The sequence below is a fragment of the Pipistrellus kuhlii genome, unplaced genomic scaffold, assembly GCF_014108245.1.
Source record: "Pipistrellus kuhlii isolate mPipKuh1 unplaced genomic scaffold, mPipKuh1.p scaffold_m20_p_53, whole genome shotgun sequence".
In the NCBI taxonomy this organism is placed as follows: domain Eukaryota; kingdom Metazoa; phylum Chordata; class Mammalia; order Chiroptera; family Vespertilionidae; genus Pipistrellus; species Pipistrellus kuhlii.
The window spans coordinates 744,892-813,048 of record NW_023425555.1 but is presented as its reverse complement, the minus strand read 5'-3'; the positions used below and the strand labels follow the sequence as shown (position 1 = coordinate 813,048).

General features: G+C 63.7%; 3 protein-coding genes across 4 annotated transcripts in view; 1 reads left to right on the top strand and 2 right to left on the bottom strand.

Annotated features, from left to right (window-relative positions):
- ASB6 (ankyrin repeat and SOCS box containing 6) overlaps positions 1 to 469 on the bottom strand; it is a 6,648-nt gene extending 6,179 nt beyond the window's left edge. For both annotated transcript variants that reach the window (XM_036416126.2, XM_045573622.1), the window contains exon 1: positions 275 to 469. In XM_036416126.2, the coding sequence (XP_036272019.1) occupies positions 275 to 387 (113 nt within the window). In that variant the 5' untranslated portion in view covers positions 388 to 469. The remainder of the gene's footprint in view (positions 1 to 274) is intronic.
- A 12,790-nt stretch (positions 470 to 13,259) lies between these two features.
- PRRX2 (paired related homeobox 2) lies at positions 13,260 to 51,540 on the top strand. Its single transcript, XM_036416131.2, has 4 exons — positions 13,260 to 13,692; positions 48,790 to 48,974; positions 49,856 to 50,034; positions 51,059 to 51,540. The coding sequence occupies exons 1-4, from the start codon at positions 13,467 to 13,469 to the stop codon at positions 51,192 to 51,194; spliced, it is 726 nt and encodes a 241-aa protein (XP_036272024.1). The 5' UTR covers positions 13,260 to 13,466; the 3' UTR covers positions 51,195 to 51,540.
- Positions 51,541 to 57,457: 5,917 nt separating this feature from the next.
- Positions 57,458 to 67,228, bottom strand: PTGES (prostaglandin E synthase). The gene is made up of 4 exons (XM_036416192.2): positions 67,221 to 67,228; positions 64,164 to 64,318; positions 61,205 to 61,287; positions 57,458 to 57,989 (listed from the first exon to the last, which is right to left on the bottom strand). The coding sequence occupies exons 2-4, from the start codon at positions 64,287 to 64,289 to the stop codon at positions 57,740 to 57,742; spliced, it is 459 nt and encodes a 152-aa protein (XP_036272085.1). The 5' UTR covers positions 64,290 to 64,318; positions 67,221 to 67,228; the 3' UTR covers positions 57,458 to 57,739.
- Positions 67,229 to 68,157: the final 929 nt, after the last annotated feature.

The window sequence follows — 68,157 nt, the reverse complement described above, 5'->3', positions numbered from 1 at the left end:
CCCACGAACAGGGCCGGCTCCCCACAGGGGCATTCCACTGCCCCCCACCCCCGCGCCCTCCTCCGGAGCCAGCTGCGCCCAGGGCCAGCCCTCCTCCGCGATGGGCACAGGAAGGCGGGGCCGCTGGCACTGGGGGCCGCCGCACCCTCTGCCGGGTCCGCGCACAGCTTCACGGCGCCCGGATGAGCATGGGCCCCCGAGGCCGCCTGCTCCTCCGCCATCGGGTGCGGCCGGGCGGGCACACACACACACACACACACACACACACACTCACCCCTCCGGCGGCGCCTGGCGCTCGGGGTCCTGCACGCCCAGGGAGCCCAGGATGGCGTCCACCAGCGGCTGGTACTCGAAGATGATCCTGCGGAAGCCGTGCAGGAAGGGCATCGCGGCGCCGGGCCTGGCCTCGCCGGTGCCGTCCAGCCCCGCGCCCCGTCCGCCGCCGCTCCGCTGCTCCGCGCCGGAAGTGCTGCCTGACTTCCGGTCCGCGTCGCCCCGGAAGTGAGGGATGGCGACGGCGCCCCCTGCGGCCCGGAGGAGCGCAGCGCCTCCCGGGGCTCCAGCCGGCGCCCGAGCCTGGGCCCTGGGACCGCTATGCGAGGGTTAGGCGTCCTCCTTTGGGCCAAGTGTTTGAACCCCCAACCTCGAGCCCACAGGGGGGGAGGGGGGGTTCTGCTGTGAAGGGGGGTGCGGGCCCCAGCCGTGGCCTCCGCCGCCCTCCCCCCCACCTGGGGGGCTTGGGAGTCTCCCGCCCCGCACCTGCCAGAGACAGGAGTTGTCGAGGAGAGGAAAGTCTGTTTAGAGTCATATTTAATCCGATGTGTTTTATTTTTATTTTATTTTATTGATTTTAGAGAGGAAGGGAGAGGGAGAGAGAAACATCAATGATTGGCTGCCTCTTGCACGCCCCCTACTGGGGATCAAGCTCGCAACCCAGGCCTGTGCCCTTGGCTGGAATCGAACCTTGGACCTTTCAGTCCGCAGACTGACGCTCTATCCATTGAGCCAAACCAGCTGGGGGACTCCGATGAGTTTTATGGTTAAACATTTAAGATGGGCAGAATAAGCCTCCCCCAAGAGTAGAACAGAGTTCACAAGAACACCCGTCCGGAGCATGCCCCGTGCAGCTCTGCGGACGGGGGCGCGTGCAGCGGGCTGGACAGCTGTTCGCGGCTGTTGCTGGCACATTTCCGAGGTGGTTGTGCGGATCAAATGCCAAACTAGGAACCCTCCCTTGTCAAGCACACCACACGCCTGGTTCCCTCCCCTTGCATGGCCTGAAGAGCGAGAGGGGGGGCCTGGGCACCACGCGCCCTCCGGGCTGCAGGGAAGGCTCCTGGCTGCCCCTCGCATTCCCGGGCTTGTGGCTACATCCTTCCCACCTCTGCCGACCTCTCTCTTCACCGGGCCCTCCTGCGTATGTCTGTGTCTCTGTCCACATCTGCTCCTTCCTAAACCACGCCAGCCATCGGATTTAGGCTCCCCTCCCCTCTCGCCCCCCCCCCCCCCCAGCCCAGCACCACCTCTTCTTAACTTAATTACATTGACAAAACCCCTTTTTTCAAAGAAGGTCCGGGTCCCAGGTCCCAGAGGCTAGAACTTGAGCACATCTCTCCGGGGGACACCATTAAAGCTGTTGTCGCCCTAACCCGTGTGGCTCAGTGGATAGAGCGCCGGCCTGCGGACTGAAGGGTCCCAGGTTCGATTCCGGTCCAGGGCATGTACCTTGGTTGCAGGCACATCCCCAGTGGGGGGTATGCAGGAGGCAGCTGACCGATGATTCTCTCTCATCGATGTTTCTAACTCTCTATCCCTATCCCTCCCTCTCTGTAAAAAAATCAATAAAATATATTTAAAACAAACAAACAAATAAATAAATCCGTTGTCATGAACGATGCCAGGCGGGACCCCTGTGGGCTCTGGGCCTGTTTCCTCGCCTGGAAGAGGGAGGCCCTCGGCTCTGTCCGCCTTGGAGCCACTAGAGGGCACTGCCAACGAGCAAACCGCAATGACTGTGCCCAGCAGAGTGAGTGTGCGTTACAGAGCCCGCTCGGCGTGCCCGCTCTGTGCTCCCGCTCTGTGCTAACGGCTGGCGCCCTAACCTCCCTCAACCCCTCAGTCCCAGGAAGAGATGACGGCGTCATGTCACTTCGCCAGCGAGGAAACGGAGGCGCGGGAGGGGGGGGGGGGTGCTTGTCCGACACCACCCAGCCAGACCTGGCCTCTGGGAGCCACGGGGTCTGCAGCTCCTCCGGCTCCGGGTCCGAGGGCTCTGGACACGCGGAGGGAGGAGCTGACCTCTGCTCTGTCACGGCCCCCGGGCACCGCGCTGCGGAGCCGCCCTGCCGCCGGCCTGTCGCCCAGGCTCCTCCCGTCCGTCAGCTCCGCGGCCCCTGACCTCCCTGCTGTCACCGAGGGCAGCCTGCTTCCTCCATCTGCCTCCCATTAGCCCCGCACCCAGGCCTCTGCTTCAGCTCTGCCGCCTCTGTTCTCCCTCTGCCACCGTGGCCCCGCCTGCCAGCCTGCCCCGCCTGCCAGCCTGCCCCTCCCGCCGCCCAGCCGGCTCCTCGCAGGCCGGCCTGGGCGTCTCTCCCTGCCTCCTCTCGGAGCCGGGGGGCCTCTCTGACGTCCGCTGTAGAGGCGGGCAACCCTGACACATAAAACACGGAGAACGCCGACCAGAAGACAGAACCCTGAGAGAGCAGCACAGGCGAGCTCAGAGGATGAGACCTGCCGAGGAGCGTGAGGGGAGAACGCGGCCTCTGCAGCTGTGCACCCCAGCCCGCCCGCCAGCCACCGCCCGGCTCCCCAGGCGCTCCCTGAGCCAGTGCAGAGGCTGTGAGCCGCCCAGGAGAGGGGGCGCTCACACTCACACATGTACACTCACTCACACAAACACACACTCTCACACACACACTCACACATACACTCTCACACACACGTACACTCACACTCACACATACACTCTCACACACGTACACTCACACTCACACATACACTCTCACACACACACTTACACTCACACACACATGTACACTCACACATACACACACTCACACTCACACATACACTCTCACACACGTACACTCACACATACTCACACTCACACATACACTCTCACACACACGTACACTCACACTCACACATACACTCACACATACACTCACACACACACTCTCACACACACTCACACACACATGTACACTCAAACACATACACACACACGTACACTCACACATACACTCTCACACTTACACTCACACACACATGTACACTCACACATACACACACTCACACTCACACATACACTCTCACACACACACTTACACTCACACACACACGTACACTCACACATACACTCACACATACACTCACACACACACATGTACACTCACACTCATACTCACACTCACACATACACTCTCACACACACACACACTCACACACATGTACACTCACACTCACACATACTCACACTCACACATACACTCACACTCACACATACTCACACTCACACATACACACTCACACATACGCTCTCACACACACACTTACACTCACACACATGTACACTCACACTCACACATACTCACACTCACACATACACTCTCACACACACTCACACACACATGTACACTCACACTCACACATACACATACACACACTCTCACACACGTACACTCACACCCACACATACTCACACTCACACATACACACACTCACACATACACTCACACACACGTACACTCACACACACGTACACTCACACACGTACACTCACACTCACACATACTCACACTCACACATACACGTGCGCGCGCATGCACACACTCACACACACATATACATTCACACACACATGCACACACACGTATACATTCACACACGCTCACACACATACACTCATACACACATATACACATATATACACACTCTCTCACATATATACTCATAGACACACTCTCTCATGTGGACACTCTCAGACATGCTCACATATATACACTCACATTCGCACACACATATACACTTACATGTATACACACACTCAAATATACACACACTTACATGTATACATTCACACTCACATATACACTCTCACACATACACTTACACTCTCACACACACTCACACATACATACACTCACCCACATACACACACCTTCCCAGGCCCCTCTGCCCAGGAGGGCTGTCAGCACCAGGTCTGTCCTCTAAAGACCCTGGAGGGGGGCTGGGGGGAAGGCCCCCCTTCCCCTGTGTGCTCTGGCGGGGTCACTGGGAAGCACAGTGACTGCCCCAAGGAGTGCCCTCCCTCTGGGGACAGCCCGCAGCTTCAGGCAGGCCCAGGGCAGCCCAGGCACCGGGGCCGAGGCAGGGCTGTGAGAGCCAGGTGTGAGCTGGGCGAGGGCCAGGGCAGCTCCAGGGAGGTCACTGAGGGATCCCCCTTTCTCAGCCATCCTGTGCCCCCATCCCTGTGCCCCCATCCCTGTGCCCCCCTCCCTGTGCCCCCAGCCCTGTGCCCCCTCCCTGTGCCCCCCTCCCTGTGCCCCCTCCCTGTGCCCCCTCCCTGTGCCCCCCTCCCTGTGCCCCCTACCTGTGCCCCCAGCCCTATGCCCCCTCCCTGTGCCCCCCTCCCTGTGCCCCCCTCCCTGTGGCCCCCACCTTGTGCCCCCATCCCTGTGCCCCCTCCCTGTGCCCCCCTCCCTGTGCCCCCCTCCCTGTGCGCCCGCATCAGAGGCCCTGCCTGACCCTCAGCCTCTTCCGGGCGGGGTGAGGCCTCAGGGCCCCCCGAAGCGCAGAGAGCGGGGTGAGAAGGCGCTGAGGGCCTCAGTCAGCTCAGCTGCCATAACAGAGGACCATGGATGGGCGCCATTTCTTCCTCGCAGTCCGGGCTGGGAAAGCCAGGAGCACGGGCACAGGCGGGCTTCATGGAGGCCTCGTCTCCGGGCTCACAGGCGGCCCTCCCGGGCGCTCGCTGACCGCCGGCCTCCCCTGTGCCCACCACAGAGGGCGCTCTGGAGACCCTCTTCTTGTGAGGGCACCAACCCCTCCTGCCTCCGCCCCCAGCCATGGCGCCATCTAACAATCCTCCCCCAAAGGCCCACAGCCTCATCCCATCACACGGAGGGCAGGGGGTAGCATGTGAATTTGGGGGACACAATATTCAGTCCTTACAGAGCCCCTCAGACCCCTCACCCAGGAGGGAGGGAGGGGCCTGCTCTCAGCCTCGCTGCACCAGCCGCACGAGAAGACTGTGCTTTCGGGGCTCCCCCAGAAGTCGGGGGGCTGCTGAGAGTGACCCTTCACTTCACCTGGGGGGACCGGCCCCAGAGTTAATGCCCCCCCCCAGGTCCTCTCCTCCCCGGGGCTGCTCAGGTCCCACCACTCGGGCTCCTGGCTGGCAGGGCTGTGCATGGGGCCCAGGCCTTACCCTCCCAGCCCGGTCCCTCTGGCTGCCGGATGGGGGGCGGGGGCGGCCGGGGCCGGGGCCGGGCGGTCTGAGCCGCCTCCTCTCTGGCTGCTCACTGAGCCCAGAGCCCTGAGCCCACAGACCATCCACCCTCCGCCGGCCCCGCTTGGCATCAGTCCCTGGCGGGCCAGGGAGGCAGAGCCAGGGAGGCGCCCCTGGGCCCCGCCAGCCGCAGAGCGAGGCCCGGGGGCTCTGCCAGGGAGGGCCGGGAGGACTCCGCTCCCCCGGGGAGGAGGGTGGGTGGGCGGGCGGGTGCAGGGCAGCCCTTTGTGCTGCCCGGGAAGCCGCCCTCGTCCCGCTGGCCGCCGGGCAGAGCTGACGGCAGGAAGAGCCGCGTCGGCCATCCGTCAGGGAGACGGAGTGGGCCGGGCGAGGAGGGAGCCGGGAAACCTGATCATTAAGGAGCCCTCCCGGCTGTCTGGGGGAATTTAATTAAATTGCTCGGAGGCGGGGAGAGAGGGCCACATCTGGAACCAATATGTGGGCTCTGACTTCCTCTCTCCCCGCTCCCCCCTCCCCGCCTCCGCCCAGCCCTCTGTGAACGGAACGCAGTGCGCCCTGGGGTACTGGCTCCTCTGGGGCGGGGCTCCTGGCAGACAGACAGAGGGACAGCAGTCTAGGACAGGGGGGGCGAGGCCGGGCTGTGCCCTGGGACTGGCCATGGGGCTTTAGCGGTGACAGGAGGCGAGGGCCCATTTCAGAGAACACCAGCCCATTTCAGAGAGTTCCAGAAACGGGGACCCCGCCCAGAGTCCCCGGTGGTGGGGGGCAGCTTTGACTCTGCCCAGCGCATTGCATCCTGGCTCTGCTCACAGGCCAGAGGCGAAATGACCTGCCCCAGGTCACAGCCCTGAGAGGCCGAGCGAGGGTCCCCGTCCGCCTGGACGGCCGCCGGGCTGCAGTGGACTTCCTGCCCGAGTGCCAGGCACCAGGCAGGCTCTCACGGGCAGCATGAGGAAGGCAGGCAGCCGGCTCCCAGCGGGCCCGGGAGGTGCCAAGTGCCAGCAGGAGCCGGACAGGCGGTGGTTGAAGTGGGTACCCCGCCTGGGCAGCCATTGGCGAGAGAGGAGGGGGGACAGAGGCCTTGGGGTCTCTCCTGCCCTGTGGAGCAGCCCCTCCAGGCCCCGGGCCCCCCAGGCCCAGCCGGCTCCCGAGTCCTAGCAGCCAGGGGAGAACACGGCCTCCACTCTGGACAGACGTCCTCCCTCCACCCAGCTCCTGCCCTCCACCCTCCGCAGCCAGGGGGCCTCCTTGGCACCCCTGCCCGGTGTGGCTGAAGCCCAGCCTGAGTGGAAGATCCATCTTCATTCTTCCTCTGTGGGCCCCGGGGGAGCCCAGGGCGGCCGGAGCCAGCCCAGGAAGGACCAGGTACATACACTTTGGGGGGTGGAGGCCTCATGACCTCAAGGCAGTTTAAAAATGCAATTCAAGCCCTAACCGGTTTGGCTCAGTGGATAGAGCGTCAGCCTGAGGACTGAAAGTTCCCAGGTTCGGTTCCGGTCAAGGGCATGTACCTTTGGTTGCGGGCACATCCCCAGTATAAGGTGTGCAGGAGGCAGCTGGTTGATGTTTCTCTCTCCTCGATGTTTCTCTCTATCCCTTTCCCTTTCTCTCTGTAAAAAAATCAATAAAATATATTTTAGAAATAATAATAAAAATGCAATTCAAGCTCTTGGCACGGAGGGGAAGGTGAGGCACAGAGAGATCAGCGAGGAGGCTGCTCGAGGCCCTGACCCCAGGAACGGGTAAGCGTGGGGCGGTGGCTCTGAACATTGCAGGCCTCCTGCCTGCCGGCCACCACCTGCTGACCCCGGGGGCTCTGATCTTGCTGCTGCTTCTCCCTGGAGACCGGCTTGCTGACTTCCCTGCAGGATGGGGCCACGCTCCGCCCAGCGACCAGCTCGGACCCAGCACTGCGGAGGCACTGGGTAGAGGTACTGAGCTGGAGAAAGGAGGGGAACCAGCCCAGCTGGTTTGGCTTAGTGGGTTGAGCGTCAGCTTGTGGACTAAAGGGTCCTGGGTTCGATTCTGGTCAAGGGCATGTACCTTGGTTGCAGGCTCCTCCCTGGGCCCTGGTTCGGGCATGTGCAGGAGACAACCGATCGATGTGTTTCTCTCACATCGATGTTTCTCCCTGTGTCTCCCTCTCGCTTCCATTGTCTCTAAAAATCAATGGGAAAATACTCTCAGGTGAGGATTAAAATAAACATAAAATAAAACCAAAGGCCTGCCCTCTGCTCTGGGGGTGCTGGTGGCCACTCCTGGAAGTGGACCTGCGCTGTCGGCCGGCCCAGGCACCTGCCGGGGTGCACACAGCCCGGAGGCAGGTGGGAGGCTGAGGGCCGGAAGCCAGAGGGCTGTGCTAAGGTCTGGGCGATTGGATGGGGCTGGGGCACAGCATGCAATGGTCAAGGCTGCACCGAGGGGGCAGTGGGCAGCAGGCACACGGGTGTGGGTGGGGTTCGGGGGGTGGGAGGGAGGGCAGAGAGAGCCAGCCAGGCTGCAGGGCCCTCTGTGAGCCTGAAGCAAACCCGGAGGGGCAGTTACCCTCGGAGGCCCTGACGGGGCGATGATGTACAGAGTTTTAAATAAATGTCTCTCATTAGGGACGCGCCGTCTGGCGGGAGAAAAATGATGCGCCTCCTCACCTCGGCCTCCCGTCCCCCCCAAAAAAGTAAAATCAAATAGGATCCAACACGCGGGCTCCAAAGGAAATTGCATGCACACAGATTGTTTTATTTAAAAAAACCTTGACCTCCACTTCAAAAAAAGTCATTAGACATCCCCTCTCCGAGGCCTCGGCGGCGAGGGCGACCGGCCGCTCCTCAATGACTTACTGTTCCCGTGGGCGGCGATCCAGGCTCCCCGCGGGGCGGTGAGTAAATCCTGGCGTGTCTAAGGAAACTTCACCGGCCCGGAGCCGGGGAGGAAACCTGGGGAGCCCCCCGCCCCCCTCCTTTTTTTTTCTTTTCCGTTTCTTTCCTTTGGAGCTCTGATCGCTTTGATCGTAAAAATGGTCATATTTCACCCCCAAATATCAGCCATCAGCGAGCGGAGGAAGTGGGGCCCAGGGGAGTGTGGCCGCCGATTAGGGCTGCGGTGTAATTGTTTGACGCCCGCCCGGCCGCGCCGGCTGCGAACACACGCTCCTGGCGCGGGTTCAAGAGCGAGTTACCGATAATCAGAACGATTACACCCCCAATTAAGCCCGGGAGCCGAGAGCCTCTGCCCGCTCCTCAGCCCTGCCTGGTCCTCAGCCACCGCCCCCGTCAGCCTGAGGGCCTCCCCCCGGGCTGTGTGCAGGGGGCCTCGGAGAGTGCAGGGCCCAGCCCACTCCCTGCGGGGGAACCCCGGGAAGACGGGGAACCCCGGGAAGATGTGGGCCCTGCGTGAAATGGACCTGGCCGCTGAGTGATTGACAGTCATGTGTCTTGCAGGGGGTGTTGTGGTAAAGAATGACACTACTGTAACTCCATAAAAAATAGAGAGAACCGCCCTGGCTGAGCGGCTCAGTTGGTTGCAATGTTGTCCTGTACCCCAAAAGGTTGTGGGTTCGATTCCCAGTCAAGGTACATAGATAGGTTTTGGGTTTGATCCCCTGTCAGGGTGCTTACAGGAAGCAACTGATCAATGTTTCTCTCTCTCTCTCTATCTCTTTTGTTCTCTCTCTCTCTCTCCCCTCCCTTCCTTCTACTCTCTTTAAAAATCAATGGAACAATATCCCCAGGTGAGGATTAACAACAACAGCAACAACAAAAGTTACCTTCAGATATGATTCAAGGTTTGCAGATTAAAACAAGGAAATGCCTTTTGAAATAACAAATCAACTGTTAGGATGGCTCCTCAGAGATGGCAGCCCTCCCCTGGCATCCCCCTCAGGCCCCCCATCGGTCACCACAGAGAGAACCGGGTTCCAAACGGAGCGTGACTGGCAGAGGCACTGACAGCGGACGTGGGAAGATCCCAGGGCCTGCTGGCCATGCCCGCCGGCGGTGATGGGAACGGCGAGAAAACCCAGCACACCTCCCACGGCCTCCGGAATGTCAGGAGCAGGAAGGAACCATGCCGCTGTGTGCGACGGAGTGTGCTGTGCGGCTGCTTCCACCATGCTGCCTCTGCGAGCCCAGAGCTGCGGCAGGAGGAGCAGCCGGCCGGCCATCAGCGCCACCAGCCCAGCGCCAGGCTGCTGACCAAGGGGAAGAGACTTCCAATGCACTTTTAATATAAATATATTTCAGAGAAGAAGGGAGAGGGAGAGGGAGAGACAGAGAGGGAGGGAGGGAGAGAGAGAAAGAGAGAGAGAAAGAGAGAGAGAGGAGAGAGAGAGAGAGAGAGAGAGAGAGGGTGAGAGAGAGAGAGAGAGAGAGAGAGGGAGAAAGAAACATCCATGATGAGAGAGAACCATTGATCGGCTGCCTCCTGCACGCCCCACACTGGGAATTGAGCCTACAACCTGGGCATGCGCCCTGACTGGGATGGAACCTGTGACCTTCTGATTCCTAGGTCAATGCTTAACCTCTGAGCCACACTGGCAGGACTCTCTTCCGCTTTTAAGGGCCCCTGTGAGGGCATTGGGAACTTCGGCCAGCCTCGTCCCCACCGTTGGGAAGTTCCCGCCTATTTCTAGGTGTTCGTTATAGAGAAAACACGAAGGGTGGAGAGCAATATGAGGAGCGTATCTCGAGGCTTTCCCTGAGAATGGGGTGGCCCAGGCCAGGGGGCTGTCTGGTGAGCGCCATCCCCCGAGCACGGAAAGGGTGCCAGTTCGATCCCAGCCGGGGCCCAGGCAGGGGTTGCCGGCACAGTCCCCAGTAGGGGGCGTGTGGGAGGCAGCCCGTAGATGGATCCCTTTCACATGGATGTTTCTCTCCCTCCCTCTTCTTTCCTCACTCCAAAAATCTATGTTAAAATCTAAAAAAAAAAAAAAAAAAAAAAAGCAACCAAGAAAACAAAAACAAAACACACACACCAAAACCAACCAGCCAACCAAACAAAATCCAGCGGTGGACACACCGAATGACACTGTAAGCGATTATTAAAACGTTGGTACAACATGGTTCGGCTTTCATAATTATTCTAGATAGATGGTGGTTGTCCCTCCATCTATCTAGAATATGGATTTAAGCTAGGAAGATTACTCTAAAATGGAACGATGCAGCCTACAAGTCCCTTTTTAAAAAAAATATATTTTATTGATTTTTCACAGAGAGGAAGAGAGAGGGATAGAGAGTTAGAAACATCGATGAGAGAGAATCATTGATCAGCTGCCTGTTGCACACCTCCTACTGGGGATGCGCCCGCAACCAAGGTACATGCCCTTGACCGGAATCGAACCCGGGACCTTTTAGTCCGCAAGCCGACGCTCTATCCACTGAGCCAAACCAGTCCCGGCACAAGTCCCTTTTTTTTTGTGCTATTGCCTTTTCTAGGTCTGCTGAATAAATAAATGATTATCTCCCATCTCTGCCATTAAACCAACTTTAACAAGTGTCTGGAGCCCTGGGCAGTGTTGCTCAGTGGTTAAAGCATGGTCAGCCTGTGCAACGACGTTTCTCTCTCCTCTCTTTCTTTCTCTCTCCTTCCCTCTCTCCCTCCCTCCCTTCCGCTCTCTCTGAAAACCCCATGGAAAAACTGTCCTCACTCCTCGGGTGAGGATAAAAAATGTATGGAATGCTTATTGTGCGTCAGAGGTCCCTGGGAGGCGTAGGATAAACGGGATTTTCATTTTCGTAATTTTACTGTGTTTTCTGAAATATCCACAATAAGGCCCACTTTTTATTTTATTCGTTTTCTTTTCAGCACGTGGTTGTTGGACCTGGGCAAACACTTCCACTCCTGGTCAGCCCCAGGACCCAGTCTCCCCCAGAGCCAGCCCCAAGGGCCTGCTCCTCCTCCCGGGAAGTCCTCTCTGGAGAACAGCAGCCCGCTCTGTTCCCTCCGTCCCTCTCGTCCCCCTGCCAGGCGCAGAGCTTGGTTCAATAAACATCTGTTGAACTGAGAGGTTCCAAACTGGGGTCCTATTTTCCCTCCACCCCCCACTGGGGGTGAGCATCGTAGGGTTTATCGAAATCACCAGGAATGGGATGTGTCAAGAACGGGATGGGTAAGGAGTTGTGATTTTGTTGGGGTAACGGGCATGCCCTTGCATTTCCAGGCTGCCACGGGCCTGGCTGTGGCTGGAGGGCTGAGCGTTGGTACCGGGCCCGGCCTCTTGTCCCTCTCTGCCTTCCCTCTACCACCCAGCCTCCCGCAGGGATTGGTAAGGGCGATAATGCAACAGCAGCAGCAGCAACAATGCCAAATGCACGTGAACCCTCGGGGCTGGCCCTTTGTTACCCCTCACACAGCTCCGAGCCTCCTAGCTGGCGAACGCAGTGAACTCACTCAGACCCACCTCACCAGCTCCGAAGTCCAAACGTGCCACCACTGCCCGGCTCTGCTTCTTGGGGAGAGACTAGATAGATAGATGATAGATAAATATTTTATTGATTTTTTTACAGAGAGGAAGGGACAGGGGTAGAAAGCTAGAAACATCGATGAGAGAGAAACATCGAGCAGCCGCCTCCCGCACACCCACCACTGGGGATGTACCCACAACCAAGGTACATGCCCTTGACCGGAATCGAACCAGGGACCCCTCAGTCCGCAGGCTGACGCTCTATCCACTGAGCCAAACCGGTTTCGGCATGGGATAGACGTTTAAGAAAATAGTAAGTAACTCAGTGGCCACTTGTATGGACTCCCTCAATCCTTCCAGCAGAAGATGTGGCGGTGAGAGCAGAGGAGCTAAGGAGACCGCTAAGGCCCACAGCCAGGAGGTTCAAGTCTGCACTGAACCCCAAGAGAAGAGCCAGTGTGTGCAGAACCTCGGCCGCTGGCCTGCAACCTCGGGGTGCCTGCAGAGTTGGCTTTGTGTGCGGGAGTCCGGACGGGACATTCCGGGGCCTTCTCCCTCCGCCTTGTTTTTGTCACTGTGACCTCAGGGCTCTGCCGCCAGGGCAGAAGGACAGGCTGGCCCCCAAACCCCCCTGCCCCCCCGGGGAAGGACGGGTGGCATCAGAGGGCTGCGAGCCAGCCCCCACCCGCGGCCCCTTTTCTGTGCTTCCCTTTCAAAACAAAAACAGGAGCGGAGACAGGGCCTGCCCCTCTCTGCCTGTCACCCATCTGTCAGTCTGGCTGTCGTCTGGCTGTCTGTCCTCCAGGAATTCTGGAGGGACCTCGCCCCTCAGCTTGCTTTTCCTTGGGGAGGGCCTGGGGCCCTGCAGGTGGGCAGGGGTGTGTGTGTGTATGTGCGTGCGTGGAGGTGCATGGGGGTGGGGAGTGCGTGGTGGGGGTGCACGTGTGTGTGTGTGTGGGGGTGCATACACCCCATAAGCTGGAGACCGGGGCTCTCTGGGGAAGACTGGGGCCAGAGGAACAGACAAGGTGGACCCCGGAGTCTCTGTCAGGACAGGGACCGCGTGGAGGGAGGCCAGGGGGAGTGAGGGGGGAGCTAGAGGGCCCAGACCTCCCCCGTCAGCGGTCCCCGAGCCGCTCCCCCACTCTTCTAAGCGGAGGGGGACGGCTGCTCACCCTTCCTCTACCCCAGATGCGAGCTGGGGGAATCAAAAGAAAAAACACAAAACACTTAAGTTTCCCACCCCTTACAGGGTGGGTGCGGAGGGCGACACCCTCGCTCCTGCCCCTCTCCCCGCCCCCCGCCGCCACCGGACCGCGCGGGACCCCCGCCCTGCGGGCCCGAGGGGCGGGGAGGGGAGGAGGCGGGAGGTTGCCTCCAGAGGGGCGTGTGGCCGGAGCGGCGCGGTGTGAGCGACTGGGGAGCCGAGCGGAGCGGAGCCGGAGAGCGGTCCCCGACGCCAGCGCCGGGCGGGCCGGGGCCGCGGAGCCGGGGCGGGCGGCGCGGGGGAGCGCGGCGGGGGGCGCGCTGGCTGCGACCCCGACCCCCACCCCGACCCCCTCCCCGCCGGCGGCGCGGCCCGGGGCCCCGGGGCCCGTGGACATGGACAGCGCGGCCGCCGCCGCCTTCGCCCTGGACAAGCCGGCGCTGGGCCCGCCGCCCTCCGCGCCGGGGCCGGGCGACTGCGGCCAGGCGCGCACCAACTTCTCGGTGAGCCACCTCCTGGACCTGGAGGAGGCGGCGGCCCGGCGCGCCCCGCGCCCCGCGGGCGCCGAGGCGCGGGAGCCGTCCGCCGGCAGCAGCGGCAGCGAGGCGGCGCCGCAGGACGGTGAGTGCGGGCCGGCGCCGGGCGTGGGAACCGGGCGGGGGCCGGGGCGCGCGGGGCCGGCGAGGATGCGCCGGGGGAGCCGGTCCCGGACGGGGAGGAGCGGGGTGCGGGCGGAATCGGGTCCCGGACCGGGAGGAGCGGGGCGCGGGGAGCCGGGTCCGGACGGGGAGGAGCGGGGCCGGGGAGCCGGGTCCGGACGGGGAGGAGCGGGGCGCGGGGAGCCGGGTCCGGACGGGGAGGAGCGGGGCGCGGGGAGCCGGTCCCGGACGGGGAGGAGCGGGCGCGGGGAGCCGGGTCCGGACCGGGAGGAGCGGGGCGCGGAGAGCCGGGTCCGGACGGGGAGGAGCGGGGCGCGGGCGGAACCGGGTCCCGGACCGGGAGGAGCGGGGCCGAGGAGCAGGGTCCGGACGGGGAGGAGCGGGGCCGGGGAGCCGGTCCCGGACCGGGAGGAGCGGGGCGGGCAGGCCGGGGCGCGTGGCAGGCTCCCCGGGAGGGGCGCCGGCGCCGGGACTGGCTCCCCGCGGCCACAGCGCGGTGTCCGGGATGGAGCGGGTGCGGTGGCCGGTCTCCCCGCCGCGGAGGGCCGTCCTGGGGCCGCAGCCACCTCCCGTCGCAGGGGGGCTGGGGAGGGGACTGAGTGGGGGCCCCCAGCAGCCTGGGAACGCGGTGTGATTGCACAGCCGGGGAAACTGAGGCTCCCGGGAGCGCAGCCGCTGACCACACCGCCGGGTGCCACTCCGCCCCCTCCCTCGGAGACGCCACCCGGGCCACGACCACAGCTTCTGAGACCCGGGCTCTGCCCGGCCCGCGTGGCTCAGGGGTTGAGCCTGGACCTAGGAACCAGGAGGTCCGGGTTCGGTTCCCTGTCAGGGCGCATGCCGGGGTGGCGGGCTCCACCCCCAGAGCGGCGGGTGCCGGAGGCAGCTGATCAATGATTCTCTCTCATCACGAGTGCTTCTCTCTCAATCTCTCTCCCTTCATCTCTGAAATGAATTAAAATATAAATAAATAAATAAAAAGACTTGGGTGCCTCGCGAGGCTGGGGGGTCCGGGCCTCCGTCCCCCTTCCTCTCCCGCCGCCCTACCAGCCGCTTCCTGGCTGGAATGTCCCAGGCCTCAGAGCCAGCTCAGCCCCTGCTCCCGATGAGGTGAAAGGTCATCAGGAAGGGGCTTTAAAAACAAACAACCCACCCAAGTGGCTTTTTAAAAAAAGGTGCGCTGGATGGGAGGGCCCCGAGCCTCTGTGAGCAGCGGGCAGGGAGAGCAGAAGAGGGATAAGGCATAGTCCAGCCCCGAGCAGCATCACCAGGGGGTCCCCGAGTCCCTGCAGCTCACCCACACCCCGAGGAGGGGGGCCGGCCTGGGACCAGGGACCCGTCCTTTCGCTCTGGGCACAGGCGGGCCTTCGAAGGTGCTGAGTCCTTAGGGGTCACCCTCCCTATTCCAGATCCTTCCCGCCTGCCCTGGGGGAACCCCACTTCCTGCACCAGCCTCCGGGTCTCAGGGGCGCCCCTGCTGGCTGCACACCCTGCTTCTGCAGGAAAAGGGGGTGCCGGGCACGCTGAGGGCCTGCAGCCTCATTTGGAACCCTGTGAGGAGCATGTGTGTGTGTGTATGGGGCGGGGGGGGGGGGGGGGGGGAGACAGACATACGCCTGCAGCCCAGCGAGTGCCCAGCCGTGCCAGCCGCGCCCCGTGCCGCTGTGGACTCCCCTCCCCTCGCCCTCCGCCCTCCGGAGTAGAGGTGAAGCAGGCAGCCCCACCCCCGGGAGCTGGGGTGTCCCTGGTGGGAGGGTGACAGAAAGGTGTCCGGCTTGGGCCAGGGGTATAGTGGGGTGCCCTCTGGTGTGGGAGGGGGAGCCCTGCCACCTTCAGTTTGTTCCGGGACCTCAGGCCTCTGGTCTCATCCTGATGCGTGGGGGACCCCTGGGGTGTGGAGAGGAGGAGCAAATGGCAGGGAAATCGAGGAAGGAAGGGAGGGAGGGAAGGAGAGGCGGGGGGGCGGGTTTGAGGGAGTGGGCGCGTGGACACGGCCACGGCAGCCTCCAGTGCCAGGGTGGGCGGCCGGCCTCTCTCCATAAGAGCCAGGCAGGCTGGGCCTTTTCCTAAGGGGGGAGGCATCGGCACACGGGGAGCACCCAGGTGCGGGGACGGAGCACGGGGTCCGGTGGGAGGGGCCCGAGGGCAGCAGTCAGGCTGCTCCCCGAGGTGAGGGGCCAGGGCCACAGGCAGAGTCTGGCCTGTGAGGCCCGGCCGGCCCTGGGGACCAGGGTCCCGCCGGCAGTCCTGGCCACAGCGGGCGCCCAGGCTCTGCGCACGGAAGACTTGCTCAGGAAGCGAGAACCCCAGTGCACAGGATGCGCTCCTACTGGGCGTTACGTCTTCCCTGCTCGTTTTCGGTGCTCAAACACAATGTTTTATGAACTGGGGATAAAAACGGCGGATTGTTTTTTATTCGTGCCTCGGCTTGGCAAAATTAAAAGGAGGTAACTCTATACTCGTGCCTCAGATGGAAAACAAATCACTAGCCCATGAAATCCAAATGTTTCATGTAGAGTCAAGCACCTCCCCAGGCCAGCTGGCATGGTGCAGGGTGCCCGCTGCCAGGAGAGGCTCTGGGGCAGCGGTGGGGTGCCCTGTGGCTGCCCCCGGGCCTGTGATGGTCCGAGGCTGGCTCTCTGGGGCCGGGGCTGGGACTGCATCCTCCCCTGGCAGGTGCGCCCCCTGCCCCCTGCCCCCTGCCCCCTGCCCCCTGCGCCCCACTCACACACACTGCCACTGATGTGAACTCCCAGTCCGATGTCTCCAGAGGTGGGGGAGAAGGGACCTCCCCTCTCTTCACCCAGACAGCCCAACCCCCATCCCTGGACCCAAAGCCGGCACCCAACCCCCGGGCACCCGCCGGGCTCCAGGCTGGCGGCCCTCGGGTCCCGAAGCCACGGGGAGCGCGGGGCCTCCCTGAGGACTCCCACGGGCCTGCAGGCGGGTCTTCCTGCGGCTCCTGCAGCTGTTTCTGGTCCAAAGAGAGGGCCCGCCCCCAGGAGATGGGGTGCCCGGGAGACACTGAGAGTTCCCGGGGGAGCGAATGAGTGGGACACTTGATGGGTTTTCAACCTGCCCGGTTCGCAGGCTTGGCCGGTGTGTAAACACAGCGTCCGCCTTTGTTTTCACAAAGCCCACAGCAGATCGGGTCCCCTCGCCAATGGCTTTCCCAGACGCGCTCCCCCGGAGCTGGCGTGGAGGCTGCGGCTTCGCCGTGACTCAGAGCCACCCGGGTCCCGGGTCCTCCCCAGCCCAACGCCGGGGCCGCGCCGGGCGCCGGGCTGTGCCAAGCACGTTAGGAAAATAAACCCTCCTCCGGCCTTCGCGGGCCTCACAACCAAAGAAACCACATTAATAACCAGCTTTTCTTGAAAGCATTCCCTCCTGTGGGCAGGGCGGAAACAGAGACGCAGACACGCTGAGAAAATAAACAAAGCCTGGGGCCGGGCAGGCCCTGCCGAGGCGGCCTGGGACCGTCTTCGGGAAACCTCGGGCCTCGCGGTCCGGCTCCTGAAGATTCGGGTGCTGGTGCTCTGAGGGCGCAGGCCGGGCGTGGGCACAGGCAGGGTCGGGGGCACAGGTCGAGCGTGGGCACAGGCTGAGTGTGGGCACAGGCCGAGCGTGGGGCGCAGGCTGAGCGTGAGGCACAGGCTGGGTCGGGGGCACAGGCAGGGTCGGGGGCACAGAGTGGGTCTGGGGCACAGGCTGAGCGTGAGGCACAGGCCGAGTGTGGGCACAGGCTGGGTCTGGGGCACAGGCCGAGTGTGGGGCACAGGCCGAGTGTGGGGCACAGGCCGAGTGTGGGCACAGGCCGAGTGTGGGCACAGGCCGAGTGTGGGCACAGGCAGGGTCGGGGGCACAGGCTGAGTGTGGGCACAGACTGAGTGTGGAGCACAGGCCGAGTGTGGGCACAGGCCGAGTGTGGGCACAGGCTGAGTGTGGGGCACAGGCAGGGTCTGGGGCACAGGCTGAGTGTGGGGCACAGGCCGAGTGTGGGCACAGGCCGAGTGTGGGCACAGGCCGAGTGTGGGCACAGGCTGAGTGTGGGGCACAGGCAGGGTCGGGGGCACAGGCAGGGTCGGGGGCACAGGCTGGGTCTGGGGCACAGGCCGAGTGTGGGCACAGGCCGAGTGTGGGGCACAGGCTGAGTGTGGGCACAGGCTGAGTGTGGGCACAGGCTGAGTGTGGGGCACAGGCTGAGTGTGGGGCACAGGCTGGGTCGGGGGCACAGGCCGAGTGTGGGCACAGGCTGAGTGTGGGGCACAGGCAGGGTCGGGGGCACAGGCAGGGTCGGGGGCACAGGCTGGGTCGGGGGCACAGGCCGAGTGTGGGCACAGGCCGAGTGTGGGGCACAGGCTGAGTGTGGGCACAGGCTGAGTGTGGGGCACAGGCTGAGTGTGGGGCACAGGCTGAGTGTGGGCACAGGCTGAGTGTGGGCACAGGCTGAGTGTGGGGCACAGGCTGAGTGTGGGCACAGGCTGAGTGTGGAGCACAGGCTGAGTGTGGGGCACAGGCAGGGTCTGGGGCACAGGCTGAGTGTGGGGCACAGGCAGGGTCTGGGGCACAGGCAGGGTCTGGGGCACAGGCCGAGTGTGGGGCACAGGCAGGGTCGGGGGCACAGGCTGGGTCGGGGGCACAGCTGAGCAGGCTGTGGGGGTCCCTTGGAGGACTTGCTTTCGGAGCCTCGGTCTGTGGGGTGGGGACCTGCGCCTTCCCCTGCCAGGGACGGTGGCAGGCTGAGTGTCTGTGAGTGTCTGGGGGTGGGGGAGAGACCAAAGGGTTTCTCCAGAAGCCAGCCTGCTTTCCTGTCTTCCGCCCCCCTTCCTTCCCCTCACTTGCTTCCTGGTGGGGGGGGAGGGGCGGGCAGAGCCCTCCGCAGGGCGGGGACACTGGGTGGGGGGTCAGGACACCAGGGGCGAGTCACGTGGCTCCTCGGTTTCCCGCCCGGACATGGCCAGGCCGTGCCTGGTCCCTCGTCACCCTTCGATCCAGGCTGAGAACGGGCCCCGGGCGGGTCCCCAGGAGGGGTCCCCAGGAACCAGGGCCTTCAGACAGGAGAGGCGTCCCTCAGCCTGTGCCCAGGGCAGGGAGAGAGGGAGCGTGAGCGAGGGGCTGAGGAAAGGGTCTGGGGGCTAAGGGCCCGGGGCTCCGGCGGGAACCTGGGTCTTGGGGGGAGTCGGGGCTGAGAGGGGCAGCGGTCTCTGGTCCTTTGTGGTTCCAGGGGGATCTTGTCCCTCCGGCGAATAGATCATTGGGGGAGTTTGGGGGCCTGGATCTGCTGGCACCCCCACCAGGGCCCTCCCCTGGGGCCTCCAGAGACTCTGAGCCCTAACTCTGGAGGAATGAGCACGCCAGCTTGCACAGCACCCCGAGACCTGGAAGCACTCTGAGATCCGGAAGCTCCCAGAGGCTCGGTGTTCTGCCCAGGGGAGGGTATGATGGGCAGTGAAGTGTGAGAGTGGGCGTGGGAGACTGTGCCTAGCACATAGTAGGTGCTCAATAAGGGGTCTCCCTGACAGCTCAAGGCCCCCAGCTGGGAAGGAGGGGTGGGACCCCCAGTCCAGGCCTCTCTCTCCTGCACAGCTCAGCGTTTAGGCTCCGCGGGGAGCGGGGGAGGGGAAGCCACCAGTCTGTGGCGTCGGGGTTTGTTTGGGGAACAGGGAGGCAGGGTGACAGCAGCCATAGCCCTCACTGACCACAGCACTGGCTGCGAGCCAGCCGGCCGGGGCTCCACGGCCTCACCGCCCTGTCCCCCCGCCGACCATGGAGCCAGTTCTCCTATTGTCCCCGTTTTATGCAGGGGAAACTGAGGCTCAGCGCTGAGCCACTTGCCAAGGTCACACGTCCCCGTGAACAGGAGAGTCCACTCCGTGAATGCGGGGCGGCCCAGCCAGGCTACCCACTCCCGGGCGGGTGGGCTGCGTTCGGGCCCGTGAGACAGTCGGGGGTGGGGGTCTCCCTTGAGGTCCTGAGCTATCCGGCCGGTCACAGGCCTGCCGAGGCGGGCAGGCTGGCAGCGGGCACTGCCAGGCCTGGGGGAGCTCGGAAGGTCTGAGTGCAAGCACCCCTCCCACCCAGAACATCCCGCCGCCTCCCTCACCTCGCCGGCTGCACACGGGAGGACTGCGGAGGGTCCCTGACTCAGAAACACCGCCAGGACAGCCCCTTTCCCAGTGCACCCAGCCCACACCTGTCCTCTGTCCGTCCGCCCGCCCATCCTTCCGTCCGTCCGTCCACCCGTCCGTCCGTCCATCCATCCATCCATCCATCCATCACTGTCTGAGCAACCACGTGTCGGGCGCTGAGCTCCTAGGACCTTCCCAGCTTTCCCCCCGTCACGCCGGGTGGGTGCCCGGGCGCGAGGGGACTGGCAGGGGCGGGCAGCCCTCAGCTGCCAAGAAAAGCATTCTCTCCACTGCCGTCGTGGTGCCCGGCTGTTCCCCGGAGAGAGGGCCTCCACGTCATCCCGGGGTCCAGAGGGCTCAGAGCTGACCCTGGCTCAGCCAGCGGCTCTCCGATCGCCCGCACCTCCTGCAGGATCGCCGAGGACTCTGGTCATGGGCTGGCATTCGGGGAGCACATGGTGGGCCGCCTTTCCCAGACTCACAGACACACATCCCCCATTCATACCCCCCCCCCCCGCACTCACACACATTCACACACACATCCCCCCATCCATACACATACACACACACACCCCCGCACACTCACACACATTCACACACACATCCCCCATTCATATACACACCCCCCCCGCACTCACACACATTCACACACACATCCCCCATTCATACACACACACACCCCGCACACTCACACACATTCACACACACATCCCCCATTCATACACACACCCCCCGCACACTCACACACACATCCCCCATTCATACACCCCCCCCCCCGCACTCACACACATTCACACACACATCCCCCCATCCATACACATACACACACACACCCCCGCACACTGACACACATTCACACACACATCCCCCATTCATATACCCCCCCCGCACTCACACACATTCACACACACATCCCCCATTCATACACACACACCCCCCGCACACTCACACACATTCACACACACATCCCCCATTCATACACACACCCCCCGCACACTCACACACACATCCCCCATTCATACACCCCCCCGTACACTCACACACATTCACACACACATCCCCCATTCATACACCCCCCCCCGCACTCACACACATTCACACACACATCCCCCATTCATACACACACCCCCCCGCACACTCACACACATTCACACACACATCCCCCATTCATACACACACCCCCCGCACACTCACACACATTCACACACACATCCCCCCATCCATACACATACACACACACACACCCGCACACTCACACACATTCCCACACACATCCCCCATTCATACATCCCCTCCCCCCCCCCGCACACTCACACACATTCACACACACATTCCCCCATCCATACACACACACACACACACACACACCCACACACTCACACACATTCACACACACATTCCCCCATCCATACACACACACACACACACACACACACCCCCGCACACTCACACACATTCACACACACATTCCCCCATTCATACACACACACACACACACACACACACACACCCGCACACTCACACACATTCACACACATCTCCCCATTCATACACACACCCCCGCACACTCACACACATTCACACACATCTCCCCATTCATACACACACCCCCACACTCACACACACACACACACACACACACACACACACACACCATACACACACACGGAAACCCAGGCCGGGCTTCGGCGGGCGGCGCAGGCGGCGGCGGGCGGCGAGCAGGGCCAGGTGCCGGGCCAGGGGTTAAGTGCCTGGCGAGGGGCTGCGTGGGGGGGCGCTGTGGGAGCTTCCTGTTTAGACGGAGGAGCTGGGGGAGGTGTCCCAGCGGCTCCCCTGTGAGCCCGGCCAGGGAGCTGGGGAAGCTGGCGACACCCCCTGGGGGGGCCTGGGCAGGGTGCCCCCTGGGAGCCGGGAGGGAGGGGCTCCGAGGAGCCGCAGGGCAGGCTGCCTGGCCAGCCGGGATGGGATGGGGTGGGGGGTGGGGAGAATCTCAGTGTGCTGGGCAGGGAGGTCGTGGAAGACCAGATGCTCTCCGGCCCCTGCCCCTGCCCCTTCTGCATCCGGGGAGCTCTTGTCCCCTGCCTGGCTCCGAGGGGCCCTGATGGCCGGATGCGGTGCACCCAGCCTGGCTCCGAGGGGCCCTGATGGCCGGATGCGGTGCACCCAGCCTGGCTCCGAGGGGCCCTGATGGCCGGACGCGGGGCCCCTGATGGCCGGACGCGGGGCCCCTGATGGCCGGACGAGGGGCCCCTGATGGCCGGACGCGGGGCCCCTGATGGCCGGACGAGGGGCCCCTGATGGCCGGCCGGGGGGCCCCTGATGGCTGGACGCGGTGCACCCAGCCTGGCTCCGAGGGGCCCTGATGGCCGGACGCGGGGCCCCTGATGGCCGGATGCGGGGCCCCTGATGGCTGGACGCGGGGCCCCTGATGGCCGGACGGGGGGCCCCTGATGGCCGGACGCGGTGCACCCAGCCTGGCTCCGAGGGGCCCTGATGGCCGGACGCGGGGCCCTTGATGGCCGGACGCGGGGCCCCTGATGTGATGGCCGGACGCGGGGCCCCTGATGGCCGGACGCGGGGCCCCTGATGGCCGGACGCGGGGCCCCTGATGGCCGGACGCGGGGCCCCTGATGGCCGGACGCGGGGCCCCTGATGGCCGGACGCGGGGCCCCTGATGGCCGGACGCGGTGCACCCAGCCTGGCTCCGAGGGGCCCTGATGGCCGGACGGGGGGCCCCTGATGGCCGGACGGGGGGCCCCTGATGGCCGGACGCGGGGCCCCTGATGGCCGGACGCGGTACACCCAGCCTGGCTCCCAGGGGCCCTGATGGCGGCCCTGCAGGTGCGGCTCCGGGCGGCGCTGTGTGGCCTCTTTGTGACGTCCTGCTTTCTGTGCGCGGTGTGGGCGGCCGGACCTTCCGGCTGGGGGCTGTGTGTGGGGGGAGGGGGGTTATGGGCAGGAGTGGGTGATGAGTTAAGAGAAGCTGAGGGGCTGGGACCCGAGGCCGGGGGTGGGCGGGTGGCAGGGGGCCTTGTAGAAGTTCTGGGTGGGGGCAGTGACAGAGCAGGAGGCCTGGGGGCTGGGGGCCTGGAAGCTTCCAGAGCTGAGCAAGCGCCTTCACTGCTTGGAAACTGACACCTGAGGGTATGGCAGGCACCTCGGGAGGGGCCGGGCGAGGAGCCGGGAACTGGACTTGGCCTGGCCCTGGGCCCAGGCACCGATCCTCTGTCCCGTGTGAGGGTTGGACCATCTGCTTGTCAATCTGTGGTCCAGGGATCAACGCACAGCGTCACCGGGGAGCTGGTTAAAATGCACATCAGCCTGGCCGGATGCTCAGTGGTTAGAGCATAGGCCTTCAGACCGAACAAAAGGTCTAGGGTACAATTCCCGGTCAAGGGCACCGACCTCAGTTTCGGGTTCAATCCCCAGCCCCATTGGGGCACCACAGGGTGTGTCTCTCTCACACTGATGTCTCTTTCTCTCTCTCCCCCTATCTCCTCCCTCCCCATCACTCTCTGAAAACCAATGAAAAAAAAATATCCCTGGGTGAGGATTAAAACATAAAATAAAATAAAATGCATGTTCACAGGCCTCCCCAGCCCAGGGGCTCTCCAGGGCCGGCCTGGGCCTCTGCATTTACAGCCCCGTGGTTAGAGGGTTCGAGTCCTGACTCCGGAAGGCTCCGCGCCCCTCCCTCCTCCTCCTCCGCTGGGGAGTGGAGAGCCGCATGGAGTTGGAGTTGCCTGGTACACAGTGGGGGGAGGGGGTGTGAAGAGGGGGGACTGCCCCGAGGCGGAGCCCCCGGTCCCCAGAGGCCTGACTGTGTGCAGGAAGCTGCGGTGCTGGGCCTGGGAGAGACAGTCACCAGCACTCATTGAGCGCCTGCTGAGTACCCGCCCGAGGCAGCCCAGAGCTGGACTGGAGTGGGTACTGCATTCGGGGAGGGTCTCGGACACCCCCCTGACACCTCTAGCTGCGGGAGAGCTGGGGGTGAGGGAGGGGAGGGGGTCAGAAGCCGCATGCTGAGCGGGGGCCTCAGACACTCCTGTCCCTGGAAGAGCCCCCCCCACCCCGCACAATGGCCTGCTCCCCGGAGCTAGGGCATCCACTGCCCCGTTGCCCACCAGCCCCCTATCACCCCCGCCCCCCGCCGGGCTCCCCTCTCGCCGTGGGCGCAGAGGTTTACGGCCAGGGACGGCGTTATTAAAAATGACATTTAACCAGAGCTGGAATTACCGCGCGGACGGCTGCAAACCGGAATCAAAGCCGCGCCGCCGGGCGTGCCTGGCGGGGCCGGGCCTCCCCTGGCCGCCAGAGCGCCGGCTCCCCTATAAAAGCCGGAGCGCCGTCTGAGGAGCGCACCTCCTTTCATTAGACTAACAAATAGCGCTAACGGAAACCAGCTGCAGCCCTAATGCGCTCAAGATGGGCGCGGGCAGCTGGTCCGCCCACGGGCAGCCCCATGCAGGCTGGGTCCGCCTGCCCCCACCCGGGGGTTCCGGGGCCTTGGGGTGCCTGCACCTCCTCCCTCCTCCCCTGGCCTGCCCCTGCGCCCCGTGGGACCTGGGGCCTCCCACTCCTCGCTCCCCTCTCTCCTCGCAGGCGGGAACCCCTCGAGGTGTGTCTGTGCAGGGACCGGGGCCCTGGGGGTGGCACTGGCCTCCGCAGGGCCAGCTGGGGGACCCTGACACGGTCCTCATTTGTCATCTAGAAGACGCGCGCCTGCTTGAGGGTGGCTGAGAGGTGGCGAGAGTAGACAGCTGAGCACGGGAGAACTGCTTGGCAGCGGGTCCTGCTGTTGTGATGAAAGTTGGGGAAACTGAGGCTCAGAGAGGTGAAGCGACTTGCCCAAGGTGACACAGCAGGTGGAGAAGCCCCAGAGTCACTGCCTTTCCCGGCCTTCCAAAGAGCAGTGGATCCCGGCTGGTGTGGCTCAGTGGTTGGGCATGGACCTATGAACCAGGAGGTCGCGGTTCAACTCCCAGTCAGGGCCCATGCCCAGGTTGCAGGCTCCACCCCCAGTGGGGGATGTGCAGGAGGCAGCTGATCAATGATTCTCTCTCATTGTTTATGTTTCTATCTCTCTCTTCCTCTCTGAAATCAGTAAAGATACACATTTTATATATATATATATTTGTTTTTTACAGAGAGGAAGGAAGAGGGAGAGTTAGAAACATCGATGAGGGAGAAACATCCATCAGCTGCCTCTTGCACACCAAGGTACCTGCCCTTGACCGGAATCGAACTTGGGACCTTTCAGTCCACAGGCCGATGCTCTATCCATTGAGCCACACCGGTCGGGGCAATAAAGATAGACATTTTAAAAACAAGGAGCAGTGGGCACGGAGGTGGGTCGAACATGGCCCCGCCCTCAGCCGTGGCAGGGGGTGAGCTCATCTCTGAGGGGGGGGGGCTGCCCCTGCCCCTCACTGGGCCATGGAAGCCCCTGGAAGCCCCCACTCACCCTGGCCTTGGAGGCCAGGGGCCTCTAGCTGTGGTGCCTCCCCAGGACCCAAAGCACCAGCCCAGGCTCCGGGGACGGGGCCCTGACTGGGAGGCTCATCCAGAAAAACTTCCCGAAGGCCCTTCGCTCCCTGTTCCCGCCGAAGACGAAGCTTCAGAAAACAGGCCTTGTCTCCCCAGAGAGACGCTATGGGGGCTCTGCGCCCGCCCCCTCCCCCTCCCAGACAGGCCCCGCTCTCCGGTTCCAAAGACACTGGATGGGATTCATCCATTCACCATCCGTGCGTTCACCCATAGGGTGTGCTCAGGTGAGACCTGGCCGCTGACCAGGAGAGGGGCAGGGAGGCAGGTCCCTCCCCCCCCTCCCCCCGCGGTCCGCTGGTCCTCACAGGGGAAGTGAAGCATTGCCCCATCTCACAGATGAGAAGACTGAGGCTCGGGAAGGCAAAGTGACGTATCCCAGGTTAGCCGGGGAATACAGTGATTCCCCACCTCGGGCAGGGCCCCGCCGAAGCTCCAGCAGCCCCTGTCTCCCCACTTCTCACCCCGCTTCGGTCCTGAGGAAGGCGCCCCTTTCCAGGGACCCCTTTGCACAGCCGGGACAGCCGGGCAGGAGGGCTTTGGGCTGGCTGTGATGGAGGGGCTGGGGCTGAGGCCGGGGCCAGGGACGGACTGGGCCTTTGGTAAGGTGAACAGATGTCCTGCTTTTGGCAGGTCAGTCCCGATTTTCAACAATTTGTCCCATGTCCCGGGTGTTTGAAAAAAGTCCCGATTTTTGCCCTGACTGGTTTGGCTCAGTGGTTAGAGCGTCGGCCTGCGGACTGAAAGGCCCCAGGTTGGATTCCGGTCAAGGGCACGTACCTTGGTTGCAGGCACATCCCCAGTAGGGGGTGTGCAGGAGGCAGCTGATCGATGTCTCTCTCTCATCGATGTTCCTGACTCTATTCCTCTCCCTTCCTCTCCGTAAAAAATCAATAAATATATACTTTTTTTAAAAGTCCCGATTTTTGGATAAAAAATGCCGCGGGACATGGGACAAATTGTCCTAAAGCGGGACGTCTGGTCACCTTAGCCTTTGGGGATCTCGTGTTTCGGGGAGAGACGGAGTGTGTTCGGGGGAAGGCCAGCGCTCCGGGGGAGCGGGCTGCCCCGCAGCCACACCTGGGCGAGGGCAGTGTCAGGGTCCGAGCGGGAAATTGCTGGAGACAAGAAGTAACAGCGGCTGCTCTGGTTTCCCCGGGCAGGAAGCAAGAGACGGGAAGATCTAACGCTGCCGAAAGCGGAGCCGGCTCTGTGTTTAAGGAAACGGTTGCTGTGGCAGAGAATTCAAACCTGAGGCCGAGCAGAGCCGGGGTGGGGGCTGCCTTCTCAAGGCCTGGCTGCTCTGTCAGGGCAGGGAGAATAGGGGGCGTCCCCCCAGGCCGGCCGGCCTCCCTCCCTCCCTTCCTCCCTCCTTCCTTCCTCCCTCCCTCCCTCCCCTCCCTTCCTCCCCTCCCTCCCTCCCTCCCTCCCTCCCTCCCTCCCTCCCTTCCTCCCTTCCTTCCTTTCTTCCTCCCTCCCTTCCTCCCTCCCCTCCCTCCCTCCCTCCCCTCCCTCCCTCCCTCCCTCCCTCCCCTCCCTCCTCCCTCCCTTCCTCCCCTCCCCTCCCCTCCCCTCCCTCCCTCCCTCCCTCCCCTCCCTCCCTCCCTCCCTTCCTCCCTCCCCTCCCCTCCCCTCCCTCCCTCCCTCCTCCCTCCCTCCCTCCCTCCTCCCTTCCTCCCTTCCTTCCTTTCTTCCTCCCTCCCTTCCTCCCTCCCCTCCCTCCCTCCCTCCCCTCCCTCCCTCCCTCCCTTCCTCCCCTCCCCTCCCCTCCCCTCCCTCCCTCCCTCCCTCCCCTCCCTCCCTCCCTCCCTTCCTCCCCTCCCCTCCCCTCCCCTCCCTCCCTCCCTCCCTCCCCTCCCTCCCTCCCTCCCTTCCTCCCCTCCCCCCCCCCTCCCCTCCCTCCCTCCCTCCCTCCCTCCCTCCCTCCCTCCCTCCTCCCTCCCTCCCTCCCTCCCTCCCTCCCTCCCTCCCTCCCTCCTTCCTTCCACAAACACTCAGGGCCAGGCTGCCGGATGAATGCTGGGGTTCCGGGGGAGCGAGGGAGGGTGGTCCCGGCTACGAAGGTGTCCTGGGTGCTATGAGTGCAGAGAATGGGCCTCCCCAGCTGGTCCGGGGTTCGGGGAAGGCTTCCTGGAGGAAGCGGGCTTTTAGGAGGGGCCGGGGGATGCGTGGAGTGAGCCAGAGGAAGAGGCGGGAAGGGCGCTGCAGTGGAGGGAGCAGCAGCTGCAGGGCCTCCGGGTGGCCGAGGGCTGGGAGGGCGCAGGCGGACAGGCCGGTGAGAAGGCCTGGCTCTGGAGCCGCAGGTGTTGTGGGGAGAGCAGTGGGCATGCCTCTGTGCGCCTGTGTGTCTGTGGGTGTCCCCGTCGTGCGGGAAGGGATGGCTAACCTGGGGCAGCAGGTGTGTCCTGTGTCCGGACCTCCTGGGGGTCCTTCCTCTCCGCGGGAGACCCAGCCACACGGAGGCCTAAGGTCCCAGGTTGGGGAGGGGAGGGCTGGCTCCCAGGCCTCAGAGCCAGAGGCAGGCCCGGCTCCGTGCCCGGTGTCGGGTCGCCCGTCCACCTGCAGAGCGGCGGCACCAAGGTGCAGGCACAGCAGCCCTGAGACGGTGGCCACCGGCAGATCCGGGGCCCGGAGAGGAAGGGGGCTCGGGGCGGGCGGCGGGCGGCAGAGCCTGCATCCTGGCGGATGGAGGGGTGTTTTGGGGTGCGTGGCCGGGGCAGGGCAGTGGGGCGGGTGGCTGGGGCGGGGTGCTTTCAGTGTGCTCATCTTCATCGCTGTCAGAGCACGGTTGGGCCATCTGTGGCGCACTTGCTGCGCACTCACCCTCCCTGCGTCGTCTCCGGGGTCCCTCCCGGATCCCCGAGGGCCGTGGGCGGCAAACTCATCCGTCCGCAGAGCCAAACATCCACAGCACAACGATGGAAACTTCTTCGGAGAGCCACATTATTTAAACCTAAACTTCTTCTAACGCCGCTTCGTCAACATGGGCTCGCCCAGGCCGTGGTGTTTTCTGGAAGAGCCACGCTCAAGGGGCCAAAGAGCCGCATGTGGCTCGAGAGCCGCAGTTTGCCGACCACGGCCCTAGGCCATCAGCAGCCTCGTGGCCCCATGAGCCAGGCGAGGGTGTGAGGCTCGGACAGATGGGCTGTGCACGGAGGCGCGGGGACCAGGCCTCAGGCCTTATCTTCGGGGTGTGCCTCACCGCGGCCTGGGCCCCCTCCCTCTGCCCCCCTCCCCCAGGCGAGCCTCGGAAGGCGCGGGTGAGACGTGATAACGCCGGGCAGAGTGCCGGACGGAACCCAGAGCCACCCCCCAGCCGGGCCGGGGGCCGGGGGCCGGGTCCCCCCTGCAGCTCAGTGGCAGCACAGCTAGGAAGAGAGTCGGGCAGGTCGTGCGGCTGGCAGGCGCCCGGCTTAGCTGTGGGCTCCTGGTCCCAACTTCACCCCTTTAGGGGATGATCGTGGGCAAGGGTCTCACTTCTTTGAGCCTCAGGTTCCCCACCTGCCAAACGGGCACAGGGAGAGGCCCTGCGTCTGGGGCCGTTCGGAGGCGATGGCTTCACGCTGGTGGGGCTCCGCTCTCTGCCCCCGCCCCCGGCCCAGGAGGTGCTGGATCAACACCATTTGTCCTCGAGTCACTTCCCTGAGCTCACAGGTCAGGCCGCACGCCCCCTTTACAGGCGGGAGAGCCGAGGCGGGCGAGTTCCCCCACGCCCACGGGGGACGGGGATGGGAATGGGAACAGGCTCCGGGTTCCGGGAGCGGACCCCAGGGCCTTGGCTGACACCTTTGCTTTCCAAAGAAGAGACAGGTCACCCAGCCCTGGTGCCCAGCACACACAGGGGCCCAGGTGCGGTATCCCTGCCCTGCCCGCCAGCGACTGGCCCTGCCCGCCGGTGACCGGCCCTGCCTGCCGGTGACCGGGCCCTGCCCGCCGGTGACCAGCCCACCGGCGACCGGGCCCTGCCTGCCGGTGACCAGCCCGCCGGTGACCGGGCCCTGCCCGCCGGCGACCGGGCCCTGCCCGCCGGTGACCGGGCCCTGCCTGCCGGTGACCAGCCTGCCGGTGACCGGGCCCTGCCCGCCGGTGACCAGCCCGCCGGTGACCGGGCCCTGCCCGCCGGTGACCAGCCGCCGGTGACCGGGCCCTGCCCGCCGGTGACCGGGCCCTGCCCGCCGGTGACCAGCCGCCGGTGACCGGCCCTGCCCGCCGGTGACCAGCCGCCGGTGACCGGGCCCTGCCCGCCGGTGACCAGCCCGCTGGTGACCAGCCCGCCGGCGACCGGGCCCTGCCCGCCGGTGACCGGCCCTGCCCGCCGGTGACCGGCCCTGCCCGCCGGTGACCGGCCCTGCCTGCCGGTGACCGGGCCCTGCCTGCCGGTGACCGGGCCCTGCCCGCCGGTGACCAGCCGCCGGTGACCAGCCCTGCCCGCCGGTGACCGGCCCTGCCCGCCGGTGACCGGCCCTGCCCGCCGGTGACCGGCCCTGCCTGCCGGTGACCGGGCCCTGCCTGCCGGTGACCGGGCCCTGCCCGCCGGTGACCAGCCGCCGGTGACCAGCCCTGCCCGCTGGCGACCGGCCCTGCCCGCCGGCGACCGGCCCTGCCCGCCGGTGACCGGCCCCGCGGGGAGGGCGGCGTTGGCTCAGCCCCGGCTGCGGGCGCTGACTGCCCCTCCCGGGCGGGCAGCCTGAGCATCCGCTCCACTTCCCGGGACACCCAGAGCCAGGCCTCATGTCTTGCCCAGCGCCGTCTGCAGAGCAGCACGGTTATTGTTAATTGCAAATATTGGCTGCTTTCTAGAAACGGGGAGCAGCAGCAGAGGATGAGAGATGGGGCTACCCTGGCACTGCGGGTACCGGTGGCCTGGGCCTGGCCAGGAGGGCAGCAGCTTGGGGGCGGGTGGGGGGAGGCTCAAGGCCAGAGCCTCCTCATGTGCCAGAGACCCCGGGGAGAGGAGATCCAGAGCTGGGCTGGCTGGCGAGTGAGCCTGGCCCCCGGTTAGCTTTCTGGGGTCAGGGGCTTCCCGATTCGGGGCCTCAGTTTCTTCATCTGTAAAATGGGGACAATGACAGTGGATTGTGAGGAATCCGAGTAGGAAGCACTTCCTGTCCTGGCACGTGGCCGTGTAGCAGTTGGTATTATTACTGCTGTTGCTATTGTTAGCAACTCACAGCAGGTCCCTGAGGGGGCGGGCGGAGGACCCGCCACACCCCTGGCAGCTGCTGGTCCCCAGGGTCCCCATCTCCCCAGCTTGGGGCGGGGAGTGTCCCAGCCCACACTAGCTGTGTGTTCAGGCAAGTCTCCCTCCACCCAGCCCCACCCTCTTGTTTATTTCCATTGTCTCCGGCACATTCTGGGTGAGATGGAGGGGAGGGAGAGATGAAGGCAGAGGGTCTCCACCCTCTCTCAGCAGGGGCTGCGTCCATCCTGTCCATCCTGTCCATCCATCCGTCCATCCCGTCCATCCATCCATCCGTCCCCGGGAACAGTGCTCCTCAGCCTCGGGCACAGCAGACAAACAGAAGCCCGGGTCCCCAGGGCAGGGCAGGGCGGCTGTGGCTCCCAGCTCCTGTGGCAGCCTCAGATGTGGCCCCATCGTCCCCCCAGCCTGCCGAGCCAGGGCGGCCACGCCATCATCAAACCACCTCTTTGGGCGAAGTCGCTGTCCACAGGGAGCCCCTGCTGGGACCCCCTTCATCCCCGTAACCAGGAGTCCCTCCTGGGGAGCTCAGCATGTGCTCCCCCTCACCTTTCCAGAAAGCCACCACATTCCCATTTCACAGGTGAGACACAGAGGTCCTCCTCTCAGCGCACACCTCCGAGCCCCTACTGTGCACGGGTCCTGGGCAGACCCCCGCCCATGGGCCCTTAGGAGTCCCGCTGACGGGAGACGGGCAGTGAACGGACAACGCACAGGAATCTAATCGCATGCCAGTGGGTTCCGCCCGGTTGAGAAGCACAGGGGCCTCTGGGGCTCAGAGACGGGGTGTCACCACCCCAAGGCTGCACAGCCTGCACCCGGCAGAGCTGGGGTCAGAGCCCGGAGCCCTCCCTTCCTGCTCAGGAGGCCTTTTCAACAGGCTGCCAAGACCCACACCTCACATTAGGGGGGGGGGGGACACCCAAAACCGGCCCATGTGCAGGGGCGGGGCCGGGAGCGAGGATTCCAGAGGCGGGTGCACAGGCCCCCTGGTGCTGTACTCACCAGATTGGGGGTGGGGGCGGGGTTCGAAGAGTGGAGGCAATTCCTCTAGTGCTGCTAGGGCGAGGCCAGGCTCCGGCAGAGGCAGAGCTGGGCCTCCGCTTGTCTAGTTAGGACAATAATGCAAACGGGCCCCAGGCGGCGTATATGAAATTAAGATAGCATTCACACTCGTAGCTGAGAGGTCCAGGTGGGACTTCGGGCTCCACAGGATCCAGGGCTTGCACCTGGGGCATCCAGAGCCCCTGGCAGCGCCAAGACTGGGGCCCTGCCCACCTCCGAGCCAATCACAGCGGCCGCAGGGGAACCGTGTGCTGATTGGCCGAGGGCCACGGGGCAGCTCCTGGACATGTGCGAAGCTCCCCTGTTCTCTCACCTCCTCCTCACAGGAGCCTTGGTCACACCCTCTGCACTGATGAGGCAGCGAGGCTGAGCGAGGCCCCGAACTTGCTCCCGGCCGCCCAGCTGGTGGGTGGTGCAGCCGGAGCCCATGCTGGGATTTGCAAAGTAACCAGTCCACCAGGTGGCCTGGGCAGCAGGATTGAGCCGCCATTCACCAGCTTGCCCCCTGTTCTTGGCAGCCACGTCCCTTGTTTACTTTTCTGGGGGTTATGTCTAAGGCGGTGGTAAGGTGACCAGACGTCCCGCTTTTGGCAGGACAGTCCCGATTTTTAACAATTTGCCCCACATCCAAAAGATTTAAAAGATTCTTCCCAAAAATCAGGACTATTTAAAAACGCCACGGAACTCGGGACAAATTGTTAAAAATCGGGACTGTCCCGCCAAAAGTAGGACGTCTGGTCACCTTAGCATGAGCCACATGCGGCTCTTTGGCCCCTTGAGTGTGGCTCTTCCACAAAATACCACGGCCTGGGCGGGTCTATTTTGAAGAAGTGGCGTTAGAAGAAGTTTAAGTTTAAAAAACTTGGCTCTCAGAAGAAATTTCCGTCATTGTCCTGTTGGTTTTTGGCTCTGCTGACGAATGAGTTTGCCGACCCCTGGTCTAAGGCGTCTGGACGGTGGAGATACTGGACGCTGGGGTGCTTCTCGTCTCCTCCCAATCCTGCCTGCGCTGATGTCCCCTTGTAGCTAGAAATGGCCTGGGGGGGCATGTTTACACCCCAGAGGTTGGCAAACATGATCAACGAAGGGTGCCTCCTTCCAGAGAATCAATTGTTCAACATTTATCAGCACAACACAGGTGATGATTTAATTTTTGTTTTTTAAATGGACTTTTTTTTTTAGAGAAGTCTCAGGTTCGTAGCAAAACCAGGCAAGAATCACAGAGTTCCGCCCCCCACCCCCACCCTCAGCCTCGCACAGCCTCCTGCCCGGAGCCATCTGTGTGCCACAATCCACGAACCCAAACGGACACATCACTGTCACCCCAAGCCAGCCAGAGTCCACAGCTCCCGCCATGATGGCATCTTCTGGGCCGGTTTCCCTGCCCCAAACAGTGTCTCTCCTCCGTGCTCCGCTCCCCGCCCCTCCCGTCTCCCTCGCTGGCAGCCTCTTATCTCTGGGCTGTCTGCATAGTTTCACCTTTTCCAGGGCGTCACGTGTCCGATCAGACAGCGCGCAGCCTCTTCAGACTGGCTTCGCCCGCTTAGCAACATGCGTGGAACGTTCCTCCGTGGCTTTTTAAGGTGACCAGATCGTCCTGCTTTTGGTGGGACAGTCCCGATTTTCAACAATTTTCCCTGCGTCCCTCGGCGTTTTAAAAAAGTCCCAGTTTTTGGAAAGATTCTGAAGACGGGACGATCTGGTCACCTTACTTTTCATGGCTCTGCCGTTGATTTCTTATGGTTGGGTAACACTCTATTGCCTGGAGGCACCACCGTTTACCCGCCCACCTACCGAAGGACAGCCTGGTTGCTTCCACGTTTGGGCCGTGGTGAAGGACGCTGCCATACACATCGGGGTGCAGCTTTTTGGGGTGGCTGCGCGCTTCCGGCTCCCTGGGGCAAACACGGAGAAGGAGGAGCCCTGGGGAGTGGGTCTGGTTCTGCGGGAAATGTCCAAACCGTCCTTCTCGGCGGGGTGCCGGTCTGCATTCCCGCCAGCCACGCGTGAGAGCCAGCCCCTTTGCCCCAGGTCCTCGCCAGCTTTTGGGGGTGTCCAGGGCCCTGGATTGTGGCCGCTCTCCCAGGCGTGTGGCGGTGTCTGCCTGTTGCTCCCTCTTGCGTTTTCCTTCTGACGCATGATGGGGAGGGTCTTTCACGTGCTTGTTACCGTCTGGGAGCCTTCCCTGCCGGGATGCCTGCGGAGGCTTTGGCCCGTGTTAAGCGTCTGGTTGTTTATCATTAAATTTCGTAAAGACGTGTTCTCACGGTGGACACCAGCCTGAGAAACAGCGGTTCTCCCGGGGCCGAGCCAGCCTGGCCAGCATGATTGAGCGACGCGGGGTTTCTGTGCGGGAAGAGGGGTGTTGTTCTGGGTGAAGCACGGAGGCCGGGTCACGTCTCCCGCCACCACCGGGCCCTGGACAAGGGTCCAAGCCCCAGCAACACAGGCGGCTGCCCACTGATCTGCCTGAAGGAGCCAGACGGAGCACGGCTGTCCTCAGATGCGCTGCCAGGACCGCGGAGGGACCTGCCAGGCCTTCCCCTCGGCTGTGTGGCCTCAGAGAAGCTGCCAGGCCTCTGTGTGACAATGACCTCTGCCTCCAGGGGCCTCAGGGGGGCGGTGTCCGTGGGTAACGGGCCTGGCACATGGGGGCTCCGTGGAGGGCAGCTGGGGGAACCCCTCTGAGGATCGTGATCGGGACTGTGGGGTCTGCACAAGGTCCCTGCGGCCAAGCAAAGGCCTCTGGGCTGGGGGCTCAGGCCCCCCCTCCCCATGAGCGCACCCGCTCTGAGCCGGGGCTGTTCTGGCCGGTCGAGGAGCCTGTCCCCCACCTGAGCCCCGGGGTGCGGAAGGTGCAGCCGACGGCACCCTTCAGCGCTGTGTGGCTCCGGGAGTGAGGGAGGCCACCGCTGGAAGGACAGGTGGCGGGACAAGGCTCCCTCTAGTCCTGGGAGACACTGCCTTGCGGAGACCTGAGGCGGAAGTGGCAGGTGCCTCGTAGGGCAAACTCCCCTCCAAATCCACGCTCAGCCCCTCCATGTGCGTGACCGTGGCCGTGGCCGTGGCCGTGGCCGTGGTGCTAGGGGGTTACTACGCTCCGAGCCGGTGTGGCTTAGTCCTGGTCAGTGGCCTGGCCTCACTCCCCCCTGCTCCAGCAGGGAGCGAGGTCAGGAGCCCCCAGTTTGCAGGGTCTCCCCTTCCTGCGGGGCAGGGTGGGGGGACCTGTCACGTGGGGCCTGGCTGGGGCGGCAGAAAGCCGCCTGGTGGCTCCGTTCCCCGGGCACGCTCGCCGAGGCCATTAGGAGCGTATTACCTTCAGGCGGGGGACGTTTAAACGTGTGGTTTTGTCCTGAACCCCACGTTTCTGACAGCCAGTGCTAATAAGCCCCCCACGTGAAGCCAGGGGGCATTAACGGAAAGTCCTTAGCAGAATTCCTTCTCCGTGGCTCCGTGGGGCGAGCAGCTCCGGAGAAAGGCCCCCCATGCGGGGAGCACGGCGCTTTGATGTGGCCGGCTCCGTGTACAGTCCGGGAGGAGGGGTGAAAACCCAACCCGGAGCCAACAAATGACTCGCAATTTGCAAGCGCACACCCAGCCCAGAGGGGCTACGGCCGGAACAGGAATAAACACACAAACACCCATGCATTGGGGGGGGGGGGGGCGGCGGGGACGGGGAGGGGGAGACCCGGCGGGGACGAGGGCGGAGGGAGGAGGACAAAGGTGGCCACTGGGCGGGCTCAGAGGGATGAGCCCTCATGCTCTGGTGGGCAATTCCTACGGCCCAGCCTCCCCCTGCCCGCGGCTGACTAATGCCTGTGGCTTCCACGGGGAGCTCCTAGAGCCAGAGTGGGCCCCCCCCACACACACCCCGGGGCTCAGGGTTTGATATGCGGAGCCGTTGTGCACAAGCCCCTGCTGGAACCTTGCGGAGGGCAAGGACGCCCCCACATTCCTGGAGCCCTGAGGTTCCCACGCAGGCTCACTGCCCCAGGTGCTGGGGCGGAGGACTCAGCTGGGAGTCAGGGTGCGCCGAGCGGAGGGCCTCCGACCGGAAACTGATAGGCAGGAGTTAGGGCCACTTTGGGTGACCGCGGCTCCGGTGTGCCCACATCTGGGCGGGGGCCGGGCCTCCTGGCCGCGTGGCCTGGGCCAGGGGCCTCTCCAGCCTCGGCCTCCCGCCTGTGAAATGGGTGGGAGACGCTGGCAGAGGGCCTGGCTCCCAGGGTGACTGTGGGCGTGGGAGCCGCCCGTGGGGTTTCCGTGAACTTGGCCTTCCAGGAAGGGACGGCCGGGGCGGCCCCAGGGCAGCCCGGGGCCAGCGGGGACCAGGGAGCGGGGTGGGGGGAGGGAGGTGTCCGAGACCCAGGCGGACAGGCGGGGGGGGGGGCGGGGAGGACGAGGGGGCGGGGGCTGCGCTCACAGGGCGGCGGGGCCGGGCGGGCGGGGTGCGAGCCGCGGGGCCGGCGCCCGCCCGTTAACGCCGCGTCTGGGCCGGCGCTGCGGGGAGGGGTGCGGGGGCCGGGGGCCGGGGCGGCGGGGGCCGGGGCGGCGGGGAGGGGTTCGGGGCCGGGCGGCGGGGAGGGGTTCGGGCCGGGGCGGGGGCCGGGCTGCGGCGGGGCCGGCGCCAGGGCCGCGCCGGGAACCAGATGTGCGGCGGCGCCGCTCTGGCCGCTCGCACGCACGGGCTGGCGCGCACATGGCGGGCGGGGCGGCGGCGGCTGGCGCGCCAGCCGGGCACCCCCTGGGTTTGGGGTCGACCTCAGACAGGCTTGTGCGTAAAAGAACCCCCACCCCACCCCACCGCACCCCCACCCAGCAGCCCCCCACCCCCCACCCCCCACCCCCACCCAGCGGCGCGCGCCAGCAGCGCCCGCCCAGATGGGGGTGACCCCCGCCCCCCTGCACCTCTCACCCCCCTTTCCACCCCCCGCACGCTGGGCTCCGGGGTGGGCCTTGCCCCCCGCAGACCGTCTCCGGGAAGGAAAGGAGCCTCTCCCCGGGAAAGCCCAGCGTCCCCAGCACCCCACAAGGGCCAGCCCCCCCCCCCCCGGTTTGTTTTCCTAAGCTTGTGGAAGCGCTTCAGAGGGTCTGAGTCAGAGCTTCCCCGAAGATGGAGCTGGGGCCCCGCTGAGCAATGCCCGGGGGGAGGGGCGGGCAGGGCGGCGGCTTAGGGCCTCACAGGGTGGGCTCTTCACCCGCCGGGAAAGAAAGGGTGACACTGAGGACCAGCCCGGCTCGGCACCCAAACTGCTCCCCCCTCAGGGTGGTCCCCAACCCCGGCAGCGGCGGCGGCAGGCCCCAGGCCACCCCCAGGGCAGCCTTTGGGGGCTCCACTCTAGAGGGCCAGCTGCTTCCCCCTCTGGACCTCCTGGGGTCCTGTAACGTGAGGGGGCTGGGCCCCAAAACGCCCAGGCCTGGCCGCATGGGCTCTGGTGGCCCGTCAGGATCACTCCCCGCAGAGGAGGCTGGGGGGGGGAGACACTGGTCCCCCCTGGGGGAGGGGGCAGGAGGCAGGACAAAGGGCAGGGCCTTTGCCGCTGGGCCTCGGCCGTGGGTCGCAGCTCCCCAGCTTTCTTTCCAAAAGCGTTCGCAGAAAACCTTTGAAGACACACGTATATGGAGAGGGGAAGAGCGGATTCCCCGGCCTTGCAGCCTTCCCTGTCCTGGAACTGGGGGCTGGGATGCTGAGCGGGGGCAGGGCTGTATCTCTGAAAGGGGAGGCCTCTCGGCACCACCTCCAGGGCTGGGGCCACGGCATTGGCGTGTGTCCGCTCTGCGGTGGCTGCTCCCTGGCCTCACGGTCATCCTGTGGGACCATCACTGGCCGCTTCACGGACAGACGGACACGGAGGCCCAGTGACAGGCTCGAGGCCGCGCCTGGAGGAGGGGGATTCCAACCCAGAGGCTGGGGCTCAGATCCCCTGTGCTGGCGGCTGGCAGGGCAGGGCCATGGCCTCCAGACCTTTAGGAGGCAGAGGGAGGGTCCGGTGGAGAGGGCATCAGGATGTCCCGTCTGCCCTCCCTGCCTTCCCGGGCGCCTCAGCTGACCCGGCCAGGGCTCCTCCACGCCCCCTTCCCCTTCCTCTGACCTTGGCCACCAGCTGAAGCCTCTCCCTGGCTCACGCCCTGGCCCCTCTTTTCTTTAAATTTTAATTTATTGATTTGAGAGAGAGAAGGAGCGGTAGAGAGGGGAGGGGAGGAGGAAGGGAGGACATTGCTGTGTTCTTCCACCTATTTATGCTTTCACTGGTTGGCCCCTGTATGTGCCCTGATCGGAGATAGAACCCACAACCTTGGCCTATAGGAACGACAGTAACCGGCTGAGCTACTTGGCCAGGGCTAAAAAAAAAAAATTTAAAAACAATAACGAAGCTTGCTTCACAGATAGGAGGGTCAGAAAACGTGGGCGGCTTCTAACAGTCCCCACCAATCAAGGGTGCATAAAAATCTTCACCCTGCCGAAACCGGGGTTGCTCAGTGGATAGAGCGTCGGCCTGCGGACTGAAGGGTCTCGGGTTCGATTCCAGTCAAAGGCATGCACATTGGTTGCGGGCACATCCCCAGTAGGGGGTGTGCAAGAGGCAGCTGATCGATGATTCTCTCTCATCGATGTTCCTAACTCTCTATCCCTCTCTCATCCTCTCTGTAAAAAATCAATAAAATATATTTTATTTAAAAAAAAAAAAAAGTCTTCAACCATTTGGAAAGGCAAAAAATGGGAAAGCCCTCCCCGTGGGCACCCCCATTCCATTCATCCAGCATTTCCAGAGCCCCTACTCTGTGCCAGACGCTGTGCCAGGCGCTGAGGGTGGAGGCCAGTGCAGACTGACTGTGCGGCGCGGCTTCCTGTCTGAGCTGTCTTCTCCAGAAACCTCTGTGGGGGACCCCCCGCCCCCGACACATGCTGGGCATTAGCGTGTCTCTGACCAAGCTTCCCGGGACTTCCCGAGGGAACTACCCGCGGCGTGCCTTCCGGAAATCTGGGAGACCTGCCCCTCCCGCGGGGCCACAGGGTGCAAGGGGGCAGGGCAGGCTCCAGGGTCCCCGCCGAATGCCCTGGGGAGAGTGCCTCCCGTGTGGAGCCCCTCAGTGTGTGCGCCGGCCCTGGGACGCCCGCCCGGGGGAGGGCCCACGGCCCTCTGTGATGCGGAGCTGCCAGGGCAGGGCTGGCTGCCGCCCCGGCTGTGGCTGGGAACCGGCGGGGATGCTGCAGGTGGCTCCGTGCCCAGGCGCTGAGCGTGCACCCCACTGGGGCGGCCGGACACGGACCGCCTCCCCTCCCCCTCCCGCCCCCGCCCCCGAACAGGGGCCTGCAGACTGGAGGGCACTGGGCCGCTGAGCCTGGAGTGTGGGTGTGGGCAGAGCTTGGAATTAGGTGGAGAAGAAGCCACTCGAATGGGGAGAGGTCCCTGTGCCCAGAGGCCGGCACGCCCCCACCTCCAGCAGGTGCTGGCTGCGGGCTCCCGGCTCCCCGCCCCGGCTCCCGGGCCCTGAGCCTGAAACGGGAGAGTAAGACCCCCACCCCGGGTCCTTAGCTGCACGAGACCTTGGTCTGGGAATGGTGAACCAGGCTCTCCTTCCTGCTGATGTCAGCCGCTTGGGGGACAGCTGGACGGGGCCTAAGCCTGCCCTGCCTGGCCGTGTGGCCGGGCTCAGTGACCGCGCCTCTCTGAGCCGCCCCGGCCCTGGCGAGAGCAGAGCTCAATCACGGAGCCTTCCCCGCGTCAGCAGGCGGGCTCCATACCTGGTGCCAGGCACGTATAAGAGTTCAGTAAACTGCAGCCGGAGGGGGACGGAGGGGCTCCCTCCTCACCACAGGCCCAGCGGTGGCCGGAGGGGGCAGTGCGGGGGCTTCGGCCTCAGACTCACATTTTCCAGCCGCCGGAGTCACCGATGGGCCGGAGCCTCCCGGAGAGCCAGGTCACGGAGGCCCCGCCAGCCGGGAGGGGCCCGTGGGCGCGGCCTTGGTCTTGGATGCTCCCCCTCCCCCCCCCGGCCTCAGAGACCGGGAGGGGAGGCATTTGCACTCTGGGGGGACAGCTGGTTGCCCCCAACCCCGTATCCCTGGGTCAGGGACACCCCACCCCCACAACTGGGAACCCGGGAATAGAGAGGGAGCGGGAAGGAGGGAAATGTGTTTTCGGGGCTCGGATCTCAGCGGACCGAACTGGGGGTCCCATTGCCTTGCTGAGCCCTTGGCCAAGCCACTGTCCCTCACCAAGCCTCAGTTTCCCCATCTGCAAAAATGGGGGGAGGGGGCCCAGCCAGTGTTGCGCAGTGGTTGAGCCTATGAACCAGGAGGTCACGGTTCGATTCCAGGTCGGGCCACATGCTGGGGTTCTGGGCTCCATCCCCAGGGTGGGGCGTGCAGGAGGCAGCCGATCAATCACCTCTCGTCATTGATGTTTCTATGGGAAGTCAATAAGAATGTGCTTTAAACATTTTTGGCCCTGGCTGGTTTGGCTCAGTGGATGGAGCGTCGGCCTGCGGACTGAAGGGTCCCAGATTCGATTCTGGCCAAGGGCACATGCCTGGGGGAGCAGGCTCAGTCCCTAGTGGGGGGTGTGCAGGAGGCAGCCGATCAATGTTTCTCTCTCATCATTGATGTTTCTCTCTCTCTCTCTCTCCACCTCTCCCTTCATCTCTAAAATTAATAAAAAAATATATTTTTAAACACACACACACACACACACAAAACGAGGGCTTTGACAGAGGCCCTGTAAGGTCCCTGCAGGTCCGAGTCCTGGCGAAGATGAGGACATGGGCTGGAGACCCCAGAGCTGTGGGTCCGGGCCACAAGGACCCAGGCCGTCTCCGTCCCAGCCCCCGAACCCGGGAGCCGGCTGGGCTGAGAGGCCGCGGCTCCTCCTGGGAGGGAACCCCGCCCCGGCCTGGAAATGGTTAACGAGGGCAGCGTCCCCCCAGATCCCAGCCCCTTATTAAAATGTGGGTTTTACAATAAACTTGGCGTTTGGCCACCAGTCTCAGATTAAAACCAGACGCCAACCCCCTTCTCAGACCCAATTCTGAGCTGAGAAATGCTGTCATCCTCGATGCTGCCGACCCCCACCCACCCTGCACCCCCAGGCCTCCAGGTGCCCCACTCTCTGGAGCGTGGATTTGGGGTCCCGGGAGCAGACAGAACTGGGCTCACGTGACCAGACGTGACCAGAGGTGCCCGGAGGCCTGGGCACTCGAACCCTGGCTCCTGGAGTTCTGAGCGGACAGCAGTGAGCCCCCCAGGGACCCCGACTTCGGGGTGGCCTCCCGGCCCTTGTCTGTCCTGCTCAGTAGCTTCGTCCCTGTCCCCCCTCGGGCCCAAGGACCCCATCTTTCAGAGGCTCCTGGGCCTTGGCAGTTTTTGCCTCATCCTTGCCCTGCCCCCCCCCAAACCCCACCACACCCCCCGCTTCCCACAGAGGGCCTGCTGTGCCCCTCGCCGCCTCTGGCTGCTGTCCCACCCAGAGCAGCTCTGGGGCTCCCAGCAGCGCCCAGCCACCGTCTGGGCCTCCACCCTGTCTCCCACCCGCCCTCCCCTCCCTGTGTCCCCTCCAGCACTCAGCGGCCTCCTCCTCTCCACTCTCTGCCAACCCGTGTCTCTCCGGCCTCTCCCCTTTTCTGTGTGTGTGTGCGGTTTTTTAAGAAAACATTTTTATTGGTTTCAGAGAGGACGAGAGGGAGGAGAGAGAGAAACATCCATGATGAGAGAGAATCACGGACCGGCTGCCTCCTGCACACCCCACATGGGGATCGAGCCTGCAACCCGGGCCTGTGCCCTGACCTGGAATCGAGCCAGGACCGCCTGGTTCATCGGTCGATGCTCAACCACTGAGCCACGCCAGCCCGGCTGTGTGTGTGTTCTTTATAACAACTTTATTGAACTGTAATTCACATACCATTCAGTTCACCCGCCTGAAGTGTACAATTCGGCGATTTTGAGCATATTCGGTTGTACAACCATCGCCACAACCAGTTTTAGCACGTTTTCCCCAAAAAGAAACCACGCCCCCTTTAGCCATCAGCCATCACCTCGACTCCCTCCCATGCCCCCCAGGCCCGGCAACCTGACGGCCTGTTTCTGCAGCTGCGCCTGTCCTCTCTCCCCGGGAGTGGGTCCCCGGGGGGCGGCCTTCTCAGTGAGGCACCGTCTCCTTCCACGGAGCACGCTGTCCCGGATCCCCCGCTGTCCTGTGACCGCACTTTGTCCCTTCCGTGGCTGACGGCACCTCGCACACCGTTCGCCGGTGGGCACTGGGCTGCTCCCACGTGCTGGCTGCCGGGAACAGCGCGGCTCTGCACGTCCGTGTGCCGTTTGGCGTGGACGGAAGTTTCCGTTCCTCCCGGGTGTACACCCAGGAGCGGAATTGCTGGGTCACGTGCGTAACGTCTGAGGAGCTGCCGGACGGTTTTCCAATGAGACTCCCTCTCCGGGCGTCCCCCCAGCAGTGGCGTCAGGTCCGGCAGCTCCACGCCTCCCACATTTCTCGCTGCCCGGCTTGCCTGCCGTCCTGCTGGGCGGGAGGGGTCCCGCGTGGGGCTCGGATCTGCGTCTCCCGGGGCAGCACCAGCGTGCTTACTGGTCATCCGGGACTCTCCGTGGAGAAGGGCCTCTGCTCGTTCTTAAGTCGCTTTATTCGACGTTTTGCTGGCGGGTGGTGAGTGCGCTGCCCGGTGTGTGAGCGCAGGTATTTCTGCGCCCTGAGGGCCGTCCTCTCACGGTCCTGGTGGTGGTCCCGGGGTGTCTGGCTTTGGGGGCGTCTGACTCGCCTTTGCCTGTTGGTCGCTGGGGCTGTGGGTGCCACGTCGGAGCCACTGTCTGGCCCTCGGAGGGTCGTGTGGAGACAGCTCTTTCTCTGGAACGAGGCCTCCTGCGTTTATACTGTCTCGCGCTCCGAAGGCTCTTTGACACCAAACTGCTTTTTCCGTCCGGGGGTGCAGCCTCGAAGGGGCCGCCCTGGTGCCCTAGGCCGGCCTGGAGTCCAGACTTGGCTGGGAGAGAGGCACGAAGCAGGAAACCAGGACAGAGGAGGGACTGCCTTACAGACGCTGGGGTGGGGCAGGGCAGGGCCGGGAGCCTGCGACAGAGACCCACCTGGTCTGAGGTCTGGAGAGACCTCTCAGGGCAGAGAATTCCGGCTCAGACGGAAGGCCGGTGAGCATGCAGCAGACAGAAGGGGCGAGAGCCCCAGGCAGAGGGCACGGCGTAGGGAACGGCGTGTGCAAAGGCCCTGGGGCAGGTGGGAGCCCGTGCTGGCTACAAGGCAGAGCCCCTTGGCCCCGGGCCCTCCGCTGGGCGATGCAGTGGCCCCGACCCCAAAGAGACCCGGATGCACTGCAGCTGCCTCCGGGGCCCTGCGGGGTATCCAGGGCCATGTGGGGGCCTTTCCCAACCCCCTCGGGACTTGGGGTCCCTCAAGCCTGCAGAGACTTCCTGGAGCCACACTGGCCTCGGGGCCGGGCGGCTCCCTGAGGCCTGAGGGGCCGCGGGGCACGGATGGGGGCCTGGACCCCCTCTGACCCCTCGGCCCCTGCACCGTCCCTCCTCACCTTCCTCCTGCGGCCTCGCTCGGTCTCCGGCCGGTAGCTGTAAAAGCGTGTCAGCACCTCGGGTTTGTTGGAAATTAATGAGGCGAGACATCCTGGTGGGGGGAGGGGACAGTGGCCCGCCGGTCTGCCCTGTGGTCACCGCCTCACGTGATGGCCTTTGGGCCCTGCCAGGAGGCCCCGGACCCCGGGGACGGCCCGGGACACAGGGCGGGCTCTGTCCTCTCCCCACACCCTGCCAGAGCCTCCTCGTCGGTTCCTTCATTTGTTCGTTCCTTCACTCAACACTCGAAACACATTGGTGAAGTGTCACCTCGGGCCAGGCTCGGGGATGGGTCCCAGGGAGAGAAAGAACAGTGAGTTCCGGTTCCTGCCTGACAGAGGACCCCACACTCACCCTACAGTGACAGCGTGCGTGTGTGTGTGTGTGTGTGTGTGTGTGTGTATGTGTGTGTGCGCGCATGTGCAGGTGTGTGTGTGTGTATATGTGTGCATGCGTGCGGGAGTGTGTGTGTGTGCGTGTGTGTGCGTGTGTGTGTGTGTGTGATCCGGGAAGGCTTCCCGGAGGAAGCGGCATGTCAGCTGAGACCTGAAGGTAAGCTGTGGGGGGGGGGGGGGGAGTTGGAAGCCCCGGGAAGGATTGGGCACTGACTTCAGAGAGGGCATCACTGGGCAGAGCCAGAAAGGCCCTCAGGAGAAGGGCTCACCCTGTTGTCCAGATCACGAGGACGTGCCCAGGGCTGGGCTGGGGCCGGGGTACCTCCTCCCTCCTCACCTGGCAGGGGCTGCCAGGGGGGTGGCGAGAAGAGAAAGGGCCTGGAGTTTGCCGGCAAAGGCTCCCTGCCGCCATGGGAGGCCGAGCGGTCCTGGCCCCTCTCGGGCCTCCCTCTCCGGGCCTCCCTCTCCGGCCTCCCTCTCCGGCCTCCCTCTCCGGCCTCCCTCTCGGGCCTCCCTCTCCGGCCTCCCTCTCCGGGCCTCCCTCTCCGGCCTCCCTCTCCCGGCCTCCCTCTCCGGGCCTCCCTCTCCGGCCTCCCTCCCCCTCTCCGGCCTCCCTCTCTCCGGGCCTCCCTCTCCCGGCCTCCTCTCCGGCCTCCCTCTCTGGCCTCCCTCTCTGGACCTCCCTCTCCGGCCTCCCTCTCCGACCTCCCTCTCCCGGCCTCCCTCTCCGGGCCTCCCTCCGGCCTCCCTCTCCGGTCTCCCTCTCCAGCCTCCCTCTCCGGGCCTCCCTCTCCGGGCCTCCCTCCGGCCTCCCTCTCCGGCCTCCCTCTCCGGGCCTCCCTCCGGCCTCCCTCTCCGGCCTCCCTCTCCGGGCCTCCCTCCGGCCTCCCTCTCCGGCCTCCCTCTCCGGCCTCCCTCTCCGGGCCTCCCTCCGGCCTCTCTGCTAAGGCCGTGGGGCCTCCTGGGAGGCGAGGCTGGGAAGTGGGCCTGAGGCACGGAGCCCCCTCTGGGCCTGGTCCCCGGTCCCCGAGCGTCCAGGCCGGAGGTCAGCTTGGCCAGAGGTGAAAACAGCTCTCAAGCCCCTCGCATGGGATTGGCCAATGGGCGGCCTCCCGGGGCACCTGGAGCCCAGGCTGCCTCCTCCAGAGGCCTCTGGAGACCATGTTCTCCTCTGCCCGCCTCCTTTCTTTCTCTCAAAACGCTGACCCGTCTCCCTTGCAGGCCTGCCCTTGGTCCTGCCCTCATAGGTCTCACGGGGGGGAGGGGGGCGCCCCCTCCTGGAAGCCCCCCTGGCCTGCATGCCTGGGAACTCCAGAGCATACTCCCCCCAGAGGCCCTCGGAAGCTCATGCACAAGGATGGGGGTGGCGGGTGGGGGTGGGGGAGAAGGGCTTAGGGCCAGCTGCCCATGCCCACGGTCGGTAAGACCTGGGACCTGGGCTGCTCTGCGGGTTCACATCCCAGCTCAGCCTTGACTGGCCATGTGGCCTCGCCTCTGTGCCTCAGTTTCCACATCATGAAATCGGGCTAAGAGTCCCCCATCCAGGGCTGTGAGGAGGTCAGATGTTACTATGACAGGTTAACGGGTTCCCTCACCGCAGCTCTGCCTAAACCGCCCCTCTGCACCCCTGGGAGGCCCCCCACGTCTCTGTCCCCCGGAGGACCGCTTGGGCCCTCAGAGATGCTGGGGCAGCGGCTGAGGATGCGGTTTGCAGAATTCCCGTCGGAGCCCTGCTCCCAGACGCCCTTCAGGGGAACCCAAATCTCTCCCGGGAGGCCTGGGGCGTGGGGGAGGGTGTGGGAGGCCGGGGCTGGCTCCCCGCCCCCCCCACCCCGCTTCCTTCCTCAGACCTTCCTGCCGGCACGTTCTGCAGCTCCGAGGCCCCGTCCCGCCTCACCCCGCGCCGTCCCCCTCCCCCCCGCCCCCGCCGGTGTTAATGTGTTAAATCCACATCAAGGTCCCGGGGACCCGCTGTTTATTTTTGTGAACGTGTTGGCAGAGATCGCACGGGGGAGGGGGCGGCTGCTGATTCGGTCAGAATAAATGCTAATTAATAAAAGTTATTTATTTGGGTTGGAGCTCGCCCTGGCCCCAGGGGTCAGGCGCAAACTGACTATTTGAAGCAAAAACAAATAGAAGAGGGCCCCCCGGCAGCTTGAGCGAGGCCGAGAGCGAGAGGCGGGTTTATTTGTCTTGGGAAGAATTTGCCGCTAATTCCCTCCAGACCGTTTAGGCCCTTAAATTACACGGGACGAGAAAAGCCCAGGGTGCGGGGAGGGGAGCGGGGACACTCGGTCGCTTGGCCGAGAGCAGGGGTTTTAAACGTCTCTGGCCCGCGGTCAGCGAGTGAACAGTACGTGTGAAATAACTGAATGGCAGAGCGCCTTTTTCCGCTGTAATGTAATCGGGGACGGGGTAACGGGGTTTCAGGGAGAGAGGGAGTGCGTGGCGGGCCGCCCCCAGCCCCCACGTGTCTCTCCTGCCCGACCCAGCCGCTCCCAACGGTGTGTGAGCAGCCGGGGCACAGGCCGCGGCCTCGGCCTTTATGTCGATCCCAGGGGAAAGCAGGGCGTTTGGAGAAGGCAAGTAAGGTATAACTTTTGGCGGGACAGTCCCGATTTTTAAAAAATATATTTTCTTGATTTTTTACAGAGAGGAAGGAAGAAGGATAGAGAGCTAGAAATATTGATGAGAGAGAATCATGGACCAGCTGCCTCCTGCACACCCCTCACTGGGGATGTGCCCGCAACCAAGGTACATGCCCTTCACTGGAATCGAACCCAGGACCTTTCAGTCTGCAGGTCGACGCTCTATCCACTGAGCCAAACCAGTCTTGGCTGGACAGTCCTGGCTCCCGGCTCCTGGTGTGAGGTCTTCCTTTAGAACAAAGAGGCGCCCGCCCTGGCCGGACAGCTCAGTCGGGCAGAGCATCGTCCGGATACACCCACGTGGTGGGTTCAGTCCCTGGTCAGAAATCAGCCAGCAAACGCATAAGCAAGCAGAACAACAGCACCCGTGTTTCTGTCTCTCTCCACCCCTTCCACGCTCTCTAAAACCAATCAATCAAACATGTAAAAAGCAAAATAATACGTTATGTTTTTACTTTTATCTTTTAAAATATATTTTATTGATTTTTCACAAAGAGGAAGAAGAGAGAGGGATAGAGAGTTAGAAACATCGATGGAGAGAAACATCGATCCAATGCCTCTTTCACACCCCCTACTGGGGATGTGCCTGCAACCAAGGTACATGCCCTTGACCGGAATCGAACCCGGGACCCTTCAGTCCTCAGGCCGATGCTCTATCCACTGAGCCAAACTGGCTTCGGCAATAACACGTTATTTTTTTTAAAAGTACCCGGCGCGTCCTTCCCGGGAGCTCGGAGGGGGGCCTGGGTGCTCGCCCACCAGTGAGATGCGTGACCTGGAGACCCTCCCAGGGCGCCCCCCAGAGCGAGGACCTCAGTGACAGACCACAGGCCGCCTTCCTGAGAAGCAGACAGGAATTCCTCCCCCGCGGCTGCCTGCCTCAGTCTCCCCGTCTGTGAAATGAGTGGTTGGGGGGATTCAGTGGGTGCACCCCATCTGAGCTGCCTGGGCAGGAACCGGGAGGGCCGGCTGCCGCCGTGGAGGCCAGCTGGTCTGGGGGGCGCATCTGGGGCTGGGAGGGGGGGGCCAGTGCATGCTTTGGGGTGAGAGTCACGGCACCCACAGTTTGGGGAAAGAGGGGGTGGCTGCTTCCTGCGCCCCTCGGCAGGGCGGGCGTACAAAATGCTTTTCATCTGAACACGCTCGGTTTCCAATTGCCTGGAACTTCCCGAAAAAAGCCTGCTTTTCTGGCCGGAAGCCCTCGCGCGCCGGGTGTGTGCCCACGCCAAAGGGGCTCTGATGGCTGGTGTTCCGGAAGCTTCTGTCCCGCGTGGCCTATTGCTCATCGCCCCGTTGTCAGCACATGGGCCCTGGCTGGTGCGGTTTAGGGTTTCCTCCCGCTGGATGGAGGGGCGGGGCGGGGAGGGCCATTGCCGTCCATCGTCGGCGCCTTGTCTTGGAGGGAAGGGGTGAGGAGTGAAGCCTGAGCCGGTCTGGGGGGAGGCGGCCCGCCGGGGCCCCTCCGTCAGCCCCCGCCCCGCCGGCCCCTCCCTCGCGGTCCCGCGTGTTCGCAGGCAGGCTCTGCCCACGAGAGCTCTGAGCACGGCTCCTGCCGCTGCGGACAGTGTGGCCGCGATCTGGGCACGTGGGGCCGTGTCCTGGGCGTCGAAGGGGATTTAGCAGCACCCGGGCCTGTCCCCGTTCCATCCCGGTCCTGACCAGTGTCCCCTGGAGGCCAAACTGCCCTCAGCGAGAGCCAGAGCCCCTGACCGGAATCGAACCCGGGACCCTTCAGTCCTCAGGCTGGCGCTCTATCCACTGAGCCACACCAGCCAGGGCATGTAAAAATATATTTAAAAAACAAGCAAAAAGCCTGGCTGGCGTGGCTCAGTGGTTGAGCACGGACCTGTGGACCTAGGAACCAGGAGGTCATGGCTCGGTTCCTGCTCCGGGCATGTGCCCGGGTTGTGTGCTTGATCCCCAGTGTGGGGCGTGCAGGAGGCAGCTGATCAACGATTCTCTCTCATCATGGATGCTTCCATCCTCCTCTCCCTCTCCCTTCCTCTCTGAAATCAATAACTAGATATTATAAAATTAAAAAAAAAAAACTAGCCGAAACCGGTTTGGCTCAGTGGATAGAGAATTGGCCTGCGGACTGAAAGGTCTCAGGTTCGATTCCGATCAAGGGCATGTACCTTGTACCAGTGGGGGTGGGGGTGTGCAAGAGGCAGCTGATGGATGTTTCTCTATCATTGATGTTTCTAACACTTTATCCCTCTCTCTTCCTCTGTAAAAATCAATCATATATATATTTACATATATAATTATATATATATAAATCAATCATATATATATTTATATATATAATTACATATGTATAAAAATCAATCATATATATATAAAACAAAACTAAAAACTCAATGCGAACCGCTGAGCAGGTGCCTGGGTGCCCTGGTCTGAGCTCCGTGGGCCTGGCCGGTCTGGGGGGGCTTGGGGCACCCACGGCGCCGCCCTCTGCCCTCTGCCCCGCTGACCCCGTCCTCCCGCAGGCGAGTGCCCCAGCCCCGGGCGCGGCGCCGCCAAGCGGAAGAAGAAGCAGCGGCGGAACCGCACCACGTTCAACAGCAGCCAGCTGCAGGCGCTGGAGCGCGTGTTCGAGCGCACGCACTACCCCGACGCCTTCGTGCGCGAGGAGCTGGCCCGGCGCGTCAACCTCAGCGAGGCGCGCGTGCAGGTGAGGCCGCCAGGGGGCGCCGGAGGGGGCACCCCGTCCGCTCAGGGGCGGGGAGCTGCCGGGCCAGAGGTTTAAGAGCAGCAACACCTGAGGCCAGGGGCTGAGGCTCACGTCCAAGCCCTGCCACCTACCGTGCCAGCTGTGTGACCCGGGGCACGCTGCCTGACCTCTCTGGGCCTCAGGGGCCCCCCTGTGAACTGGGATCACGTGGGTGTGTTTCATAGGCTCTCCTGAGAAGTGAAGGGGTCGCTGCATTTTTAAAAATTTTAATTATTTTTTTATTTTTTTTTAATATTTTTTAATTGATTTTTACAGAGAGGAAGGGAGAGGGATAGAGAGTCAGAAACATCAGTGAGCGAGAAACATCAACCAGCTGCCTCCTGCACACCCCCTCCTGGGGATGTGCCTGCAACCAAGGTACCTGCCCTTGACTGGAATCGAACCCGGGACCCTTGAGTCCGAAGGCAGACGCTCTATCCTCTGAGCCAAACCAGTTAGGCCATTTTTTCAACTTTAAAAAAGGAGTTCCTGCTCTGTAAAGTGCTCCGCGCAGCGCCTGCCCGGAAGCGGTTTGATAAGTCGCTGTAGCGTGTTCCGTGTCCACCCGTCCCAGCTCCGAGCGGAGCACCCAGCATGCACCTCTCAGGATGACCTCACACAGCCACGTGCTCACTCATTCACCCTTCATTCATTCATCCACACGCCGTTCTCCACCACACCCTCACCCAGCCGGGGGACCGCCAGCACCCCTTTCCGGATGAGGAAACGAGGCTCGGAGAGGGGACGCTGCCGGCCCGGGGCTGGTACGGAGCAGGCTCACGCTGGGTCCAGCAGGACCTGGGTCCCCTCACAGCCGCCGCCCCCCCTTCCCGCCCCCCCAGGTCTGGTTCCAGAACCGCCGCGCCAAGTTCCGCCGGAATGAGCGGGCCATGCTGGCCAACCGCTCCGCCTCGCTGCTCAAGTCCTACAGCCAGGAGGCCGCCATCGAGCAGCCCGTGGCCCCCCGGCCCACCGCCCTGAACCCCGACTATCTCTCCTGGACGGCCTCGGCCCCCTACAGGTGAGGGCGGCCCCCTCGGGCCGGGAGGGGCGTGGCCAGGGGTCCCCAGGGTGCGCTGGGACCCAGGCTCCTTCCAGCACCCCCTGGCAGTGGGCACACACCGAGCGGTAGGTGGGCAAGGGAGTGACGTGTGCTCTTGGGTGTGCACGCATGGGATTTGTAGGAGTATGTGTGTGTTGCATGAGTGTGAGCATGTATGCACATGAGTGCATTTCCACATCAGTGTGAGCGCAGGGTTGTGAGTGCACACATGTGCCTGGGAGTGCACAGACGTGTTCATGTGCATGTGCATACATGTGCACATGGATGTGCCGAAGGGCAAGATGACGAGGCCTGTCTGGAGGGGAGGGAAGAGCCCGCGTTGCTCTCAGGCAGCTGGAATCCCGCGGGATTTTGAGGTGCGAGAGCCCCACACCCTGTGTCTACCCTCCTGGCCAGAAGCTGGAGGCCTGGGACCAGGGCCTCCCTGTACTGGGGACCTGGCCGGGGCCCAGGGCCATGTCCTGGGGCAGCTCTCCCCTGGTCACAGCTAGACACAGGCTCTGAGGGGGCGGGGTGAGCGGAGGAGGGAGGGGCTGGGGAGCTGGGCTTGTTCCCACAACTCCAGGGGGCGCCATCCGGCCCTCAGTCTGTGAGCGGCTCTGCGGGAGCCTCGCTTGTGGATGGCGAGTCCAGCAGTCAGTGCGGCACGGAGTCCTGGTGGTGCCCAGTGAGGCCCAGTGAGGCCCAGTGAGGCCGCCTGACTCCCAGCTGACTCCCTGAGGCCCCCTACACCCAGGCGTGTGCGCACTCACCCGTCCTCTGCACAGGCCCTGGGGTGGACGGGACCCAGGCCCTGTGCTCTGGAAGCTCCTGGTCCCGTGAGAAACCCCCACAATCCCCAGGTGGCCCCGCGCCCCGGGGCTGGCCGTGGGCACTTCTGCAGCCCCAGCACCCCACCCAGAAGAGCAAGCTGAGGAGGGGAGTCAGGAGGGCCAGGACTGAGAGCCACATCACAGGCGTCCCGCGTCTTCTGTCCCCCCAGCACAGTGCCGCCCTACAGCCCGGGAGGCGCCAGCCCGGCCGCCCCGGGGGTCAACATGGCCAACAGCATCGCCAGCCTCCGCCTCAAGGCCAAGGAGTTCAGCCTGCACCACAGCCAGGTGCCCACCGTGAACTGAGCCGGCCGCCGGGACCCTGCCTCCTGGGCGGCGGCCGAGGCGAGGGCGGGAGCCGCAGAGCCGCCACCTCCTGTCCCGGCTCAGGCCTGCTGGGTGGGCCCTCCCGGCCCTGCCCTCCAGCCCGGACCCTGGGCCTCCCTCCAGCTCGCACCCTGGACCCGAGGCGGCTGAGACGCCGGCCGGAGCCCTGCTCAGCCCCTCGTCCGCCACCAGGACTTGGCCCGCGCCCCTGGCAGGGGCTGGGCCGGAAGGTGAACGGGAGCTCACCAATGACCTCACTTACGTTGTGTATTAAAACCAAATAGCTTTTGTCTTTAAGAAATAAAGAATGGTTTACGCCCCAAAAGGCTGTGGGAGGGCAGCGACGGGCAGCAAGGCCAGGGGGCCAGCCCGTGCTCTGGCCCCAGCGGCCGCAGAGACCCCTGGCCTGGGCCGGCGGGGCCGCAGCCAGCAGGCGGCCCCGTCTGCCGCTCCTGGACAGTCTCCTTTGCCTGCAGATCCCGGGGTGGGGGTGGGACGGGAGGGCGAGCCCCGCCGGGACCCCACGGACGCCCCGGGGTTTCTGAGGCTGGGAGCAGGACTCCTCCCCTCTCTGGTCAGGGCGGAGCCTGTCCCAGGGCGGATGGGACAGATGCTGAGGCGAACTTCCTTGCTCTCGGGCATACTCAAAGCGTGGGAGCCCGAGCATTGGACTGGGGAGGGGCCTGGACAAAGGGTGGGGTGCAGAGTGGACAGAGGAGCGGTCCTGACAGACAAGGCCCCCAGCAGGCCTCTCCCAAGGCCGAACCCGCCTCCTGCAGAAGGTAACGGGGTGACGAGGACACATGTGCCTCCGGCAGAGACACCAGTGGAGAGGAGCCGCAGAAACGGCGGGTGAGGGCGTGTCTGAAGCGGCCCCGGCCCTGGCCTCCGCCTCCCTTCGGGGGGCGCACCCGGCAGGGAAGGTCATGGCCGGTTCTGGAACCTCGCCCGCCCAGGAAGGAAGCACGCCCTGACCCCGGAGGGCGCAGAGTGGGTCAGCCCGCCTGGCGGTGGCCCTCCCGGTGACATCGCCGTCACGCCCTGGTGGGTCCATCCATAGGTATTGGATCTGCCAGCCCGCACCGCCTCAGAGTGCCCCCCAGGGCCCCCGCTCCCAGCCACAGGCTGCAACTAGATGGCCTCAGACAGCTCCAGGCCTGGCGTGGGGATGGTCCCCATTCTTTTTGATTTTTAAATATATTTTATTGATTTTTCACAGAGAGGAATTGAGAGGGATAGAGAGTTAGAAACATTGATGAGAGAGAGTCATCGACCAGCTGCCTCTTGCACACCCCCTACTGGGGATGTGCCCGCAACCAAGGTACATGCCCTTGACCGGAATCGAACCCGGGACCTTTCAGTCCGCAAGCCGACGCTCTATCCACTGAGCCACACCGGTGCCGGCCCCATTCTTGTTCTAGAAGGAATGGTGACTACAGCCACGAGCGAGGCGAGGGCTCCTCTCCCTGCTCCCCGATTCAGCCCTGACAGTCCTCCTTGCACTGCCCCTGGAATACTGCCCCGAAAACAGGCCCACCCAGGCACTGCCACGCTAGGCAAGACCCGGGGCTCGGAGGAGGCACACCCCGTCCGTCTTTCTACTTGCAGCCCAAAGGGAGGGGCGGTGCAGCATGGCCAGGCTGAGGCTGCCGCGGCAGGGAGGGGGTCCCCCTGGAAGGCGGGTCCCAGGAACGCCAGCTTCGGAAAGAGCCGGGGGCCTGTTCCCACAGCGGCGCTGCCCGCCTGGGCGCTGGGATGTCAATGTCATTTCCTCCCAAGCGCTCCAGAAAAAACAAACGGCTTAATTGTTTACACATGTTGCTCCGGGGCGCTGGGGGGGGGGTGGCGGTTAGGGGCCCGGCCCTCTCTGTAAGAGAAAATATATGCAAACAGCGCTGTCGCGCTGCGGCCCTAATTACAGGCTGAGTGGGAGTGTCCTGGGCGCCGGCCCGGGGTCTAATTTTCCATGAGGAGACGGGCCCACGGCCGTCCCAGGCCGGGAGGCCAGGCCGGGAGGACTCGGAGCCGCCCTCCGCGGCCCTTTGTTCCGGGGTTTGGGAGGGCGCTCTGTGCATCCGCTTCCACTTTTTGTTTGAAATAAAGGAACGTGAGTTGACCCAAAACCCAAGAAACGAAGACCCGAGCTTTGCCTGGGGCGGGGCGTGCCCCTCGCCCGGGCCTCCTCCTGTGCCAATGGGGACAGAAACCCGAGCCATCGCCAGGGCTGCTGGCACGGCCCCCTCCACGCATGGGGGGCCTCGGTGTTTGTGGAGGGAGACACACGCAAGGGTGGAGTCTGAGGAAGTCAACACTCTCTGTCCAGGGGACCTCGCACATTCCCTGCCCGGGTACCCCCGTGGCTCAGGGGCTCGATAGAATGAAGAGACTGAGCAGATGTCATTAAGGTCCCTAATCAGTGGACGTTGACTTAATCAGAAGGGAGACGATGCTGGGTGGACCTGAGCTAACCAGGTGAAACCGTAACAGAAGGTCCAGGTGTTTCCTTCTGATGCTCTCCGGCCGGTCCCGCAGGCAAACAGCCTGTTGAGGGCGGGGTGCCCGCCAGCAGCGGAGCCCCCAGTCTTACACCACGAGCACCTGAGCTCTGCCCACAATCTGAATGGGCTTAGAAGGGGACCTGAGCTCCAGGGAGACCTGAGCCGTGTGAGACCCCGAGCAGAGGACCTACAGGCCCTGCAAGGTCATACCCGGTGTTGCCTGAAGCCACTGTTCGTGGCAGCTTGTGAGGTGACACGGGACACTAACGCGGTGGGCGCGGAGCCTGGGGTCCCGCCTTGGTCACGGCCCCGTTCTGCCCGTGAACCCCAGACCCTCTCCAGAGGAGACGAGGCCTCTGCCCCAGTTATCTGCCAGGCCAGTCACAGCCCCTGTCTTCCCTCCTTCCAGGCCTTTCTGCACAATGATGACCTGCCCTCAAACACAGCCTCGATCTGGCCCCTCCTCTGCCTCATGCCTCCCTGGCTCCCAGGACATTTCCAGGGGGTCCCATCACCAGTCCAGGTTCCCGAGGCTCCACCACCTCTCCCTGTCCATCCTTAACCCCCCTCCCCCCGTCCCCAACCCCAGACTCTTCAGACACCCCCCCCCTCCGCTGTCCCTGCAGCAGTACCTCCCACTTCCCCTCCTCGCTGCCAGGGAAGATGCATTCCAAGGAGCCTTACACTCTAGTGCCAACCTCTTAAAAACCCAAGGGGAGTCCTGGCCGGTCGGCAGACACAGCCAAGGTGGGGAGATGTGGGCCGTTGAAGAGACCCATTCAATGTTGGACTTCATATGGGAGCACAGAAGGGAAAACACTGTTACTTTCATAATCAGACTTTAAACAATGAAGCACTCTAGTCCTGGTCGGCACAGCTACCAAGAGGAGCATCCTTGGTGCCCAGGTGGCCATGGGCAGGAGCTCCAGGGAGCAGCGTGGGCCGACGGGACCCCCTCGCCTCTCTCTGTAGCTGCTCAGACACGGCAACGTATACACGCCTATGACACAAACAGTGGAACAGTGTGAGTACGTCATGTGCACATATGTGAATACCAGAGGCCCAACACAGCCCCGGCTCCATCCTGAAGGCTGCCTGGACAGTCTTCTGGAAGGTCATCCAGACGGTCGTTCTGCTGCTTGGTGTTTCCCCGAAAATAAGACAGTGTCTTATATTAATTTTTTCTCCCAAAGTTGTGCTAGGTCTTATTTTCAGGGGATGTCTTATCTTTCCATGCGCTAGGTCTTATTTTCGGAGGATGTCTTATTTTCGGGGAAACATGGTAGCTCTTTATTATATAGGATACCATGCACATTGCATATACCATGCACACATACCCTGAGTGGCCAGATTATGATGATCTCTGAACGCATAATAATCTAGCTGCTCAGTATACGCCATATTTTCCGGCATATAAGACGACTTTTGAAATGAAAAAAAAAAGTCAATCGAAAATCGGGGGCAAAAGACCAAAATTGCATAAAAATTACCTGCAGATCTTGACGGCAAAGTAAGTCTTTTCTTTGAAGTGGGGGGTAGTCTTATACAGCGAATATAGGCCTAAACCTATGTTTTAACTGTAAAATTAGGGGGTCGCCTTATACGGGTATTTGTATCTCACATGGGCACTAAAAGTATTCCAGACTTTTGCTGGAGATCAACCACCTATTTGCCCTGAGCTTTCTATCAGCCAGTGCAAAGGGGAAAACTGATCAGGTGCACGATTTATAGTATCTTTGATATCAAATCAATGAGGTGCTCAAGAGAAGTACACTGAGTGGCCACATTATTGTGCGTTCAGAGATCATCGTAATCCGGCCACTCTGTGTATATTTACTACGCACAGCGGAAGAGTCTGGAAATCTATAGGCCCTGACATGACAGCGACTTTTCTCAGGGACCTGCGATTGGGGGTGGTCTCGGCCCAGGAGAAGCTGCCCCCAGACATCAGGCCCCAGGGGGGCGGCCTCAGCCTCCCAGGCCTGGGCTCAGCCCAGCGTCCTTGTCTTCAGCTCAGGCTGCAGCCCAGAGGCCCCCAGGCTGTGGCCCAGCGTCCTCCCTCCGCCTCCTCCCACCTCTGACCCCTCTGACCCCGGACGGGAGGGAGGAGGCCGCCCCAGGGGGTCGGCTCACCTCTGGGTGGAGCACGTGATACAGATGAAGGGATGAGGCCAGAGCTCACTGGTGCCCACGGCCAGCAGACATGGCCTCAGGGTGCCCTCTCGGGGGTCTTGGAAGAGCACCCAGCTCCTGGGGTACCAGCGCCCAAGCTGGCTCGGAGGGTGGCCGAGCGTGGCCGCCTCACGGTTCCCTACCTGAACGTCTGCCTTGCTGCTGCTGGGAGGCAGGATGCCTCCTGGGTGCCCAGTCTTCCAGGAGCCCCCGCCAGCCCTGTGCCACCCTACAGGGCAGAGTCTGCCCCAGACGGGACAGGAAAAATCACTCCGCTCCTGCCACCTGCCCCTGGACAGCACCCTGGGCCTGCCCCTGCCCCTGCCTGCCTCTCCCCGGGCCCTCCAGGTGCTGGGTGAGCAGTCAGAGCAAACAGCAGGCCCTCAATACATGATCGTGCCCTTGCAGCTGCGACCCAAGAGAGGAGGCTCATCTCACCACCAGGGGGCAGTGTTGCCCGCTGCCAGCTCTGTGCTCGTGGCACTGAGGTGGAGGATGATGGGGGTTTCCAGTGAGGCCTGGAGTCCCCCCTGAGGCCCCAGTGTGCCCCCAACAGGCACCCCCACTCCCATCAGTCCCCCAGGAAGTTCAGAGTCTGCAGAGTAGTGGGAGGCGGACATGCCCAGGTGCTGGAGACAAGGGCAGGGCTGGAGGGGGTTAGGGAAAGTGAGGCTGGGGGGCGAAGTGGTTAGAACAGGGCCACCCGTGTCCCAGGATAATTCCCCTCCGGGGGCACACTTGCAATTTTCAAATCTTGCAGAGACTGGGGACCCAGAAAGTCCCTTTAAGAGGTTGGTCACTCAAAGCCCCTCGTCCTTGACTCAGGGGGCAGCCACGGCCACAGGGAGAGAAGGCCAACCTTACCATGGCCCCCCACCGGCACCTGCTCCGAAGAGAGGAGGATCCGGCAAAGGATGTGGGAGCACAGGGCACGAAGGAGCGTAACCCCCACACCTCACCAAGCTCCCCCTGGAGAGAAACGGCAGCCACACCCTGGCTGGCCCTGGGCCCTGGAGGGCACAGGAGCGGCTCCCAGGCCTGACCAAGGCTGGGCCTCGGGGGTGGGGGAGGGGCTCCTAAAAATGCAGGTTCCCCTGTAGATGGGCCAGACCAGAACCTCTGGGGAGGGGCTGAGAAGTCCGGTTTACCGTCGCTCTGCATCCCCAGGGCTTGACGGTTAGGAACCTGAGCTGCCATTTCCTGGCCTGCGGCCGGGGGTGAGGCCACAATGCTTTCTGAGCTGCTATTTTAGTGGAGGGATTGATTTTTTTACAGAGAGGGAGAGAGAGCTAGAAACATCGATGAGAAACATCCATCAGCTGCCTCCTGCACACCCCACACAGGGGATGTGCCCGCAACCAAGGTACATGCCCTTGACCAGAATGAACTTGGGACCCTTGAGTCCACAGGCCGACGCTCCATCCACTGAGCCAAACCAGTTAGGGCTAAAAAAAAATATGTTTTTATTGATTGCAGAGATGAAGGGAGAGGGAGAGACAGAAACATCCGTGATGAGAGAATCACGGATCAGCTGCCTCTTGCACGCCCCCCACTGGGGACCGAACCAGCAACCCGGGAGTGTGCCCTGATGGGGAATCGAACCGGGACCTCCTGGTTCAGAGGTTGATGCTCAGTCACTGAGCCACACCGGCTGAGCAGCTGTCTATGACAGCCATGTCCGGACGGTTCCGAGTGGCCACTTTGCCCAGGCGTCCGGGGGACACACCCAGGCTGCTGGGCCAGGCGCCCACGCCCGGCAGGCGGCCAGGAAGCCAGGTCCCGGGCCCGTCCCACCTCGAAGGGACGCCCGGCTCCCTGTGCGGCCCGCGGCTGGCGGGCAGCGCGGAGGGGCGCTCACAGATGGCGGGCTGCCTCCCAGACGATCTGCAGGGCCATGGAGGCGCAGGGCAGCTGGGCCAGCGTGTAGGCCAGCGAGCGGATGGGCGCGCGCAGCTTGCCCAGGTAGGCCACCGTGTGCACCATGCGGCCCAGGAAGACCAGCAGGAAGTGCAGCCGCGCCACCACGGGGTTGGGCTGCAGAAAGGAGTAGACCAGGCCCAGGAACAGGAACGGGTAGATGGTCTCCATGTCGTTGCGGTGGGCTCTGGGGAGGCAAGGGGTGCGGTGAGCCGGGCGGCAGCGTGGGGACGCCCCGGCCACGGCCACGGCCACGGCCACGGCCACGGCCACGGCGGAGCGTCTCCAGGCCGCCGGACGCACGTCCACTTGTGGCCGGAGCAGGAGCTGCCCCAGGCGGGAGCGGCGACTCCCAGGCTGGCGCCTGCGGGCGGCTGAAGTGGCCGCCCTGGGACAGGCCGAGCCTGGCGGCGGGGCAGGGCTCTTTCCAAGCCCGGGGCCCCCCGGGACCCCGTCCCTGCCAGTCTCCCCAACCTTCCCCGATGGCTGGGACCCCAGGCGGGGAAACGGGGGCTCCGAGGGGTTGAGTGAGAGCTGGGTAGACCATCTAGGCAGGACCAGTGAGCTGAGAGGCAGGACGAGTGGGGAGGGACAGTGTCCGAGAGCTCCCGTGAGCCCAGGGGGCCTGGGTCTCTCTGAGGTCCCACTGCCTCCCTCCTCTGGGACCTGAGCTGGGGGCCGGCCTCAGGAAAGCAAGCCCCCGGCTGCCAGGTCTCCCCAGCGGGGCGGGGAGCTGCCTGCTGCGCCAGAGAGGAGGCCTGGCCGAGTCCTGGCCACAGGGAGGCGGAGAGAGGAACCAGGACCGGCCGCTCCAAGTCCCTTCTCCTGCGTGTGCGGTCCAGGCAGGAGCTGAGCGTCTCTGAAGGTGCTCGGTCCCAGAGGGTGGTGCCCACACCCCCAGGCTAGAGGGACAGGCACTCAGGAAAACCCATGTTAGATGACATCAGTGTGCCGTCCCAGCATGCGGTGTGCCCGCCCACACACGGATGCCACATGCATGAGCATTGCTGCGTGTGCTGAGTCAGCCCTGACTCCTGCGGCCCTACTGTGAGCGACGCCCAGCGCCCTGGCCCCCAGCCCGGCCCGGAGTCAGTCCCTCTCACGCCTGGTCCTGCCCTCCCGTCGCCACCGCCCCTTTTCCCAGCAGCACCGTCCGCCCAGAGCCTGCCTGCCCGGTGCCCGCAGGCCAGCTCGGGCCCCTCGGCCGCCGGCCGCGCCCCGGGCCTCGCTGGCTCTCAGACAGTCTCTAGGGAAAAGCATCCGTACGAGTGGGTCTCGTATGCTGGGAACCTGCTCCTGAACCTCTCGATAAACACTTCCTTTGGTCTGGTTTGCATTTTTATCTAAAAGCCACAGGAGAATCACCACCAGCACCGGAAACCACTCATTCGCTTTCCCTTAAAGTCTCTCTTTCGGGCCTCCTGCTGGTGGAGGGAGTCTTCATAGAAAGCAGTTAAGAGAAGTGGCCAAACCCCCAAGAACAGGTGAGAGGAAGGGAAGGGAGGAAGCGGGTCACGGAGGCCTGGGCCCTGCCCTGCCCGGTGGGACCGAGGCGGGGGAGGGGGGGAAGGGGGAGGGGGGAGCCAGGCCGTGGGTGCGGACCCCCGCCCCTGGCGCCAGCAAAGGGACTGGAAGACCCAGAGGCCACCGGTGAGGAAGGAGGGGGCTGGGAGCAGGAGAAAGCCCGAGGCTCAGCCCCCTACCCCTCAGCCCTCAGGTGGCCTGCCCCTCCCTCCTCCCTCCTCCCTCCTCCCTCCTCCCTCCTCCCTCCTCCCTCCTCCCTCCCATATGCCTCAAACCACAGCGGTGCCAAAGACGGGAGACAAGGGGAAATTTGGGATGATGCAAGAAAACCCATCCCCTTCCTCCCGGCCGGGATCTGAACCGAGACGTGGACGGAGTCACGTACGTGGACGCTTGGGCACACGTGTCATTCCAGGAACCACCACAGTTTTAAGGTAGAAGTCACCCGAGGCCAGTTCCTGCGAGACTGAACTTGCAGGGACGGTCCTCCGGCAGCAGCAGGCTAGCCTGCCCCGGAGCAGCTGCAGCTCACCGGGCGGCAGTGATGGTGGGGAGGGGGAGACCGAGGTCCGGCCACGGCAGGCCCCCTCCCCTTGCCCTGCCCTCCGTACGCGCTGGGACTGACTTCGGGCTTGAGGCGGCAGAAGGCTGCCGAGGGGCACAGGCAGAGTCCGGGCACCTCCTGCGGAGCGACGGCTACAGGAGCGGAGTGGTGCCAGCTGCCCGCGGCCTCGCAAACCTCTTCTCCCTCCACAGGCGGGTCCCTCCCGGGAGGTGGGGCAGGCCGAGGGCTGGGACCCGGGAAGCGCCCGTCACTGAGCGGGAGCGCTAGGCCGCTGCCCCTGGCACCTCTGCCAGGCCACTCGGACACGCGTGTTCAGGCTAACGTCGCCCCCTTCGGGGTGGGGACCTCTGGCGGCCCTCAGCCCCCTGGGCCAAATGAATGAGTGTTTGCCGGTGCCGCGGACAGGAGGGGCCTCGGCCATCACCCCGAAAGCAATGCAGTGGGTAAGATTAGGGAGCCCAACCCCCCCCCCGCCCCGGGAGAGCAGTTCGCTGGTGAGGTCCGCACCCCCCAAAGTCAGGACAGCCCAGAGCGTGTCTTCCTCCTCTGGGACCCCTCGGACACCCCTCCCTGCAGCCCCCGACGCTCACTCAGAATCCCCAGCGTGCGCACTGCCGGAGACTGGGCGGACTGGGCGGGAAGGGGGGGAAGGCTGGCTCCCCTGGGCCTGGCCGGCTCACACTGGCCCAGCACGCGCTCCTCCGAGAACCCCAGGGCCTTCCGGGGGTGCAGAGGGGGGCGGTCTAATATTTAACCCGCTTTCCCCTCCAGGCACCTTCCTCTCCGGGACCTGGTTCCGGCCAGTTCCCCAGGAGGGACACAGGACGCGACTCTGAGCTCCGTGCCCTCGGGGTTCCGTGATGTTTTTTATGTGAAGTGGGGGGGGGGGCGCGGGGAAGGGGCCCAGGACCCCAGCGCTGGCATGGCAGGTCCCCGGCACATACTGGATATGGACCATCACGATATAAGGGGCGCTCCAAAGGGGCTGGGGTGAGTCTCCCCCACTTGGGCAGCAGCACTATTGCCGATGGGGGGTAACCTTGGCCAGGAGAACTGAACGGGCGGCTGGAAATGTCCCCCACAGGCACGGCTGTGAATGGACAATGCCAGGGAGCCCCTGTGGTCCTCCTGAGCCACAGGCAGGCTGGCTACCGGGACCCCGAGCCCGGGGAGAAGCAAGCATCGCCATCAGCATGTGTTCCTTTTCCACAATTAGAAATCAGATCCGCGAGTAAGTGGAACAGACCCAGGGGATCAGGACGGCAGAGGCCTCGGCCCCCGGGCCCCCGCCCCCCGCGTGCAGCGGCACTCGCCTCAGGCAGCGCTCCACGTCGTGGTCCTCCCGGCAGTACTGGGGGCCTCCGTGCCGCAGGGCGTCCTCGGGGTTCGCGAAGGCCTGGAACACACCCGCGGAGAGTTACCGTGCACGCCGGGCGGCCCGGCCGCCTCCACATCGGCTCACCAGCGTCCACAAGCTCCTACTGTGCGCACGTGCTGGGGACTCCCCCGGACAGGGCCGCTGTGGACTGAAGGTTCCAGTCCCCGGAAGTTCAAACGTTGAAATGTAGCCCCCAAGGCGAGGGTATTTGGAGGTGGGGCCTTTGGAAGGGAAAGTCCCCAGAGAGCTCCCCAGCCCCTCCCTTCATGGGAGATCACAGAGGAAGATGGCCACCTGGGACCCCTCACCAGAACCTGCCAGAGCCGGGACCTTGGAGTTGCAGCCCCCCACCCCCCGTTCTGTTGTTTAAAAGCTGCCTGGCCTACAGCAGCTTATGATAAACTCAGACAAAGGCTCTCCGTCCCTGCTCTAGAGAAGGTCACAGTCAGATAAACCAAGATTATGAAAGAGAAGATAAGGTTGGAGATAAGATTGGCCTTGAGAATGTTCACAGGAGCACTGAGTCTGAGAATCCCAGAAGGCTTCTCGGAGGCAGTGCCGCTAAAGCTGAAAGCTGAGGCCTGAGGGATGCACCAGGGTTAACCAGAGGAAGGGAGGGCGGGAGCAACAGCAATCAAGGCAGAGGAAAGCACGTGGGGGCAGACGGAGATGGGCACTCAACGAATGCCAATGGGCAGCAGAGACGTGGATCACACTCAGGCCACTGAAGGCCTGTGCCCATGGCTCAGGATCCACTGTTCCTGCTGGCATCCAGCGATGCCAGCCCCACCACCTGAGCAGACCTGACCTCAGCACCAGGCCTTCTAAATGGGTCACCCGGGGCAAAGCCTGCCGCGTCTGCCCCCGGAACTCCTGTGACCTGTCCCCAAGTTAGTCCTGCCTGGTGGGCCTGCCCCGTGTGCCCCGCCCCCCGAGGGGAAGGTAGCGCATGCTTGATGCCCGTCTCAGGATCGGGTGCCCACGCCCAGAACTCCTCTCTGCTGCCCGGTAAGTCATGGAGGCACCAACTCTGCCGGCCCCGCACGGAGTCCATGGGCCCGTGACACCCTTAAAAGCGTGTTGGCACCCACAGGCGGCGGCCTCTGGAGCCCACAGTCATGAAGATGGTCACCCAGAATCCGGGTCAGCCCAATGGGGCCCAGGGCAGTGCGGGCCATCAGAAGCTGGAGTGCGCTGAGCCAGGAGGGTGAGAAGCTAGGAAAAGATCTTGCCGAGTGGAATGGGGAAACTGAGGCCAACAGCCAAACCAACCGGCCCAGCCATCCACAGCAGACGCCGGTCACTCAGGCGGAAGCCCCGGTGCCCGGCCTCCCTCCGGGCGGCGCCTCCTCCCCTGAGCTTTCGGACGTGCTGTCCTGCGGGTCGGACCGTCCCCTGAGCTTCCCTCCCCAGAGATAACATCACGGCCTCAGATGAATTCCAGCTCCAGGCCCAGAAAAGCAGCCAAACCAGGTGAGACCGGACCAGCGTCCACGCCTGGCGGCCTCCTGCCCCGGGGCCAGCCGGCCCGTGGAGAGGGCAGCCCGGAGAGGACACACCTGGGAAAGCTGACGGACCAACTATCGCGGCCCCCGGGCAGCCCTGAACCCCCGGGAGAGCAGAAACCCTCGTGGCCAAGAAGCCGCCGCCCCTCCTGGGGGCACACCCCTCCAATCTCCTGTCCAGGGAATTTCCTCCTGCACCTGAGGGTCCTCACCATCCTGCAACCAGGGAGCCGCCGAAACGGCCGCTGGTCCCGGGGGAGCCCCGAGCCCGCCCCCCAGGCCCCTTCCCCTCACTCCGCCGGCAGCAGCCCCTCAGCCTAACGGTTCTGCGGGGTCAGAGCGCCTTGCCCGCGGCCCTCCTGCGGCTTCCACACGGCGTCCCTGTCTCCCGGCCCCTGTCTCCCGGCCCCTGTCTCCCAGCCCCTGTCTCCCGGCCCGGCTAGAATAAACATCCTCTCAAAATCGCCGCCGCCTCGCCCGCCTCGCCTTGTGAAACCCTTCCCGCACGCACGCCGGCTAGGAACGCGACCTTGAGCTGGGCCGAGGGGGCCGGCCCCGGAGGCCCCCGTGATGGCCCAGCTGTGCAAGCGATGAGAACGGCACTGGGGAGCGCTGACGGCCCCAGGCACGGAGTTAATTCTCCTGGGACCCTGGGCGGCCCGGCCTTCCACTGGGCACCGGCGGCCACGCCGGCTCCAGCCCAGCCGAGGGCCGGAGGGTGCCAGAGCCGCGGCCACCCTGCCTTTTAACTGGACTGGGGCGGGGGGGCGGGGGGGACTGAGAGACACACTTTCCAGGAGCCACTCCTCTGCGGACGCACCCGGGGGAGCAGCAGGTGCCCCCAGCAGCTCCTGTCCAACAAGCTGCGGGCGGTGCGGTGAGCCGGGACCAGCGCAGAGCGGCTTCCCGTCCGGCTCAGGACGAGGACGGGAGGAGGAACCCCTCCCCAGAACCCCGAGGGAGCTCAGCGGAGCGCCGGCCGGCCCCGGCCCCATGGCGGTTTGTCGGTGACCTGGCCGGGGCGCGGGCGCGGGGCGCGGGGAATTTCCACGGAGAGCGCCCGGGTCCGATTTCACATCCCGGCCCCGCCCGCCCGCCCGATCCCCGATCCCCGATCCCCATCCGCGCCGGGAGGCTGCCGGGTCGGGGAGCCCGGGCCCGGCTCCCTCCGCCCGGCCTGGGACGCGTCCCGGGCTCAGGCGCTCCGGGCGGCTCAGGTCTGGTCGCGCCCGGCGCTCACCTGGCACACGGTGAGTGAGCAACCTGGGAAGACAGACGCCAGGGCGGTGCGGCCCTGCGGAACCCGGGCCACCGGGAGTCACAGCACACCCAGGCCTGGGGGGGCGGGGGGCGAGGCCGGGGGTCCCGGGGTCCCGGGCGGGCACGCACCTTCTTCCGCAGCCGCACCTGGCCGGTGATGACGGCCACCACGTACATCTTGATGACCAGCAGCGTGCTGCACAGCAGGAAGGCGGGCAGCACCTGGCCGCTCTGCGCGAGGGCCGGGGCGGGCATCCTGGCGGCGGCTGCGGCGGGCGCTGGGTCTGCGGGAGAGACGGGAGCGGAGACAGGAGCGGAGCCTGCAGCTGCGCGGGGAGTGGGCGGAGGCGGGCGGGGCGCGGGGCCCGGCCGCACCGGCACCGCCCACCGCCCGGGGCAGCCCTCCGGCCCCAGGTGCTGGGAGCCCGGAGCCTGGGGTGCCCCAGGGGCCACGCCTCCCAGGCAAGCCCTGTCCCTCTTTCTAATCTGTTTCCTGGTAAAAAAACAAAACAAAACAAAACAAAAAATAAACAAAAAACCAATCAGCCAAAACCGGTTTGGCTCAGTGGATAGAGCATCGGCCTGTGGACTGAAAGGTACCGGGTTCGATTCCGGTCAAGGGCATGTACCTGGGTTGCAGGCACATCCCCAGTGCAAGAGGCATCTGATGGATGATTCTCTCTCATTGATGTTTCTAACTCTCTATCCCTCTCTCTTCCTCTCTGTAAAAAATCAAGAAAATATATATTTTTTAAAAAAATCAAACGAATAAACGTGGAAATCTGATTGGCTTTAGGAAGGAACCGTGAATGGGGCGACCTCCCAGAGAGCAGCTGGAAGGGGCTGAACAAAACCCGGCGTTTCTATCAGGAACGGGGGGCGGAGGAGGGGATTAAAAGTGAAAGAAATGCAAGGATCGCTCCGAGGCTGGACGGCTCTCCTTTGGGGGAAGAGGAGGGGCAGCTTTGTCAGGCTGACTGGCCCCTTCCTTTGTGGGGTGAGGAGGGCAGAGAGGCCCCCGGGACAGACGGGTGCTGGGGCGTGGCCTGGTCATGAAGGTGGGGGTCGGGGAGAGGCTGGCACCGCCCTGAGGTTGGCATGAAATACGGGTCTGGCATCCAGGGCTCTTTAGCGTGAACAGTGCCATTTTGGCCTGCGGCTTTCTCTTTAACGTTCCTCATCTGTCTCATGGGGCTATGGGGCTGGGGGGCTGCGCCTTCCTTCTGTGTGTGACGAAGTGGGGCGCCCGGCAGGACCCCCACGGGTGGCAGATGACACTGGCCTGTGCCTACCTCCCTGAGAACGAGCGCAGGTGGTGGGCAAGAGCGCTGAGCCCTCGGCCCCGCCTCCGCCTGGACCCCTGAGCCACAGCCACCCCGACGTCGATGGGGCTTTGCTGTTCGTGGGGGACTGAAAAAGTGCCCCCCCACCCCCACCCCCACCGACTCAGTGGATAAAAGCACCGGCCTGCAGATGAAGGGTTCCAGGTTTGATTCCGGTCAAGGGCATGTACATGGGTTGCAGGCACATCCCCAGTAGGGGGTGTGCAAGAGGCAGCTGATCGATGATTCTCTCTCATCGATGTTTCTAACCGTCTATCCCTCTCTCTTTCTTTCTGTAAAAAATCAATAAAATATAAAAAAATAAATAAATAAAATAAAGGCAGCAGAACAAGAAAAAAAAAAATGTGGCTCTCCAAAGAAATTCCAATCGTTGTCCTGTTGATAGTTGGCTCGGTTGACTGACCACTGCCCTAGATTATTTGGGTGAGTCCAATTGAATGACCAAAGACCCCTTATCAGAGCAGCAGTGGAATGTGCAAATGAACAAAAGGGGGCGGGGTTCTGTGGCGAGTACCCTCTCAGGGGGATCTGTTCCCAAATCCTACCGGACAGGACCAGGGGGGACAGGACCTGGGGGGGACAGGACCTGGGGGGGACAGGACCTGGGGGCAGTCACGTCCCAGGCACTAACCTCGAAGTAAAAGACTTATTTTGCCTCAAGCAAGCCCTGCCCGGGCCTTGGAGATAAACAGGAACACCTGAGGGAGCACTACTCTCAATTCTCCTCTAACCGACCCCACCTGGCTTCCCCCCGCCGCTTTCACCTTCCTCCTCTTTCCGCTCCGTTTCCCCACACGGAGACGCTGCCGCCCGGGCTGTGACTCCCGGAGCCCGGAGCCCTCTTCCGGGCAGGTGTCTGCAGCTGGACCCAAATAAATGTGCAGAAGCTCTCCACGGGGGTGGACGTCCTGCGGAGACAGATTGGAGGGAGGAGAGAAAGGAGGCGAGGCCGGAGGAGGGAGGCCGAGGCACCGCACGCAGGCTCCTCCCGCAGCCGGGGCACTGGGAGACCCGGGCTCCGGGGCCCCGGGGGAATGGGCCTGTGGATGCCCTGACTTCAGCCCGGCACTGCCTTTGGACGTCCGGCCTCCGGGACTGGCCTCCGGAGAGTGCACCTGTGTTCTCTCAGCCACCAAATGTGTGGTCCGTGTCTCTGACCATCGCTTCCCTTTCCCAAGAGACCCCCAGGCTGACAGCTTGATGGACCGTGACAGGAACTTCCCCGGAGCTTCCACAAAAGGCATCTGAGTGTCTGGAGCCCTTGTTTCAAAATCCTCGCCTTGCCCACTTCCCCCTGCCCCCAGCGCGGGCGGGACCACTGCCGGTCTGGCCATGCTTGCTTTGGCAGGAGTGCCCCGGGGAGGGGGCCCTGCCTCCGGGGTCAGCGGGGAGAGTCTGGCCTGGGCCCCGAGCACAGAGACCGAGGGAAGGCCTGGCCGGAGGGCAAACACCTGGCCGAGGGCTCTGGAGCCAGCTCCGCGGGCGTGGTGCCCCGGGCTGGCTTCTGGTTGCAGCCGTTTCCCTCTGAACCTGTTTTCTCAACCGGAGCAGGCTGGATCCCGTGTGGGGCATGCAGGAGGCAGCCGATCCACTATTCTCTCTCATCATCGACGTTTCTCTCTCTCCCTCCCCCTTTCTCTCTGAAATCAATAAAAATATTTTATACATGACCTCATTTATGGGTAATAAAGAACATTATAAACTGATGAACCAAAGGATAGACAGTAAAGCAACAAGCACACTGTCAAATTACAGCGGGGAGGGTAGGGAGATCTGAGGGAGATAACAGATCAACCAAAGGACTTGTATGCATGCATATAAGCAAAACCAATGGACACAAAACTCTGGGGAGGGAGGGTGGGTATGTACGGGAAGGGGGGGAATGGTAAAATATGTACACAGATAATAATTTAATAAAAAATAAATTTAAAAAATGTTTCATAGAAAGCTCAGTTATAGGGGCTGGGGCTGTGCTACCCCCAGAATGGCAGACCAGAGGGGCCCCTGGGTGGGGATCCCTCCTTGGACTGGGAGGCGTACGTGCTCAAGTGGAAATCCAGGGCCCTGGCAGCCCTCTGACTGAGGCATAATCTCGGCCTCCTCGCCTGCTGAGCTCAACCCGTGAAGCCAGGGCCTGGCCAAGAGGACAGACCTCTGATCTTGGGCCAGAACTTTCCTTAGCCCTTCGCCCGCCCGCCCGGCCTCCGCCCACCCCAGGGGAAGGCCCTGTGGTCCTGGTGGTGGAGATGATGGGGTGTCACTTTCCCTGCAGCTCCTTACATTATTTGCCTTTGAAATGCATCTGCCCCTAAACTTGGGGCAGGAGGGGGATGGGGCTGGAGGGGGCGTGGTGGCTCCTGCAGGAGAGAGAAGCTTTCTGTCTTGGCCTGGGACACGGTTACCCAGGCAGGGATGTGTGTGAAATTCCCTCAGCTCTATCTTCAACTGTTACTTTACAGAGATCTGCATCTCTTTGTTGTTATTATTATTAATTATTATTATTATTATTACTATATATCTCTGCAGCCATAACTGTGCCTCTCTGAGCTCCGGGAGCCGCAGTGTCTGGCGCGCAGGCAGCCTTCCCTGGCTCCCAGTCCCATCCCTGGCCCGGCATTTCCTGGAGGCCCGGCCTTGGGCTGAGATTGTCTGACTTCAGAGGAGCTGCGAGGGGAGGAAGTGCCCCCCCCCCCCCCGGCCTGCCCTGGCTCCTGACCTCTGGGAGCACTGCTGAGCCAAGGATGGGGAAACGGGTGATTAAAGACAGCAAACACCCAGAA

Excerpts from the sequence above, each read along its gene's own strand:
- PTGES (XM_036416192.2), bottom strand. The coding sequence starts at position 64,289 with ATGCCCGCCCCGGCCCTCGCGCAGAGCGGCCAGGTGCTGCCCGCCTTC. Across the intron at positions 61,288-64,163 it reads AGGTGCGGCTGCGGAAGAAG|GCCTTCGCGAACCCCGAGGA; the intron begins GTGCGTGCCCGC and ends GGTGTGTTCCAG. Across the intron at positions 57,990-61,204 it reads GACGTGGAGCGCTGCCTGAG|AGCCCACCGCAACGACATGG; the intron begins GCGAGTGCCGCT and ends TTGCCTCCCCAG.
- PRRX2 (XM_036416131.2), top strand. The coding sequence starts at position 13,467 with ATGGACAGCGCGGCCGCCGCCGCCTTCGCCCTGGACAAGCCGGCGCTG. Across the intron at positions 13,693-48,789 it reads CGAGGCGGCGCCGCAGGACG|GCGAGTGCCCCAGCCCCGGG; the intron begins GTGAGTGCGGGC and ends GTCCTCCCGCAG. Across the intron at positions 48,975-49,855 it reads TCAGCGAGGCGCGCGTGCAG|GTCTGGTTCCAGAACCGCCG; the intron begins GTGAGGCCGCCA and ends CCGCCCCCCCAG.